General features: G+C 38.2%; 6 protein-coding genes and 1 pseudogene across 8 annotated transcripts in view; 4 read left to right on the top strand and 3 right to left on the bottom strand.

The window, feature by feature from the left end:
• Positions 1-10,132: 10,132 nt before the first annotated feature.
• Positions 10,133-11,071, bottom strand: LOC116887323 (olfactory receptor 14J1-like). The gene has a single exon (XM_032888917.1). It carries the CDS (start codon positions 11,069-11,071, stop codon positions 10,133-10,135), a length of 939 nt encoding a protein of 312 aa, XP_032744808.1.
• Positions 11,072-14,768: 3,697 nt separating this feature from the next.
• On the top strand, positions 14,769-15,428 carry LOC116887631 (annotated as a pseudogene).
• Positions 15,429-19,622: 4,194 nt separating this feature from the next.
• Positions 19,623-20,560, bottom strand: LOC116887266 (olfactory receptor 14J1-like). The gene is given in 2 exon segments (XM_032888833.1): positions 19,623-19,975; positions 19,978-20,560. Coding segments are annotated over 2 exon segments (936 nt in total).
• A 12,377-nt stretch (positions 20,561-32,937) lies between these two features.
• LOC116887251 (olfactory receptor 2G3-like) lies at positions 32,938-33,969 on the bottom strand. Its single transcript, XM_032888818.1, has one exon. It carries the CDS (start codon positions 33,889-33,891, stop codon positions 32,938-32,940), a length of 954 nt encoding a protein of 317 aa, XP_032744709.1. The 5' UTR covers positions 33,892-33,969.
• A 1,677-nt stretch (positions 33,970-35,646) lies between these two features.
• Positions 35,647-46,258, top strand: LOC116887306 (olfactory receptor 10C1-like). The gene is made up of 2 exons (XM_032888886.1): positions 35,647-35,706; positions 45,299-46,258. The coding sequence occupies exons 1-2, from the start codon at positions 35,647-35,649 to the stop codon at positions 46,256-46,258; spliced, it is 1,020 nt and encodes a 339-aa protein (XP_032744777.1).
• A 13,547-nt stretch (positions 46,259-59,805) lies between these two features.
• On the top strand, positions 59,806-60,777 carry LOC116887363 (olfactory receptor 10C1-like). 2 transcript variants are annotated; one of them, XM_032888958.1, is made up of 2 exons: positions 59,812-60,151; positions 60,572-60,777. In XM_032888958.1, the coding sequence occupies exons 1-2, from the start codon at positions 59,812-59,814 to the stop codon at positions 60,775-60,777; spliced, it is 546 nt and encodes a 181-aa protein (XP_032744849.1). The 2 variants fall into 2 exon arrangements, with proteins under 2 accessions (XP_032744850.1, XP_032744849.1); XM_032888959.1 differs by having other exon boundaries at positions 59,806-60,777.
• Positions 60,778-71,568: 10,791 nt separating this feature from the next.
• LOC116887164 (olfactory receptor 10C1-like) overlaps positions 71,569-72,089 on the top strand; it is a 972-nt gene continuing 451 nt past the window's right edge. The window contains exon 1 of one of the 2 annotated variants that reach the window (XM_032888713.1): positions 71,569-72,089. This exon is cut by the window's right edge and continues 451 nt beyond it. In XM_032888713.1, the coding sequence (XP_032744604.1) occupies positions 71,575-72,089 (515 nt within the window). In that variant the 5' untranslated portion in view covers positions 71,569-71,574. The other variant, XM_032888712.1, reaches the window with a different exon arrangement.

A 72,089-nucleotide genomic window follows, 5' to 3' on the forward strand; every position in this document is an offset into this window, starting at 1 on the left:
ATCCCTGCATGCCTGGGATGAAGACTACTTGATCATGGTGGATGATTGTTTTGATGTGCTCTTGGATTCGGTTTGCCAGAATTTTGTTGAGTATTTTTTTAAATCGATGTTCATAAGGAAATTGGTCTGAAGTTCTCTTTCTTTGTTGGGTCTTTGTGTGGTTTAGGTATAAAATAATTGTGGCTTCATAGAAGGAATTGGTAGTGCTCCATTTGTTTCAATTTTGTGGAATAGTTTGGATAATATTGGTACGAGGTCTTCTATGAAGGTCTGATAGAATTCTGCACTAAACCCGTCTGGACATGGGCTCTTTTTGGTTGGGAGACCCTTAATGTCACCTTCTATTTCCTTAGGAGTTATGGGGTTGTTTAACTGGTTTATCTTTTCCTGATTTAACTTCGGTACCTGGTATCTGTCTAGGAAATTGTCCATTTCCTGTAGATTTTCAAGTTTTGTTGAATATAGGCTTTTATAGTAAGATCTGATGATTTTTTGAATTTCCTCTGAATCTGTAGTTATGTCTCCCTTTTCATTTCTGATTTTGTTAATTTGGACACACTCTCTGTGTCCTCTCGTTAGTCTGGCTAGGGGTTTATCTATCTTGTTGATTTTCTCAAAGAACCAACTTTTGGTTCTGTTGATTCTTTCTATGGTCCTTTTTTTTGTTTCTACTTGGTTGATTTCAGCTCTGAGTTTGATTATTTCCTGCCTTCTACTCCTCCTGGGTGTATTTGCTTCTTTTGTTCTAGAGCTTTTGGTGTGCTGTCAAGCTGCTGACATATGCTCTTTCCTGTTTCTTTCTGCAGGCACTCAAGCGCTATGAGTTTTTCCTCTTAGCTTTACAGCTTTCATTGTGTCCCATAAGTTTGGGTATGTTGTACCTTCATTTTCATTAAATTCTAAAAAGTTTTTAATTTCTTTCTTTATTTCTTCCTTGACCAGGTTATCATTGAGTAGAGCATTGTTCAATTTCCACGTATATGTGGCATTCTTCCCTTATTGTTATTGAAGACCAGCTTTAGGCCGTGGTGGTCTGATAGCACACATGGGATTATTTCTATCTTTCTGTACCTGTTGAGGCCCGTTTTTTGACCAATTATATGGTCAATTTTGGAGAAAGTACCATGAGGAGCTGAGAAGAAGGTATATCCTTTTGCTTTAGGATAGAATGTTCTGTAAATATCTGTTAAGTCCATTTGGCTCATGACTTCTCTTAGTCTGTCTAGGTCTCTGTTTAATTTCTGTTTCCATGATCTGTCCATTGATGAGAGTGGGGTGTTGAAATCTCCTACTATTATTGTGTGAGGTGCAATGTGTGTTTTGAGCTTTAGTAAGGTTTCTTTTACGTATGTAGGTGCCCTTGTATTTGGGGCATAGATATTTAGGATTGAGAGTTCATCTTGGTGGATTTTTCCTTTGATGAATATAAAGTGTCCTTCCTTATCTTTTTTGATGACTTTTAGTTGAAAATTGATTTTATTTGATATTAGAATGGCTACTCCAGCTTGCTTCTTCTGACCATTTGCTTGGAAAGTTGTTTCCCAGCCTTTCACTCTGAGGTAGTGTCTGTCTTTGTCTCTGAGGTGTGTTTCCTGTAGGCAGCAGAATGCAGGGTCCTCGTTGTGTATCCAGTTTGTTAATCTATGTGTTTTTATTGGGGAGTTGAGGCCATTGATGTTGAGAGATATTAAGGAATAGTGATTATTGCTTCCTGTTATATTCATATTTGGATGTGAGATTATGTTTGTGTGCTTTTCTTCTCTTTGTTTTGTTGTCAAGACGATTAGTTTCTTGCCTCTTCTAGGGTATAGCTTGCCTCCTTATATTGGGCCTTACCATTTATTATCCTTTGTAGTGCTGGATTTGTAGAAAGATATTGTGTAAATTTGGTTTTGTCATGGAATATCTTGGTTTCTCCATCTATGTTATTGGAGAGTTTTGCAGGATACAGTAGCCTGGGCTGGCATTTGTGTTCTCTTAGGGTCTGTATGACATCAGTCCAGGATCTTCTGGCCTTCATAGTTTCTGGTGAAAAGTCTGGTGTGATTCTGATAGGTCTGCCTTTATATGTTACTTGACCTTTTTCCTTACTGCTTTTAATATTCTTTCTTTATTTTGTGCGTTTGGTGTTTTGACTATTATGTGACGGGAGGTGTTTCTTTTCTGGTCCAATCTATTTGGAGTTCTGTGGCTTCTTGTATGCCTATGGGTATCTCTTTTTTAGGTTAGGAAGTTTTCTTCTATGATTTTGTTGAAGATATTTACTGGTCCTTTGAGCTGGGAGTCTTCACTCTCTTCTATACCTATTATCCTTAGGTTTGATCTTCTCATTGAGTCCTGGATTTCCTGTATGTTTTGGACCAGTAGCTTTTTCTGCTTTACATTATCTTTGACAGTTGAGTCAATGATTTCTATGGAATCTTCTGCTCCTGAGATTCTCTCTTCCATCTCTTGTATTCTGTTGGTGAAGCTTGTATCTACAGCTCCTTGTCTCTTCTTTTGGTTTTCTATATCCAGGGTTATTTCCATGTGTTCTTTCTTAATTGCTTCTATTTCCATTTTTAATTCCTTCAACTGTTGATTGTGTTTTCCTGGAATTCTTTCAGGGATTTTTGCGATTCCTCTCTGTAGGCTTCTACTTGTTTATTAATGTTTTCCTCTGTTTCTCTAAGGGAGTTCTTCACGTCTTTCTTGAAGTCCTCCAGCATCATGATCAAATATGATTTTGAAACTAGATCTTGCTTTTCTGGTGTGTATGGATATTCCATGTTTGTTTTGGTGGGAGAATTGGGTTCCGATGATGTCATATAGTCTTGGTTTCTGTTGCTTGGGTTCCTGCGCTTGCCTCTCGCCATCAGATTATCTCTAGTGTTACTTTGTTCTGCTATTTCTGACAGTGGCTAGACTGTCCTATAAGCCTGTGTGTCAGGAGTGCTGTAGACCTGTTTTACTGTTTTCTTTCAGCCAGTTATGGGGACAGAGTGTTCTGCTTTCGTGCGTGTAGTTTTTCCCCTCTACAGGTCTTCAGCTGTTCCTGTGGGCCTGTGTCTTGAGTTCACCAGGCAGGTCACTTGCATCAGAAAAGTTGGTCTTACCTGTGGTCCCGAGGCTCAAGTTCGCTCGCGGGGTGCTGCCCACGGGCTCTCCGTGGTGGCAGCAACCAGGAAGATCTGTGCTGCCCCTTCCGGGAGCCTCCGTGCACCAGGGTTCCAGATGGCCTCCGGTGTTTTCCTCTGGCGTCCGAGATGTGTGTGCAGAGAGCAGTCTCTTCTGGTTTCCCAGGCGTGTCTGCCTCTCTGAAGCAACAATTTATTTTTAAATTTTTACTTTAAAATCATTTTTGCCTATTAATATACATATGGATATAAATGCACATGATATCAGTAGAGAAATTTGCATAGTCTTACAGTTATAATTTTCCTGAAGTACAGTTTTCAATTCATATTAAAATTTATCTGCATACAGTCCTTCATTTTTCTTATGTAAAGTATCTTCAATATTTAATTATTGTAAGTAATTTGATATACACATTTGTAAGCTATCACCTTTGTCATTATAATTCTAAAAAAGGGGTTTATTGAATCAAAGTGACAAAATATTCGTTTCTTAAATGATGTGAACTTATTGTTTCTTTTTTGTTCCTTTTTTTTTTTTGCTCAAGACCTTTTATTGGATATATTTTTATTTACATTTTAAATGTTCTCCCCTTTCCCAGTTTCCCATTCATAAGCCCCCTCTCTCCTCCCCCTCCCACTTCTTATATGAGGGTGTCCCCCCAACTACCCACCCCTTCCTGCCTCCCTACCCTGATACTCCCCTACACTGGAGGGTCCAGCCTTGGCAGGACCAAGGGCTTCTCCTCCCATTTATGCCCAGCAAGGCCATTCTCAGCTACATATGCAGCTGGAGTCATGAGTCTCTCCACATGTACTCTTTGAGTAGTGGTTTAGTCCCTGGGAATGGTTGGTTGTTACTGTTGTTTTTTGGGGTTGCAAGCCCCTTCAGTTCCTTCAACCCTTTCTCTAATTACTTCAATGGGGACCCCGTTCTCAGTTCAATGGTTGGCTGCAAGCATTCGCCTCCATATTTGTCATGTTCTGGCAGAAGCTCTCAGGAGATATATCAGCATCCTGTCAGCATGTACTTCTTGGCATCAGCAATAGTGTCTGGGTTTGGTGGCCGTGTGTCTATGTGCTGGATCCCCAGGTAGGGCAGCTCTGAATGGCCATTCCTTCAGTCTCTGCTCCATACTTTGTCTCCATATCTCTTCTATGTATATTTTTATTCCCCCCTTTAAGAAAGACTGAAGTATCTGCAGTTTGGTTGTTCTTTTTATTGAGCTTCATGTGGTCTGTGGATCGTATCTTGGGTAATTTGAGCTTTTGGGCTGGTAGTCACTTATCAGTGAATGAATACAATGTGTGTTCTTTTGTGACTGGGTAACCTCACTCAGGATGATATTTTCTAGTTCCATCTATTTGCCTATGAATTTCATGAAGTCATTTTTTTTTATAGCTGAGTAGTACTCCATTGTGTAGCTATACCAAATTTTCTGTACCCATTCCTCTGTTGAAGGACATCTGGGTCCTTTCCAGCTTCTGGCTATTGTAAAAAGCTTCTATGAACATAGTGGGACATGTGTCCTTATTATATGTTGGACCATCACTTGGGTATATGCCTAGGAGGGGTATAGCTGAGTCCTTAGGTAGTACAATATCCAATTTTCTGAGGAACCTCCAGACTAATCTCAAGAGTGGTTGTACTAGCTTGCAATCCCACCAACAATGGAGGAGTGTTCCTCTTTTTCCACATCCTAACCAGCATCTGTGGTCACATGAGTTTTTGATCTTAGCTATTCTGACTAGTTTGAGGTAGAATTTTATGGTTGTTTTGATTTGCATTTCCCTGATGATTAAGGATGTTGAGCATTTTTAGGTACTTCTCAGCAATTTGATATTCCTCAGTTGAGAATGCTTTGTTTAGCTCTGTACCCCATTTTTAATACGTTATTTGATTCTCTGGAGTAACTTCTTGAATTCTTTGTATATATTGGACATTACCCCTCTATCAGATATAGGATTGATAAAGATATTTTCCCAATCTGTTGGTAGCTGTTTGGCCTAAAGGCAGTGTCCTTTGTCTTAAAGAAGCTTTGTAATTTTTTGGGGTCCCATTTGTCGATTCTTCATCTTCAAGCATATGCCATTGGTGTTCTCTTATGGGAAATTTCCCCAGTGCTCATGTTTTCGAAGCTCTTCCCCACTTTTTCTTTTATTAGTTTGAGTGTATCTGGTTTTATGTGGAGGTCCTTGATCCACTTGGACTTGAGCTTTGTACAGGACAATAAGAAACTTCCCTAACCTAAATAAAGAGATATCCATAAACATATAAGAAGCCTACAGAACTCCAAATAGATTGGACTAGAAGAGAAATTCCTCCTGTCAAATAATAGCCAAAACACCAAATGCACAAAACAAAGAAAGAATATTAGAAGCAGTAAGTGAAAAAGGTCTTGACATATAAATGCAGACCTATAAGAATTACACCAGGGGGGTGGGGATAAAAAAGAATTACACCAGGCTTCTCACCAGAGACTATGAAAGCCAGAAGACCCTGTATAGGTGTCATACACACCCTAAGAGAACACAGATACCAGCACAGGCTACTATATCAAACAAATCTCTCAATTAACATAGATGGAGAAACTAAGATATTTCATTAAAAAAACCAATACAAATATCTTTCTGTAAATCCATCCCTACAAAAGATAACAGATGGAAAACTCCAACACAAGGAGGGAAACTACCTCGTACAAAAGCAAGAAAGTAATCTCCTTGTAACAAAAAAAGAAGAAAGACACACAAATATAATTCCATCTCTAAATACAAAAGTAACAGTAAGTGACAATCAGTATTCCTTAATATCTCTCAACATTAATGGACTCAATTCCCCAATAAAAGAACATAGACTAACAGAGTGGATATGTAAAGAGGACCCAGGATTTTGCTGCATACAGGAAACACACCTCAGAGAAAAAGACAGATACTACCTCAGAGTAAAAGGGTAGAAAACAACTTTCAAGGCAAACTGCCTGAAGAAACAAGCTGGAGTAGCCATTCGAATATTGAATGAAACTGACTTTCAACCAAAAGTCATCAAAAAAGATAAAGACACTTCATAGTCATCAAAGGAAAAATCCACCAAGATGAACTGTCAATCCTAAATGTCTATGCTCCAAATACAAGTGCACCTACATCCATCAAAGAAACCTTACTAAAGCTCAAAGCACACATTGTACCTCATACAATAATAGTAGGAGATTTCAACACCCTGCTCTCATCAACGGACAGATCATTGAAACAGAAAGTAAACAGAGACATAGAAAAACTAACAGAAGTTATGAACCAACTGGATTTAACAGGTATGTATAGAACATTCCATCATAAAACAAAATGGTATACTTTCTTCTCAGTAACTCATGGTACCTTCTTCAAAACTGACCATATAAACAGTCACAAAACAGGCCTCAACAGATACGGGAAGATAGAAATAATCCCACGTACCCTAGCAGATCACCACAGACTAAGGCTGGTCTTCAATGCCAACAGTAATGATAGAATGCCCAAATATAAAAGTTGAACAATGTGGGGTTGGGGATTTAGCTCAGTGGTAGAGCGCTTGCCTAGCAAGCGCAAGGCCCTGGGTTCAGACCTCAGCTCCTGGAAAAAAAAAAAGTTGAACAACGGTCTACTCAATGACAACTTGGTCAAGGAAGAAATGAAGAAAGAAATTAAAGACTTCTTAAAATTTAAAGAAAATGAAGATAAAACATTCCCAAACTTATGGGTCACAATGAAAGCAGTGCTAAGAGGAAAACTCACAGCTCTGAGTGCCTGCAAAAGAAGCAGGAGAAAGTATACATTAGCAGCTTGACAGCACACCTAAAAGCTGCAGAACAAAAAGAAACAAATACACCCAAGATAAATAGACGGCAGGAAACAAATAAAATCAGGGCTGAAATCAAACAAGTAGAAACAAAAAGGACTATACAAAGAACCAAAAAATCCAGGAGCTGGGCCGTTGACAAAATCAACAAGATAGATAAACACTTTGCCAGACGAACCATAGGGCACAGAGACAGTATCCAATTAACAAAATCAGAAATGAAAAGGGAGACATAACAACAGAATCTGAAGAAATTTAAAAAAGTCGTTGTTTTTGATAGCTGAGTAGTATTTCATTGTGTAGATGTACCACATTTTCTGTATCCATTCCTCTGTTGAAGGGCATCTGGGTTCTTTCTGGCTTCTAGCTATTATAAATGAGGCTGCTATGCACATAGTGGACCATGTGTCTTTGTTATTTGTTGGAGCATCTTTTGGGTATATGCCCAAGAAAGGTATAGCTGGGTCCTCAGGTAGTGCAATGTCCAATTTTATGAGGAATCTCCAGACTGAGTTCCAGAATGGTTGTACCAGTCTGCAATCCCACCAACAATGGAGGAGTGTTCCTCTTTTTCCACATCCATGTCAGCATCTGCTCTCACTGAAGTTTTTGATCTTAGCCACTCTGACTGGTGTGAGGTAACCCCATCACAGAAAAACACACATGGTATGCACTCATGGATAAGTGCATATTAGCCCAAATGCTCGAATTACCCTAGATGCACAGAACACATGAAACTCAAGATGGATGATCAAAATGTGAATGCTTCACTCCTTCTTTAAAAGGGGAACAAGAATACCCTTGGGTGGGAATAGGGAAGCAAAGTTTAGAATAAAGACTGAAACAACACCCATTCAGAGCCTGCTCCACATGTGCCCCATACATATACAGCCACCCAATTAGACAAGATGGATGAAGGAAAGAAGTGCAGGCCAACAGGAACCGGATGTAGATCTCTCCTGAGAAACACAGCCAGAATACAGCAAATACATAGGCAAATGCCAGCAGCAAACCACTGAACTGAGAACGGGACCCCTATTGAAGGAATCAGAGAAAGGACTGCAAGAGTTTGAAGGGGCTTGAGACCTCATATAAACAACAATGTCAACCAACCAGAGCTTCCAGGGACTAAGCCACTACCCAAAGACTATACATGGACTGACCCTGGGCTCCAACCTCATAGGTAGCAAGGAATAGTCTAGTAAGAGCACCAGGGGAAGGGGAAGCCCTTGGTCCTGGCAAGACTGAACCCCCAGTGAACATGGTTGTTGGGGGAAGGACTGTAATGGGGGGAATGGGGAGGGGAACACCCAAATAGAAGGGGAGGGGGAGGGGTTAGGAGAATATTGGCGTGGAAACCGGGAAAGGGAATAACAATTGAAATGTAAATAAGAAATACTCAAGTTAATAAAGATGGAAAAAAAAAAGAAATACAGTCAAAGACAAACCACATGGGACACAAGTAAATGCAGAGATACACATGTTCTGGCACCCAGGGATTCCTTTAAAAAAGACCAGAAGCCATAATATGTATGCAAAGGAGCTGTAAGGTTAAGAAAAATGCCCTGATAAAACATTATGAGACATAGATTCTCAACACAATAGATGCCATTGTGGTTTTTCTCTCCTAAATTAATTAATATATTCACTTTACATCCTGATCACAGTCCCCTCCCTCCTCTATTTCCAGTGGCATTGTCCAACTTCCCTTTCCCTATTCCATCCACCCCTTCTATTCAGAAAAATTGAACCCCCCCCCCAACATGGTATCCACCTTGGCAAACCAGGTAGCCTAAGGACTAACTGCATCCTTTCCCATGGAGGCCAGACAAGGCAGCCCAGCTAGGGGAATGGAATCCAAAGGCATCCAACAGAGTCTGAATCAGAGACAGCCCCTGCACCAGTTGCTATGGAACCCCTATGAAGACCAAGCTACATGTGTGTAGGGGGCCTAAGTCCAGTCCACGCACGCTCTTTGGTTGGTGGTACAGAATCTTTGAGCCTCCATGGGCTCAGATCAGTTGGCTTTGTATGTTATTTTTGTGGTGTCCTTGATAACTCTGTATCCCTCAATCCTTATATAAGACTCCCTGAGCCCTGTCTAACGTTCGGCTGTGGGTCTCTACATCTGTTTCCATCAGCTGCTGGATGAAGATTCTCAGATGACAGTTGTGCTTGGCTCCTACCTGCAAGTATACCTGAGTATCATTAATAATATCTGTGGGTTTGTTTGTTTGATACTTTTGGGGTTTTTTTGTTGTTATTGTTTATAGAGTGAGACTCCACTGGAGACAATGGATTTTACATTTATATTTTTATTTCTGGGTTAGGGATGGCAACTCTGAACACTTTACTTCTCAGTGCTGGGAACCCATCTCGTGGAATTGTGCAGGCCCTGTGCATCCTACCACAGTCTCTGGGAGTTCACATGTGCTTTAGTACACCTGTGTTTAGAAGGCCTCATTTTCTTGGTGGCCCCCATACCCCTATCCCTTACATTCTTTTATCCCTTCTGGCTATTAAATTCTTCTTTTCTCCTCTTTTGCAATATTCTTTGAGCTCTGAGGGAAGAGATTCGATAGAGCTATCCCATTGAGGACTGGCTGTTTCTGAGTCCTTCTCAGCACAGTGCTCAGTTGTGAACCTCTGTATTTGTCCCCATATACTGCAGGTAGAATCTTCTCTGATGATGGCTGAGCAAGACATTAATCCACGTATATTACAACATGTTGTGAGGATAATTTTACTGCTATGTTCATTTAGTACTATTGGGTTTTTTTCTATAACCCTGGCCTATCTAGGGTCAGGTTCTTGGCCATTTGAGTACTAGTATTAGTATTACTTTTCTGTTTTTATTTTTGGTATATTGCCTCTGCAAAATTGTAAAGAAAAATACAGAGATTCACACAGTGTCGGCTTATGTATGTTTAGGAAGTAAAAAGTAATGAGTATATATTACAAAGCTTTTAAATACTTTATTAGTTTGAAGGAACAACACTTTTAATACTAAAATGCAAAGGAAGAAGGAAATTGTACTTCCATAAAGACATGGTTATATAACACAGTTTATCTACAAAAATGAAAACAAATATAACTCTTCATTAACATTACAGTTTGAGGAAACCCTAATGACTAAAATCATTCATGTGTTTAATTAAATAGCCAGAAACAACAGGGCAAAATAATCCTACCCAGCAAATTTTGGACTAAACAGTAACTTCCTTACAACACTCTTTATGGTCTCATTTCTCAGACTGTAAATAGCAGGGTTAAGAGTAGGAGGTATTACTGCATAAAATACAGAGACTAAGAACTCTAAAGCATATGGAGAGTCTGAGGTAGGGTTTAGATATGCACTGAAGCCTGTAGAAAGAAACAATGAGACAACAAAAAGGTGGGGCAGGCAAGTAGAGAAGACCTTAGACCTGCTTTCAGCAGAGGGCATCCTGAGAACTGTGGAGAATATGTGGACATAGGAGATGACGATCCCAATAAAGCAGGCAAAGGTAATTACAGACAGGAAATCAATCACTCCAATTACTACAAGGTGATCATTAGAGCAGGAGAGCTTGAGCAACTGGGGGACATCACAGAAGAACTGGTGAATTACTTTGTCCCCACAGAATCTGATAGAGTGTGTACTTGCTGTGTATAAAGTTCCTGAGATGCTTCCACTTAGCCACACAGCAGCCACAGACCAAGTGCACTTTCTGGGATCCATGATGACCTCATAGTGCAGTGGGAGGCAGATGGCCATATAGCGGTCATAAGACATCACTGTGAGAATGGCTATCTCACTTGAGGTCAAAGCTGTGAAAAAAAAAACCTGCATCATGCACTGGCCATATGAAATGTAGCCACTTTGTGCCAGTGAACTATAAACATACTGAGGAACTGTGAGAGAGAGTGATGAGAGGTCCAGAATGGAAAGATGCTTCAGAAAGTAATACATTGGAGACTGGAGCTGTGGATCCAGTGTTGTGATGGTGATAATGATGAAGTTACCTGTTGAGCCTAATAGGTAAGTCACCAAGAAGAGCAAAGCCTGTAAGACCTGCACCTCATGGTTGTCAGAGAACCCCATGAGGAGAAATCCATTCATTGTGCTTATATTTTTCAAAATCATTTTGGTAACAGAACTTGTGTTGTGAGCTGGAGAACAAAATAACATATTAAATGCACAAGAAAGAGGTGAGGCATTATTTGTTCATTAATTTTTACTTCAATAATTACTCTATATACTCTTTATCATCTATTTATATATCTCCCTAGATATATCACCTATTTATCTATCATCTACCGATATTCTATTTTTTTGAGAAATTTAAGTGAGAGCATATTTTTTTCATCTCTATAGATCTCACATTATCCAATCATAAAGCAGTAGTTACAGGTGGATATACATGTGATCCATCACTAGTTCTCTCAAGAAATGTGGTTGTATTTGCCCCATGAAAAAGCATTGCTCCACTGCCATGGTTGAAACACACTGATTTTTCTTTAAGTCATCAATAAACAGGCAGTGATGTACTATGGACAAGAAGGTTTTGAACATATGATTGAATACCATTGTAGGAAATGAAATATACATTTATAAGAAATATGCCAGGAATTAAAATATGTTTGAGTGTCCACTGGAAAGATTTATTCTCTCTTAGCAAACAATACTGCTGTTACTGCAAGAGGTTATTGATCACTGTAGAATCAAGTGTAGAGATGATCATTTTTTTGCTCTCAAATTTCCATGCTGTATTATTGAAAGAGAAAAAAACTTGCTTGTGCAAGGAGATATTTACATCCCACCTTCAATTTAGAAACCCCTATTCATTTTAATGATTTTTTAGAGGTCAAATAGTTTCTCTTTGCATTTTATTTTTATTTCACTGCAGCCTATACTATTAACCTCAGGTGTAGCCATCAAACAGTTATTAGCACTTACCACAAGTAAAGACAATTGCAAAGACAGATGTTGATTTCTTGAGGTAGTTTAAGGTGTGGAGGAAAATGGCCAATATCCAATAAGAGACTAGAAATTTAAAGTCATTTATGTTTCAGATAGAAGTCATGTTTTAGTTCATTGTCCTTTGTTTTGATGTTTGAGAGATTAAAAATAAACCATCATTCTTCCCTTGAAAGATGCATGTTGGTGTTGAATGACTGATGAGAATTTAATGGAGTCTTAGCTTCCTGCATTTTTTATCCATTAGTGTTTCATTGCATAGAGTTTTATGCAAGAAAAGAAATATGCTGTCAGTCTTTTGAAGTCTTAAGTCCTGTGAAATATAATCAGATAATTTTTGTGCCTATCTAAAAATTGTATGCTTAAAAATGGAATCACAGAATAAAATTTGAGGACATCCTTTTTAATCTTGAGACATTTTCCATTATGTGGCATCTGTTGTGTGTCATCCTATCTCCCTGTACTTCACTCCACCACCCTCAGATCTCTTTTGCAAGAATGAACTTGATAGCAAATAACTCCAAACCTAGACCCAATTACTTCATAGGATGTTGTAATTTGATTGTAATTAATGTGTTCTTAGAGACAACTATGCCATGAGAAAATGAATCCCTGTGAGACCTGTGAATTCAAACCAATGTGGGCTCCTCAGAAAGATCCTGCATCTATAGGAAAATAAAATACTGTTAAATAATCTAGATAACTAGATTTCTTCTAGTACAATGTTTATATTTGAAAGCCTTTGTCTCCTGCTCTGTTTACCTCAGTCATAACTTGAATCATTCTAAAATATCCTCATATGATTTCTAAAATATCTCATATATACAACAGAAATTTAGAGAAAAATCAAAGATCTCCCTTATGTTTCTCACAGTTTTCATTGTTTTGAATTCTGTGTTTTGATAGTATTATCCTTTGAGGTTGGTAAAAATGTAAACATATTTATGTTTATTGTTCATATTAAAATTGTACTGAATCATTTAAATTAAAATTTTTTCTGACAAACAAAACCAGTTCATTTTAATATTTCTATTTTAATCTGACAAATCAATCCAGCACAAAAGTTAAGAAAGCTGAGTAATATTGACCATTCCTATATATGTGACAGGAGGCAAGTTTGCACCCTTCCTAAAGCAGGTCTCCCTTGATTCACACAGTCAGCTTGGAGTTAAACATTTTAATAGAAAAAAACTTGAGAGTTAGTAACTTGAATAACACTATTACCATTGAGTTATAAACATTTACATATATCAAAAAAGACACAGAGACAGCGTAACAATCACATTGATCTTGTCTACCTTGAGGTTTCTCAGTTGATTCTGAGAGCTGTTTAAGAAGTGGTTTAACAGTTTACAGAAGTGTCATATTTTCCAGAAAGTAACACATTAACGTTTCTCATTCAACAGTCTTCTGACATCTTCCCTTATTGTGTGTATATGAATTTTAAAATCTAGTTTATTTTCAGTAAGATGCCCTTCCTACCTTTTTATAATGATAGCCTTGCTTTTTCAAACTAAGTAAGATTGTGAGGTTTTGTTAGAATTTCCATAAAATACTGATCTTTCCTCATCCACATTTGGGAAACTTACTCCAGGATGTCTTGTGGATGTAAATCTCCAAGCTGATCAACAATTTCTCATATATCTTGTCCACAATTGCAGACTTTTAAATCATATTATGTCCCTAGAGAACAATTGTGGTGAGCTGTTTTCATGCAGAGAGGGGATGGACTTGGAAGTATTCTCTCTTTTGTAATGGAAATTTGGACTCAGACCAAGTTACTTCATTTATTCTGACCCCATGTCATCTGGGAAATGGAGTCCCTAAAATTTCCAGACAGCTGTTGAATGGTTCTGTGATCTTGGGGTTTTGTTTTCCCAACTTAGTAGTTTTCAGTCCTTAGGAGACCTGTAAATCTCCAGAAAGCTCATTAGAGCTCAGAAATCTGGGCACTTCCTGAGTGTCTCTGATTCAGTCATTGTAGGCAATATCTCACAGGGCAGCTGCTGGTCTGACTACCTCAGGTAGACAGCTACTGTGTAGGAAAATTGTACATTTCTGATAGGAATATATATATATATATATATATATGTACATATATGTATATATATACTGTAGTAGAAAAATAATGTAAGAATGTATACATTTGCATTCCATAGTTTATCTTATCAATTATTTTCAAAGAATTCATAATTCATCAGTTAGACTAATGGAGGAAAACTAAATACAGCAAGTATTCCTCTATTTGCAGTTTAGAGTTCACATAGGAAATCATCAGTACAGATGGATAATGAGTGAGGCCAAGTCACAGATGATGCCATAGAATAATTAGTTTGCTTCTTTAAAATTGCTTATTCCTTTCTACAGAAAATAAAGCATTACTTTGCTTTGTTTCAAATAGAATCTCTTGACTTTGTAAAAGTCACTGCAGAAATGCAAATTAATGAAATTACAATAGACACAAACAATATAGAATATCTTGGCATTACTAAGTAAGCAAGGGACCTGTATAACAAGTTCTTGAAGTCTTTGAAGAAAGAAATTGAAGAAGATATCAAAAGATAGAAAGACCTCCCATGCTTATCCAACAGTAGAATTAACCATACCAGCTGCAGATATACCCATAGGGGCTGCAGCAGTGATGGGCATGAGCCTAAAAGCCAGGGAGAGAAGGAGCCAGTGGTACCAGCGGTGCCAGCGATGTGGCACTTCATGGCGAGCCCAGTCCATGAAGTGGTGAGAAGTCTGGGTCCTACAGTGCAGAGCCCTTCCTGGGCTCTTTCTGGGTTCAGGAGCGGCGGCCGCCTGTGGAGAACATGTCTGAGAGGTGGAAGCTGTGCATCCGGGGGCCCCCCACTCCGCCATGGAGGGCATGGATATGGACCTGGATCCTGAGCTCGTGCAGCTGTCTGGGCACCACAGACAAGGACGTGCTCATCTCTGAGTTCCAGCGGCTACTTAGCTTCCAGCTGCTGCCTTCTTCCTGGACATGACCAACTGGAACTTGCAAGCAGCAAATGCGCCTAAAATGACTTTGAGAACCCAAATATCAGTGTGCCCTCCGTGTCTTTTGTTGAAGATGTCACCATAGGAGAAAGAGAGTCAATATCCCCCGATATCCAGTTCATAAAAACATGGCCAATCCAGAATTCTGGGGGCAGAAGCCTGTCTTCCAGGGATTTGTCGTAAATATGTTGAGGGAGACCAGTTTGGACATGTGAATATGGTGATGGTGAGATCACTAGAGCCCCAAGAGTGTGCAGATGTCAGCGTCCAGATGTGCAGGCGCAGCAGAGCAGGAATGTACCAGGGACAGTGGTGGATGTGCACTGCTACTGGGCTCTACTATGGAGATGTTATCTGGGTGATTCTCATTGTGGAGGTGGGTGGACTTTTAGGAGTAATACAGAGGCTTTCATCTTTTGAAACAGAATTCAACACACAGCCACATCATCATAAGGTAGATGGAAACTTCAACCCATTTGCCTCTCCCCAAAGGAACCGACAATTAGATGAATGCTGAACTGCAGGAGGGGCACAGAGGCCACCGAGAAGAGATCCAGGAAGCCACCTTGGGTTTTGGTGATGACATCAGTCTAATGAGTTGTTAGGTCACTTGGGAAGGGGAAGAAATTTAAATGGGAGAAAATAAGCCATCTTTTAAAACAAAAATTATTTTACCTACTGACAGCATGGCTATCTTAACAAAGCAATCTACAGATTCAATGCAATGCCCACTAAAATTTCAACACAATTCTTTACAGATTTTAAAAGAACAATACTCCACTTTGTGTAGTACAACAACAACAACAACAAAATCCAGGATAGCTAAAATAATTCTGTTCAAGAACTTTTAGACCTATCACCATCCCTGATCTCAAGCTCTACTTCAGAGCAATAGTAATAAAACTGCATATTATTGGCATAAAAACAGACAGTATGATCAGTGCAATCAAATCAAAGATCCAGATGTAAATCTATTCACCTGGATTTTGATAAAGAAGCCAGAAATGCGCAATGGAAAAGGGCATCTTCAACAAACAGAATTGGTGTAACTGGATGTGTGCTAGTAGAAGAATGCAAATAAATTCATGTCTATTACTCTGCACAAAACTCAAGTCCAGATGTATCAAAGCCTGCAACATACAATCAGATATATTGAATTTGATAGAAGAGAATGTAGGAAAAGAGCCATAAACTCATTGGTACAGGTGACAACTGTCTAAATGGAACACAAACAGCTCAGGGACTAAGATCAACAATTAAGAAATGGGACCTCAAGAATATCCACACTTCTGAGGGTCCAGTTCTCTCCCCCATGGAATATGGGTGGAGCGAGCTGTTTGGCTGGTTCAGTTTGGTCCTGGGCACAGACCAGAACTGTGGGTACCAGCAGCTGTCTGTTCCTATATCCCTAGCAATTCCACTAAAATCAGGGACTAGACAAGGCTGTCACTCTCTCACTACTTATTCAATATAGTATTCAAAGTCTTAGCCAGAGCAATCAGACAGTGAAAGGAGGTCAAAGCAATACAAATTAAAAGGGAAGAAATCAAAATATCACTATTTGCAGATGATGTGATAGTGTACTTAAACGACCCCAAAAGTTCCAACAGAGAACTGCTTAACCTGATAAACAACTTCAGCAAAGTGTCAGGGTATAAAATTAACTGAAACAAATCAGTAGCCTTCCTCTACTCAAAGGATAAACAGGCTGAGAAAGAAATTAAGGAAATGACACCCTTCACAATAGTCCCAAATAATATAAAATATCTTGGTGTGACTTTAACAAAGCAAGTGAAAGATCTGTATGACAAGAACTTCAAGTCTCTGAAGAAAGAAATTGAGGAAGATCTCAGAAGATGGAAAGATCTTCCATGCTCATGGATGGGCAGGATTAATATAGTAAAGATGGCCGTTTTGCCAAAAACAATGTACAGATTCAACGCAATCCCCAACAAAATAACTACTCAATTCTTTATAGGGATAAAAGGAGCAATTTGAAAATTCATTTGGAATAGAAAAAAAAAACAGGATAGCGAAAACTATACTCAACAGTAAGAGAACTTCTGGGGGAATTACCATCCCTGACTTCAAGCAGTTCTACAGAGCAATAGTCATAAAATCTGTAGGGTATTGATGCAGAGACAGGCAGATAGATCAGTGGAACAGAATTGAAGACCCAGAAATGAACCCACACACCTATGGTTACTTGATCTTTGACAAAGGAACTAAAACTTTCCAGTGGAAGAAAGATAGCATTTTCAACAAATGGTGCAGGTTAAATGGAGGTCAGCATGTAGAAGAATGCAAATTGATCCATTCTTATCACCATGTACAAGGCTTGAGTCCAATTGCATCAGGACCACCACATCAAACCAGATACACTCAAACTAATAGAAGAAAGAGTGGGGAAGAATCTCGAACACATAGGCACTAGGGAAAATTTGCTGAACAAAACACCTATGGCTTATGCTGTAAGGTCAAGAATCGACAAATAGGACCTCATAAAACTACAAAGCTTCTGTAATGCAAAGGACACTGTCATTGGGACAATAGGGCAACCAACAGATTGGGAAAAGATCTTTACCAATCCTACATCATAAAGAGGGCTAATATCTAAAATATACAAAGAACTCAAGAAGATAGACTCCAGAGATCTAAATAACCCTATTAAAAATGGGGTACAGAGCTAAATAAAGCATTCTCAGCTGAGGAATATTGGATGGCTGATAAGCACCTTAAAAAATGTTCAACATCCTTAGTCATCAGGGAAATGCAAATCAAAACAACCCTAAGACTCCACCTCACACCAGTCAGAATGGCTAAGATAAAAACTCAGGTGACAGCATATGCTGACAAGGATGTGGAGAAAGAGGAACACTCCTCCATTTTTAGGGGGATTACAAACTGGTACAACCATACTGGAAATCAGTCTGGAGGTTCCTCCGAAAATTGGACATTCCACTACCTGAGGAACCAGCTATTCCTCTCCTGGGTGTATACTCAAAAGATGCTCCAACACACAACAAAGACACATGCTCAACATGTTCATAGCAGCCTTATTCATAATAGCCAGAAGCTGGAAAGAACCCAGATGCCCTTCAACAGAGGAATGGATTCAAAAAATGTGCTACATCTACACAGTGGAATACTACTCAGCTATCAAAAACAATGACGTCATGAAATTCATAGGCAAATGGAATGAACTACAAAATATCATCCTGAGGAGGTTACTCAATCACAGAAAAACACAATTGGAATATGCACTCATTGATAAGTGGATATTAGCCAAAAAGCTCAGATTAGCCAAGATGCAATCCACAGACCACAGGAAGCTCAAGAAGTAGGATGACCAATATCGGATACTCCCACTCCTTCTTAAAAGGGGTAAAAATATCCATAGGAGGGGATATGGAAGCAAAGTTCAGAGCAGAAACTCAAAGAACAGCCATTCACAGCCTGCCCCATGTGTAGCCCATATATATCTATACAGTCACCAAAACTAGATAAGATTGATGAAACTAAAAAATGCATGCTGAAAGGGACTGGATATAGATCTGTCCTGAGAGACACATCCCGAGCATGTCCAATACAGAGGTCAATGCTAGCAGCAAAACACCAAACTGAGAACAGGAGGACACCCTTGCGGGGAATTAGAGGAAGCATTGAAAGAATTGGAGGAGCTTGCAACCCCTAAAAACAACAATGCCAGCCAATCAGAGCTTCCAGGGACTTTAGTGGTTTACCACTACCGAAAGATTATACATGGATTGTCCCAGGGCTCCAACTGCATATGTAGTAGAGAATAGCCTTGTTGGGGCACCAGTGGAAGGGGAAGCCCTTGGTCCTGCCAAAGTTGAACCCCCAGTGCACGGGAATATGGGGGGGAGTAAGGGGGATATATGGAGGGAATACTCATGTGGGGGAGGGGAGGGGAGAAGATGAGGGCTTATTGACAGGAAACAGGGAAGGAGAATAACATTTGAAATGTAAGTAAAGAAATATATCTAATAAAAATTTTTTATAAAAGGGTTGAATATTTTCTACACTTTGATTCAATAAACTTATTCTATAGAATTATAATGACAAAGCTTGATAACTTACAAATGCATGTCAAATTTCTTAACAGTAATTAAGTATTAAAGATATTTTATATAAGAAAACTAAAGGAGTATATATAGATACATTTTAATATAAATTGAAAACTGTAGTCAAGGAAAATTTAACTATGCAAATTTATCTACTGATATCAACACATTTATGTCAATATGTATAGTAATAGACAAAAATAATTTTAAAATAAAAATTTAAAATAAATTTTTGACTTAAAATTATACCTTGGTGGGGACCTAGGGCTATTAGTATTACTTTTCTGTTTTTATTTTTGTGATATTGCCTCTGCAAATGTGGTAAGAACAATACTGAGATTGTAATATTGTCTACATGTGTATGTTTTAGGAAGTAAAAAGTAATGAATCTATATTACAAGGCTTTTAAATTTTCTTATTAATTTGAAGGAACAACACGTTTAATACTAAAATGCAAAGAAAGCAGACACTGTACGTACATCCATAAAGACATGGTTATATAATGTAGTTTATCTACAGAAAATGAAAACAAAACATTCATTAATGTTAAAGTTTGAAGAAACCCCAATGACTAAAATCATTCACATGCTTAATTAAACAACTAGAAACAACAGAGCAAAATAATTCTACACAGCAAATTTTCTACTAAAGAGTAACTTCCTTACAACACTCTTTATGGTCTCATTTCTCAGACTGTAAATAAGAGGGTTGAGAGTTGGAGGTAGTACTGTGTAAAAGATGGAGAATAAGAACTCTAAAGCAGCTGGAGAGTCTGCCGTTGGGTTTAGATATGCACAGAAGCCTGTAGAAAGAAACAATGAGACAACAAAAAGGTGGGGCAGGCAAGTAGAGAAGACCTTAGACCTGCTTTCAGTAGAGGGCATCCTAAGAACTGTGGAGAATATGTGGACATAGGAGATGACGATCCCAATAAAGCAGGCAAAGGTTATTACAGACAGGAAATCAATCATTCCAATTATACAAGGTGATCATTAGAGCAGGAGAGCTTGAGCAACTGGGGGACATCACAGAAGAACTGGTGAATTATTTTGTCCCCACAGAATCTGATAGAGAGTATACTCGCTGTGTATAATGTTCCTGGGATGCTTCCACATAGCCACACAGCTGCCACAGCCCAAGTGCACTTTCTGGGACCCATGATGACCTCATAGTGCAGTGGGAGGCAGATGGCCACATAGCGGTCATAAGACATCACTGTGAGAATAGCCATTTCACTCCAGACCAAAGCTGTGAAGAAAAAAACCTGCATCATGCATTGGCCATAGGAAATGTAGCCACTTCGTGTCAGGGAACTATCAACATACTGAGGAACTGTGACAGAGAGGGATGAGAGGTCCAGAATAGAAAGGTGCTTCAGAAAGTAATACATTGGAGACTGGAGCTGTGGGTCCAGTGTTGTGATGGTGATAATGATGAAGTTACCTGCTGAGCCCAATAGGTATGTCACCAAGAAGAGCAAAGCCTGTAAGATCTGCAGCTCATGGTTGTCAGAGAACCCCATGAGGAGAAATCCGCTCATTGTGGTTATATTTTTCACAATCATTTTGGTAACAGAATTTGTGGTAGGAGCTGGAAAACAAAATAATATATGAAATGCAGTAGAAACACCCTGAGGCATTATTTGTTCGTCAATATTTATTTCAATAATTACTCTATATACTCTTTATCATCTATTTATATAGCTATCTGAATATGTCATCTGCCTATGTATTTATCTATCATCTATCGATACTCTACTTGTTGAGAAATTTAAGTGAGAGCACAACTTTCTCATCTCTACAGATCTCCCATTATTCACTCATAAAGCAGTAATTACAGGGGTATATACATGTGATCCATCGCTAGTTCTCCCAAGGAATGTAATTGTATTTGCCCCATGTAAAAGCACTATTCCACTGCCATGGTTGAAACACACTGGTTTTCTTTAAGTCATCAGCGAACAGGCACTGATGTACTATGGATGAGAACATAGTATTGAATACCACTGTAGCAAATGAAATATACATTTATAAGAAATATGCCAGGAATTAAAATATGTTTGAGTGTCCACTGGAAAGATTTATTCTCTCTTAGCAAACAATACTGCTGTTACTGCAAGAGGTTATTGATCACTGTAGAATCAAGTGTAAAGATGATCATTTTTTTGCTCTCAAATTTCCATGCTGGTATTATTGAAAGAGAGAAAAATTGCTTGTGCAAGAGTAATATTTACATCCCACCTTCAATGTAGATACTCTATTCATTTTAATGATTTTTTAGAGGTCAAATAGTTTCTCTTTGCATTTTATTTTTATTTCACTGCAGCCTATACTATTAACCTCGGGTGTAGCCATCAAACAGTTATTAGCACTTACCACAAACAATAGACAATTGCAAAGACAGATGGTGATTTCTTGAGGTAGTTTAAGGTGTGGAGGAAAATATCCAATATCCAATAAGAGACTGGAAATTTAAAGTCATTTATATTTCAGACAGAAGACATGTTTTTAGTTTTGGTCCTTATATTTCATATTTGAGGAATTAAAAATAAACCATCATTCTTCCCTTGCAAGATGCATATTTGTGTTTGACAGCTGATGAAAATTTAATGGAGTGTCAGCTTCCTGCATGTTTTTTTCCATTGGTGAGTTTTATGCAGTGAAAGAAAATAGGTTCTGTTGGTCTTTTGAAAATTTAAGTCCTATGAAATATCATCAGATACTTTTTGTGTCTACCTAAAAATTGTGTGCTTACAAATGCAATCACAGAATAAAATTTGAGGCCATCCTTTTCATTGTTGAAGCATTTTAAGTGGCCTCTCTCTTGTGACAGAACAAACTCACTCTACTTCCCTCACATCTCTTTTGCAAGAATGAACTTGATAGACAATAATTCCAAACCTATATTCAATTACTTGACAGGACATTGCAATTTGATTGTAATTCAAGTGGTCTTAGAGCCAACTATGCCATGAGAAAATGAGTCCCTGGACCTGTGGCAGCAGCATGCTGAATTCAAACAAGTTTGAGCTCTATAAAACTCCCCTCCCCTTATCTATAGGAATATAAAACATTATTAAATGAAATAGATAAATTTTGTTTCATCTGATACAACTTTTACATTTGAAAGCCTTTTGTCTCCTGCTCTGTGTACTTCAGTCATAACTTGAATCATTCTAGAATATCCTTATACTGCTTGATTTCTTCAGCACCTCATATACACAACAGAAATCAGAGCAAATCAAAGATCTCTCTTATGTTTCTCACAGTTTTCATCTTTTCAAATTCTGTGTTTTGGTAGTATTTTCCTTTGAGGTTGGTAAAATGATAAACATATTTATGATTCCTGTTCATACTAAATTTTATATTGATTCATTTAAATTAACAATAAACGAAACCAGTTCATTTAATATTAATATTTTAACCTGACAAATCATTCTAGGACTGAGAGTTAAGAAAGCTGAGTAATATTGATTACTCCTATATATGTGACAGGAAGCATGTTAGAGTCCTTCCTAAAATAGATCTCCCTTGATCCACACAGGTGGTTTCATCAGCTTGCAGGTAAACATTTTAATAGGTAAAACTTGAGAGTTAGTAACTGAAATAACAATATTGCCCTCGAGTTATAAAAATTTACACATATCAAAAAAGATACAGGGACAGAGTAACAATCACATTGATCTTGTCTACCTTGGGCTGTCTCTGTTGACATCTGAGAGCTGTTGAAGAAGTGGTTTAACAGTTTACAGAAGTGTCACACATGCAGGAATGTAACAGGTTAACTTTTCTCATTCACCAGTCTTCTCACATGGTCGCTTATTATGTGTATATGAATTTTAAAAAAATATTTATTTTCAGTAAGGTGTCTTTCCTACCTTGTTATGATAGCCTTGCTTTTTCAAACAAACTTAGATTGTAAGGTTGTTAGAATTTCCATAAAATACTGATCTTTCCTCATCCAAGTTTGGGAAACTTACTCCAGGATGACTTGTGCATGTAGGTCTCCAAGATGATCAGCAATTTCTGATAGTTCTTGTCCATAATTGCAGGTTTTTAAACCTTATTATGTCCCTAGAGAACCATTGTGGTGAGCTGTCTTCCTTCAGAGAGGAGATGGACTTGGAGGTGTAATTTCTTTTGAAATGGAAGTTTGGACTTAGGCCAAGTTACTTCATTTACTGTCACCCTGTCACCTGGGAATGGAGTCACTAAAATATCCATATAGCTGTTGAAGGATTTTGTGAGTTTGAGGTTTGGTTGTCCCAGCTCAGTGGTTTTTATTCCTTCTTGGACCTGTGAATCTCCCAGAGATCCAATTAGAGAACAGAACCCCAGGCACCGCACTGAGTGTTTCTGACTTAGCCATTGCAGGAAGGGCAGCTGCTAGTCTGAATACCATAGATAGGGAGCTGCTGTGTGGCAAAACTGTGCATCTCTGATTGGTCAAAATAGTATATAAATTACAATAGAAAGATAATGTAGGAATTTATACATTTGTCATTGTTTATTCTAACAGTTAATATCAAAGGACTTAAAATTTATCAGTTAGACCAATAGTGGAATCTATATACAGAAATACTTCTTCTATATGAAGTTTAGAGTTTGTGTTAAGGAATCATCAGATACAGATAGGTGTTGAGTGTGGCCAGGTCCACAGGTACCGCTGTAGGAAAATTGGTTCACTCCATAAAAATTACTTTCTTTTTCACAGAAAATGAAGCATTCCTTTGTTTTTCTCTTAAAAAAAACTCATGACTTCTTGAAGTTACCAGTAGAAATTCAATTATATTATTTTGCCAAAAGTTTTCTGCACATTAGATGGGTTGCGTTGGGTATCGCTTTCCCTAATTTGAAGCATCAGTTCATTGTCTTCATTGTTGTTCGGTGATATCCAAATCCTTCCCAGGAAAAAATAATGCAGTTGAGGAACAAAATGGATTATGATATTGCTTTTTCTGTTTCTATTTTTCCATTTCTTTCCTACTAAGCTTTATCTCTACAACTATTCATATTTATAGTTCATTTGCTTGTTTCATGTGTAATGTGCAAATGTTTTGTCTTCATGCGTGTAGCTGTGTTCAATGCATGTGTGCACGTGGGATCCCTGGAGCCCAGAAAGTGTATCAGAACTCCATGAACTTGGGAGTCATCATGTGGATGATGGAACTCTAAATTGGGTTTTCTGGTAAAACAGTGTTTTTAAACACCAAACATCTCTTCAGTCCAAGCTATTAATATTTCAAATACACACTTGTTTTTTGTGACAAAAATAGATCTAACTTTTTAATTTGTTGTCCAATTTTGTATTATAATGTGTCTTTGGTATTTCTCAACTAGTATTTGAATTTTCATTTTTTTTTTAATTTTCCTGTCATTTGTTTTCATATGAAGCCACAAGAACTGTTGACCTTCTCCCAGGAAAGACTTGGGGCAGGGCAGGGAGACAGTAATTACACAGAGGAAGATTTAACATGGCGGAAATACTCATGTGTTTAGCACAGAGTTTGAAAAGAGACTCCAACTATATCCCAGATAAGAGTGAGTTCATAGTTTAAAGTTTGATTTTCACTGAAGAAAATTAAGCAAGCATTCATCAATGTGCGTGTCTTAATATAGGGGTATGTGAAAATCCACCAGATTATTCGTGTGTGTGTGTGTGTGTGTGTGTGTGTGTGTGTGTGTGTGTGCGTGTGTGTGAGTGAATGGACCATTTTCCTAGAAATGATTTCTGAGAGTCTCCAACCTTTAGGTCAGTGCCCTGTCCTCCTCTGCATCAATTTCAGAGACATTTTCAATTCAGTGCTGTCTCTACTATGTCACTCTCTCACATCTCTTTTGCAAAGAACAAACAAAATCCTATGTCCTCGTAGGTTATTGGGTTTTGAATACAAGAAAATTTGCTTTTAAGCCAAGCAATTCCATTGCTCATGAGGCTGTAGCAAGAGAGCTGTCAGCTCACACTGTCATGGGTAGCAAACCAACTGTCTGATGGGGAAAAGCCTTTTAATAAATTAGCTGTTTTGAGCTCCTGCTTTCATAGGCACTTTTGAAAGTCACGTTGCCTTGTGTTCTTTGTGTTGGAATAATAATTTAATCTTTCTGGAACACTTTAGATTTATTGATTCCTTTAAAAGCTTATGCCGTGTGATACGAAGCAGGAATCAGAGCCCTCAATCAAGCTTGCCACATTGTTTGTCTATTTTAAATTTTGTTATTAGTCTCTTTTTCACTTGAGGTTGTTAAGATGATAAACAGAATGATTATTTGTAGTAAATTTCTACATTGATTGATTTAAAATTGTATCATACTTAGCCAAATTAAATAGCTCTCAATATACTAACAGCCTAAAACATGAATAATTCTGCGTGTGTATGTGTGTGTGTGTGTGTGTGTGTGTGTGTGTGTGTGTGTTTACCACACAGACTTTTCTGTGAGAGCTCCCAAGGTCAGGTCCATCATTTTGTAGTTAATCAATTCAATCTCTATTTTAATAGGAAAATACAACTCAGAACTATAAGTAAGAACTGAGATTTGAGTTACAAATTGTAGCCTTTGTTATACACACCAGTTACATCTAAAGTCCATAGATATTTTAAAAAGGCATTAAGAAAAGTGCAATAATTACACAGTTACATCAAGCACTTATTCATATAAGTGTTTCTCTTCCTTACTGACAAGGAAGTGTTTGAAGTGAGTCAGTCTTTGAGGCAGAAAGGGAAGAAAATCCTTGCTGAATTCTCAGGGACCTGCACTTCTTCTCTTTGGTCAGGAGAGGGCAGGAGAGGACAACAAATACTACACTACTACCCCCATTCACTGTCTCATCAGTCCTCAGAATTCTCTAGCACTACTGTTCGTTCGTTCGTTCATTCATTTACTACAAACTATTCCTTCTGAATCTTGTTAGCACCTCCCTTGGGAGGATTTTTTTCCTTAATGGTCTATGTGACTTCATTTAATGTCAAACCTTACGTAATGTTATAAAATCCTCCTTGCCTTAGTAAAACTAGGTTATACTAGGAACCCACCTGTCCAAACCGAGCCTCCACAGAAGGTTCCTTGTTAAGACCACTCAGAGTTACCATCATAGCTTGTACTAGGGGAACTACAAACAATCCTTCTTGTTCCTTAACTTTGCAGGGTCAAAAGAGACGAAGGAAGGTATTAATCTGCTGAGGGCGGGGAACCAGGTCTGCAGACTCCCAGGTGGCTACAGGTCCTTCTCCTTGGGGAGTGTGCTGAGAGAGAAAATACATGACTGCTATGGGCAGGTTAATTTTTGTCCACTTGACACAGACTAGAATCATCTGGGAAGAGATTATCTCAACTGAAGAATTGTTTTTATCAGATGTTAGAGTAGGAAAGCATTTGGGACATATATTGATTAATGATTGCTATGGGAGGGCTTAACTACTGTGGGCCATTTCATCCCTGGAAAGGTGGTCTTAGGTTGTATAAAAAGTCAAGCTTATGGAGCTGTGGAAAGCAAGCCAGTAAATAACATTTCTCTAGTATATCCTTTTCAGTTCCTGCCTCTAGATTCCTGCCTTGAGCCCCTTTTTTTGACTTCTGTCGTTGATGGACTGACTAAAACTTGTAAGCTAAATAAATGCTTCACCAAAATCCCTAAGTTGGTTTTGGTATTATTTTATCAAAATAAAAAAAATAAACTGAACTAATACATGGGGAAAACTGACAACCTTCTGATTGAGGTTGAGTCCTGTAGCATAGGAGGGAATTTCATACCAGGTACTATAGTCAAACGCCCATAGTTTGTGAGGTCATAGACAATCTGCTATTGTTTTTAATAAGTGGCCATGATGTTACATTGATTTTTAAATATATTTAGTTCATACTTCTAGAAATGGGCTACTCTCAATCTTGTTCAGAGAAGTGGATTTTTTTTCTGCTGTAGGCAGCAGGCAGTAGAGAAATGCATAGCTTTTGGAAATGTTGAAAAGAGACTAAACTATATATATATATATATATATATATATATATATATATATATATCCTCAGGCTTAGTGGGACATTATAGGAGAGGAAGCAGAAAAGATCTAAGAATCAGAAGACAGGGGGGGGCTGTGGCGTGCTCTTTTCTAGACATGACATAGCCACTGTACTGTGAAATCACAGTAGCTATGATGACTACACTAGAGCTACACAGATGAACCCAGCCAAAAACCTAGCATAGATGGAGAATGTGTACTTCTCTCCATCATGGCCTTTGATTGCTTTGTGACTATCTTCCAGTGCACAATTGGTTTCAGCAACTCCTTGGTGCAGAGTGCTGACTTCTTTGTTATCTTGTGGTTGTAGCCACAGGATAGACCAGGTAGAGCATTTCCTGTGTGAGGTACCTGCCATGCTTCAGTTATCATGCTTTGACACCTGGGTCAATGAGGTAGAGATGTATGTTGCTGTGGTTGACATAAAAGTTACCCATCCCTTTTGGGTTGATTCTTCCCTCTTATGTCAATGTTGTCAGAGCAGTCATAGGATACAATCTTCTGAAGGTTAAAAGCAGGCGTTTAACACATGTGGCTCTCATATAATTAACAGGCAAAGTGATAAATCAGAGAAATTTTTTTACAGATTGAACTCCTCTAAGGACAAGAAAGAGGCTACTTAAGAGCAGTGAAAAGGGTAGCAGTGGTGTGGTTTATGTGTGTATGGCAGTATTACTGGGACACTTTCCCAGAGACAGGTTGCAGAGAGGATAATCTAGACACAGGTGAAGACAGAGTGAGCAAGAAAATGAAGAGAAAGGATATTAGAACATATTGACAAAGTTAGTACGAAGCCAAGCAGAGCAATTCAGTCAGAAGCTGAGAGAATCTGGACTGAATCAGTCACCTTGGAAGATTAGTCTATGGAGGCTGGAAGCTTTCAGGCCTAAGCCTTGGGATAGTGAGAATAGAGAATGGAATGCTCTGGGCTCAGCCCAAGCAATGTTTCCACACAGCTTGGGTACACCGTTCATCTTTTCTTATCATCTGAGGAAATAAATATAATTTGTATCTTTTATTTCATCTTACACATCAAGCTAAGAGTCAGTCATAAAGGGAAGCCATAGCAGGAACTCAGATCTGGAACCTGTAGACAGGAACTAAAACAAACCCCAGAAGCATGTTGCTTGCTGGCTTCCTTCTAGAATAATATTCAGGTATATTTCTTTAAAAAAAACAAAGGCTCATTTGCCTAGGAATGGTATCAACTATGTGCTCTTGGTCCTCTTCCATAAAATAAAACCAAGAAAATTCCCCACAAATCTGCCCATGAGTCAGTATGATAGAAGCAACTTCTCTACTTAGGTTCCTTCTTCCCAGGTGTCTCTAGTTTGCTTAAAATTGACAAAAACTAATTAGCACAAATATTCTCCAGAATAAATATAATTTAGCACAGAAACTATGTCTCAACTAATGAAAACTATCAAAATTATTTAAATGTCTATTCCGATCACCATGGCATAGCTAGGAAGCAACAACAGGAGAATCTTTGCAGTATTCACTAACAAATGACATTTGACTTATTCTCTCTTTTTCCTCTAACTACCCCTTAGTGAATAAAATTACAATGAATGAGCATAGTGTGTGTTAATACATGTGCAAAATGGTCTAAAACAAATTTAATTAACAAAAACAATCCTAGTTATTCAAAATAACAAAAATAAAGAGGAAATCATAATATAACAAAACCTGAGGAGTTAATAAAAAACAGTTCTAAGAGGGATGTTGATAATACCAGATGCCACCAAGGGACTGCAAATTCTGCCTCAGCACTTAAGTGTGCATATCGCTCTCACGCAAGACCTGAGTTTTGTTCACTTTGTTCTCATTGCATAGATTGGACAATTACAGTTCTTCTAGGGTGATCAATAGCTCTTCTGGCTTCTGTATACATGTGCACAAGTCACACAAATGCATTAATAAAGTAAAATAAATATTTTAAATGGATGCATCAAAAACTGGAGAAACAATCACAAAGACACTGTGAATGTCAAGTATTCATGGGTGAGCCCTCTATTTTGGTCTACTGATCTCTCTTGCTTTCTGAATACTTCACAGTGTCTCAACTCCTAGAACTTCGTAGTAATTTTAAATCAAAAGTGAAAGTGCTTTAATTTTGTTTGAAATGTGCCTATCTATTAGGATCTAGGTACCATTAATAGTGTTGGCTGTGTAAAAATATTGGGCATTTTGGGATCAGATAGAAATACTCAATATTAGGTAAACTCTATTGTAAATGTAAGTGAAAACACCAGCATATTAGCAATGTCACTATAAACAAGACAGTGCTATGAAAAATTACTCTGATCAATTTCAGTAATTGAGCTCCATTTTTAATGTTACTAATCAATTATTCAATGTAATATTTGAATGTCAATAAGACAAAATTAAAAATAATTGGTGTGACTTTTAGATTTAAGTTCACATGGCTTTAAGAACCACATTTTCTCCTTGATTTGCTCAACTTATAATTCTATAAAGTTTTACCTCTCACTTGCTTAGCCTAAGCAGAGAAAAAGAAAAAAACATGGATTTCACATTATTCAAACACTTAAAAAATTTTATAAAACTAACTAGAGGAGGCCGAATCTGAGAACCTCAGAATACATAAACCCTTTATAGTTTCTCTTGAGTATATATTTTATAAAAACAAAAAATATCTATAGGAAATAATGGTATAGTAGGTTGCCTTTTGTCTTAGGGTTTTACTGCTGTGAATAGACACCATGACCAAGACAACTCTAATAAGGACAACATTTAATTGGGGCTGGCTTACAGGTTCAGAGGTTTAGTCCATTGCCATCAAGGAACATGGTAGCCTCCAGACAGACATGGTGCAGGAGGAGCTGAGAGTTCTACATCTTTACACAAAGGCTGCTAGTAGAATACTGACAGCCAGGTCAAAAGTCTTATAGCCTACAACCACAGTGGCACACCTACTTTAACAGGGCCACACATACTCTAACAAGGCCCACCTCCTAACAGTGCCACTCCCTAGGCTGAGCATATACAAGCCATCATATTCCATTCCCTGCTCCCCATAGGATGGTTAAAACATGAGTCTATGGAGGCCATACCTAGCCATAGAATAATAAAAAAAAAGTATATTTAGTCCAATTTCCAAAGTCCCCTTAGTCTATAGCAGGCTCAACGATGTTAAAAGTCCAAAGTTCAAAGTCTCCTCTGAGATTCATCCAATCACTTAACTGAAATTCCCAAGGCAAGACAGGAAATTAGCTGGGCAAACTCTAAACATGTCCATGTCTGATGTCATTTCTCCAGCTCTGCCCTCTATGGCACTCTAGGCTCAGGTTGATCCACTCCATTGCTGCTGCTCTTCTTGGGGATCATCCCATGGTACTGGCATTTCCAATACATTGGGGTCTTTCACTGCAACTAGGCTTCACCAATACCTTTTTATAGGCTCTATTTATGATGCCAAGTCTCAAATCCTTTGCATGACCCCTTCAGTCCTGGGCCATCAAGTACTACTAAGACTGCACTTTCTCCAATGGCCTTCCATGGGCTCTCACAATGCCAATCCTCAGCTGCTCTTCATGACCCCTTCCTGCCTTCAAAACCAGTACCACCTGAGTGACTCTTACACATTACCAAGGACAGCTGCAGCATGAGGGACAACCTTGGCTATCTCTGAATACAGCTTCTTTGTGCTCTCAGAAAACACTTCTCAGATTTCACCTCAATGATGCTCTTAATCACCACTAATTTCTTAGCTCCAGCTCACCAGCATCAATTATTCCAATAATCCCTTCTATTCTGGACTATAAAGCCAGAGCCAAATGATGAAAGCTGCTGAGTTCTGCTGCTTCCTGAGGCTAGTACTTGAACCCCTTGTTACACTACATTATCACCAGCTTTCTGTTTTCCAACTTCTTCACTGCCTAAGTTTAGTTGTCCTAGAACTTGCTCTATAGATTGTGAACTCAGAGATCTGCATACCTGTCTCTTGGAATTAAAGGTGTGTGCCACCATGCCTAGACTTAAACTTTTTTTCACCTAGATCTTGCTTTGTCCCAGGCTGTCCAGATCTGCTTGGTTTTATCTCCTGGGATTAAAGGTGTGTACCACCAGCATGGATATAGATTTAGCTAGGGAGGAGCTTGCCCCAAAGTCCCACTTCCATAAGCTGCTATCTTCTAGAACACAGGATTAGGCTTCATTTCACTTCCTGGTGAAGCTTTAATACTCGAACCATATATCTTACGTTTTCCTTTCTCATCTTGCTGTACTTGTTCAAAATGCTCTTCACAAGACTTAATCAGAGGACAAAATCTAAGATGAGTGTCTCTGAGATTTTCTCAGTCAATACAACTATTCTGAGTCTCTTCACCTTGGCCTCAGGCATACTCTTCAGACAAGGGCAAAATGTAGCCAGGTTCTTCACCAAAATACCACAAAACAGTCTCTCTAGGCCACATATTCTCTACTGAAACCACTTGGGCCAGGTCCGAACAATTCAAATCACTCACAGTAACAAAGACTTCCACATTCTTACTAGTATAACTGATTAAGCCCCACTTAAAACACCCCACTGTTCTCCAAATCCAAAGTTCCCAAATCCACAGTCTTCCAAACAAAGCATGGCCAGGCCTATCACAGCAACACCCCGCTCCCAGTATGAACTTCTGTCTTAGGGTTTTACTGCTGTAAACACCATGACCAAGGCAACTCCTATAAGGATAACATTTAATTGAGACTGTCTTACAGGTTCAGAGGTTTCGTCCACTATCATCAAGGCAGGAACATGGCAGTGTTCAGGTAGGCATGGTGCAGGAGGAGCTGAGAGTTCTACATCTTCATCTAAGGATGCTAGCAGAATACTGATGCCCAGGCAGCTAGGATGTGGGGTCTTATAGCCCACAACCAGTGACACACCTACTTCAACAGGGTCACACCTTCCCTAATAAGGCCACACTTCCTAATAATGCCACTCCCCGAGCATCACACCTTTGTTACACCTGTTTCTTTTCTCAGACATTGACAATCATTGGGCCTTAAATGGATATTCATTTTTTAAAAATTTGGTATGATGTGGAAGAAGAGTGTTGATCTTTATCATTAGTGAGATTAATCATAGTACAAACACAAAGGCACAGAGAAGACTCCATTAAAAATCCTAAGAACAAATAACTCAGAATCCTACATCTTCCATAGGAAAATGTATTTGCTACAGACAGAATATTCCAACAAACACACACACACACACGCCACACACACACACTCCAAATGGTTTAGGCTCAAATTTCATGTCTGGTTTTGCCTGGAATGAATTGGATTTCTAACATCACATGATAAACATCACCTAATAATCTGAATACAGAAATCAAAGCCCAGGAATCACCATTCAATGGAAATATTTAGATAAAAAAAAACTTGAAATTTTAGTGAGAATCTCACTTGGCAAAAGCACCAGATATAAACATCAACAAAACTCCACTTATGAGACCAACTGGAGCAGACCAGTCAGGGAGAAACCAAGGGTGTATTTTAGACTAGGGCATTACCAAGGGACATTGGTCCAAGGATACAGGGAGCCTTGTTTCACTGGGTTCACAGAAATATACCACTACAGAATGCCTAGCTGTGAACATACTTTATCTTTATACAAAAGAGATAAACCAGTAGACATACTTAATCTAATAAGAGCCACAATTCTTAATAAAAGAGTGACCACTTAAAATAGAAAAGAATTGCAGGACTCTTGACAACAGCAAAAGTTGTTTTCAGTTTATTAGATAATCCGATTGTCAGGTCCAAACATCTCTGACTGTGATAATTAGGGGAGTGGTGTCCTTGCTTGCATCACTCCACAGAGGCCTGTGAGTTTAGTTTTGGAGTATCTGTGTCAGGGCTACCCTAGATAATTTCTCTGATAATTTATCGTTGTGAGGACAGACAGAACTGCGTCTCTACCTGGAAAGTATTTTCTTTCCAGGGCTGTTATCTTTTCTCACCAATCTCTTCAAAGCTCCCTTTACATCTTTGTTTCTTAAAGTGTAAATGAGGGGGTTTAGAGTAGGAATAACCACGGTATACAGAAGGGTGATAAACTTCCCCTGACTCTGTGCATAGGAGCTGTTAGGATGGATATAGACAGCGGTGCTTGTGCCATAAAATAGTACCACTACCAGCAGGTGGGATCCACAGGTTCCAAGAGCTTTGCCCCAGGTTAGAGCCGACCTTAACCTCATCAGTGCTTGGGTAATGCACCCATATGATACCAAGATGAGTGTCAGGGGAAGGAGGAGCAGCACCAAAGAAGCCATGAATAACTGCACTTCATTGGCGTGAATGTCTACACATGCTAACTTGATCATGGCAGGAACCTCACAGATGAAGTGATAAATCCTGTGGTTCCCACAGCGAGGCAGGCGGAGGGTGATGGTGCCCTGAATCAGGGTGTTGCCCACTCCGCTCAGCCATGCTATTCCTGCAAGAGACTGGCAGAGCCGTGGGTGCATAACGGTAGCATAGTGAAGTGGTCGGCAAACAGCAGCATAGCGATCAAAAGCCATAACTGCGAGGAGGACACACTCGGTGGACCCCAGAGCCAGAGACACATAAAGCTGAATAGCGCAGCCTGTGGCAGTAATTGTCTTGGCTGGGCCGTGGAGGTTCCACAGCAGCTGAGGAACAATGCTGGTGGAAAAGCAGATGTCAACGAAAGAAAGGTTGGTAAGGAAATAGTACATGGGCGTTTGGAGCGCAGAATCCAAACAGGAAACGAGGATGATCGCTGTGTTGCCTACGAGTGTCAGGAGGTAGGAGATCAGCACCACCACAAAGAGGATCTTTTCAAGTCGTGGCTGATCAGAGAAGCCCACCAGGATGAAATCACCGCCCGAGCTCTTGTTAATTGTCATCACTCTACTCACAAAAAGGAGGGCGACAAGTGCAGAAATACATGTTTGAATAAAGAGGAACGTGATGGGATCAGAAATTCATGAACCCTAAAGGTGAAAGATGATAGATGTTCTCTGGGGGTTTGAGGGGAAGCGAGACAGAGACAGAAACAAGAGAGAGACTTTCAGGAGTAAATCCAAAGAATACAAAATACCATGGAGAACCGTTTAGGTACAGAGCCACACATAGAACTACAAGCAATGAAGGAATGAGAGTGTGAGAAATAGTCTTATTCAGGGAAGTGGGCACCAATTAGTTAAGCAATTTCAAATGGTCAGTCCTAAAAACACACAGGAGTAACATTATACGGACTGAGCAGGATACACACACACACACACACACACACACACACACACACACACACACACATTAAATATATGTATACATGCAACAATTAATGAAAAAGGGCCATGGATTAGAAAGAGAGCAAGACGAATATATTGGAGGCTAAAGAGGAAGGAAAGGGAATGAGGAAATGATGTAATTATATTACAATCTCAAAAAGAAAAAAAATTGTTTCAGAAAGGCTCAGAGCTATAAAACAGAACATGTAGAAAACATCCAACAATCAATGATTTTCAGTTCTTCCAAGTTGCCTCAATTGTGCTTTCTGGAAATTTATCCGTTTCTTCCTCAACAGCACTTTAAAGGGAGATTGCAAATACATATAAGGTCTTGGTAGGTATCCAATTGTGTCAGTAGGAAAAGCAACAAAGATGCATTTGGGAAAAAAATTAAAGGACATGATACTCTACTTCTCTACCTTAAGTGTGTATTTGGAGGGTATTCTAGTTCCCTACCTTAAATCTATATTTTTATAAACACCACGCTAAGAGCGAAGTGCACAACCATAATGACGTAACTGTTAGATATCATGCACGGGTTGTTTTCCTGCCAGAATTTTTCTTACAATATGGAAAAGGCAGTCTGGAGTGTTTTATCAGTCAATATAGACTACTCTTGTTTGTTTTGAATAATTTTAGAACCTCATAAAATTATTTTAGGCTTGTGCATTGTATTTTTAAGTCACAGTAACTATGACTCAATTTTTCACCTCACTAGCTCTCCCTTTATTCTTGTGTTTTATAAACTGTTTTCCATATTATTGTAACTTCATAATGTACAAGCAATAGAGAATATAAGTGCAATGGATTTCTTAGTTTATTTAGATTATTTATGTTTTTGTATATTCATTATACATAGTACTGTGCTACATAATAACATTTTCATAGAAGAGTATCTTATATCTCAAGCGAAACCCTTAATTTCATTTTTTATTTGATTTTTATCAAAGACGTTTCATGATTTTCCTAGATAGGAAGCCTTATAGGTTATCATTTTTCTTTTGGGTATAACTCTTCATTACTTGACCTATTAAGGCCATAAGAATAACATGAAAATAGGACATTCATCGACATAAAATTATTTTGAGAAAAAATCAACTTCGCTCACTATCAATTAATTCAAGGTTCTGCACAATTTTATCCTCCTTTCTGTTTTCAGAAGATATTCCACTTTTGTTACTTCTTGCCAAATCAAGTTTTAACTTCTTTTGTCACCCTGTGTCTCTTCCTAACACTATTTCAGTTATACCTACCAACTTCTATGCACATGTCAGTTCCTAGTTCCAGATGAAGGTCTTCCAAGCAGCACTGTCAGTCACTGAACATCCCTCCTGAAACCCTCAGTTGCTTTGTTTGTAACCATGTCAATTTATGCGTGAGCCCATTCCACAGAGCAGGCCACATGTTCTAAAAGAAGAGGGGAAATGCTTAGTGAGTACGATTTTTTTTAAAATCTCTGTCTTACTATTTAAAATGAATGATGATTTTTAAACAACAGAATAGACATAAATGTACTTTAATAAGTTGATATCTTTACTATATTATTAAATTATTTTTCCTACTTTCATCTCTCAACTAGCAAATGTTGTTTAAAGCATCTTTTAAATATGTGGTATGGTAAAATGTTTCTTAAATCACCAAATTCAAAGCTAACCCCCCACACACACAATATACCTATATATTGAAAAATAAACTTACAAATTGAAACTTTCAATTTAATTTATAATGCTTGAAGAATATGGGTAACATTGTCAAAATCACTATTCTAATTTCTCTCCAACAGAATCCACATATGAAATCCATTCCTGGAGTCTCCATACCATTCATACATATTTATTGAAATATTGTGTTTATTCCCTAACTTTGTGCTCTCCACATTGTTTAGTCAAGGTACTTAAATGCCCTTAGTCATGTGAAACCATACTTTAATATTATAATGCTTTAAAATAATATTTCCCAGATATGTTACTACTATATATTGTATTTTCAAATTTTTCCTCAGATATAGTCATCCTGTCCAAATGTATTTATTTAATTCAACATTGTTAGGATAGTAGAAGGCATAAACATCTTAATTTATTCATATTTTAAGTGTAAGTATTTAATATGAAAATCACGTTTTTAATTCTCTATAGTTTCCAAAAACAAAATGATTCAAAGTCAAGGGGACATAGTTACCATACCTGTACATGAATGCAAATAAGCGTAGACCGTCTCCTCTGCACAACACATATATCCAACACTACCTCTGTATCAGGAAGAACACATTTTTAGTTCCTCAGAAGACCATAAACTTGGAAAGAATTTAAGAAATCTAAGTCATAGGGAAATCCTTCCAAATATAAAAGTGGTCTCTTTTTGTTTATCTTTTCTTTTTTCTTATTTAAGAACACAGGGATGTGTGTTCTTAAAAATTTAAGGTAACTGTAAAATATTAAGTATTTCAAACCCAATTTTATAATGAAAGTTAATTTACTATATCATTCAGAAATACTTTAAATGCTTAGCATGATAAAAGACATGTGAATTATTAGCTGAATCATTTAAAGAATGCTGACTTGGCAGTTGGTAAGAATAATATTGTTTTCTTAGCTAGAAAGTTTGTAGTACAGAGAGATGAGCAAAAGAAAAATGTATGGTTATTATTTCCTCACCTCTGAAACGTTTGTCCCCTCATCCTTTTGGTTACTTTCCCAGGCTGAGAGAATAAGGAGTTCCAGAAATAATAGATTCTGAAAATGAATCCAAGGCCAGATATCAGATGTGAGTGCTTTGCCCAGGACTAGTGGATACTAAAGTGTGTCACTGCAGCAGGAAATGATATCAGCCTAAACTGGGACCTAGGGATCCCTATATTCCTAATAGGGCAATTATCACCAGGCATGAGAGTGACCAAGAGCAAAATCTTCTGGGAACCTGCATTGTGATCACTGCTTCTGCACAGTTAGGTCTTTACTCTGAGATGTTTCCAGGCTGTCAAGTCATATTCTTGTCTAGGATCCTAAAGAAAATGAAAATAAATTTCTCACTCTGAGCAAGTCAAGATTAAAGACCTGATTCTGATGAAGTAATTGCCTTTATTGACATAATCTGTAGTCTGCATATAATCAGAACATAATTTAAAGGTCCTCTAACCTGAATATAGGTGATTATATTGTCACAGGGATGGATTTTCACATGTAGAGACTGTTGGAGAGAAATAAGAGTAGCTATTCTGACAGTGTTATCCATGTTTTTCAATTTTTATAAAAGGTTCTGTGGTCAATAAGTTGAAGAGGCCTCACATATAAAGATCTTAAAAACTCACAAAGTTCATTGGTAGTTCTTTCAAATTTACAAAGGCAAAGCAGGCTAGAGTTGCTTGAGAATACTTTCTTCCAATTCATCCACCTAAAAGCTTTCTCTTGGGTATTATGTCTTGATAACTTATATAAGCAAGATATTAAGACAAATGCAGAGAGACATCATTAATGAAGCATTCATTTAAGAATAGAGAGGGCAAAGGCTTGTTGACATTAGTCATAAATCAATCACAGCAAATAAACATACAAACAGTATGGGTTTCATGAAGACTATGGACATGAACACAGATAATTCTCTTGGTGATAACTTTCAGAAGATCTGAAAAAGAAGGCTAGGTTCATTCTGTGCCATATCTAAAAAGAAACTGAAAATTTCATATATAACATTATAAAATTTTATATTATAAAATATATATAAACTGCTGTGTTGACCCTGTCTTTATGCCTCCAGAGCAGGGTTGGAACATCATTAGATCAGTGTTATATAGGGGCCAAGTTAGCATTAAGTCTTTAATGCAAAAATGCTTTTAAATAAGCTATTAGGCACTAGGAAATTTTGATTCATTAAACAATAGCTGTTAGATATGCTGCTGGTGCCCTGGGTTCTTGAGTGAAAAACTATACTGTCAAGTTTAATGTCAACTAGACACAAGCTGTAGTTATTGGGAAGAGATATCCTCTATTGAGAAAATGAGTCTACCAGATTAACTGTGGACAAACTTGTTCTTTATTTTCTTGATTAATTGATGTGGGAAGACCCATCACTTTATGAGTGTTGTCACCTCTTGACTGGTGGTCCTGGATACAGACTGAGCAAGCCACTAAGCAGCAGTCCCCAATGGCCCCCTGGATCAACTCTTATTTACAGATTCTTGCTTTGCATTCCTTCCCTGAATTGCCTGGATGATGTACTGACAAAAATTGTAGGATGAAATAAACCTCCTCTTCCCCATGTTGCTGATGGTCCTGGTGTTTGATTTTAACACTCGGAACCTAACTAAGACAAAGAATTTAAGCCGTGCAACCAACTGGATAGCTATCATGTCAAAAACAGATGCTGCAAACACTGATGCCTTGAAGCCACAGAAAAACTACATCTGCTCACTCTTGAAGTAGAATATCAGCTCCAGAAAGGACTCTGTCAGACGTGGCTGCCTCAAACAATTTAAGTCAGACCTTCAGATCAGAAGACTTGATAAACTTCAGATACTATTCGTTCTTAGATGTTCTCAATTAAGGCCATGGTGGAAAGCCCTTCCCTGTCAGCCTAAGAGGAGTCTCATGATTAATTCAAAATCAGTTCATCTCAGAATTTCCTCTCAGGACTGCATTTGTGTGATGGTGAAAATTTGTGAAAGTTGTATGTTCTCTTGAATTTAATTGTAGGAACTTTCAAATTTACTTCCTGGTCTTTTCAATGAGTGACTAGTCTCTCAAAAGTTTCTTGTTGGATGCCAAGTGATTTTTGCAGTCTCTGTACTCTCCTTCTTCTGATTTCTAGTTTGATTATACTATTATGTGATATAATAAAATGAATTAATTTTATTCTTTTATGGCACTATTTCCCTTATGTCATAATATGCCAATGTCCTAGAAACAAAAGCTGTCAAAACTGTTCAATGTAGAAACACAGGATCTGAATTTTCCTAAAAATAGTTGTGTAGACTAAATCAGTGCTCATGCTGTATAATCCTGGAACAGATGAGATTTTTGTGGGTCCTGACCCAGGTTTGCATACTAGTGGTATCAGGGTGCTCAGAGAAGCTAGGGATCAGGGTCTCAGGTGGTGGTGGGTTTGGTTGGTATAAAAATCTCAGGAAATTGTATCAGAACCGAAATGACAGAGCTGGTTTACATAGGTCACGGCAGGGTAAAGTGGAAGAAAAAGGAAAAGGGACAAAATGCACTTAATTTACCTATGCAGACCTGATTGAAGACAGGCAAATGTTAATGACAAACCAAACACAAAAGCTCTCTGGAGGAGGCAGGAACTTTCCAAGCCTATCAGTTAGACTGACAGAGGGCATCATATTTTTTTCTGAGTAGCCTGTTCACTGGTAGGGAAACAGAAGCCTAACTGATGCTACCATGACACGGCCTTAGTCTATATGGGGTTGAGTAGGCCCAAGCCTTATTTGAGTAGAGAGTGACCCCACCCTTGCCATGCTTTCAGGAAGGTGTCTGGGGTATGGGCATCACTCTAAGATTCCTTCATCTGGCTTGAGAACCCAATTTTTAATGGATTCTTCCAACCACTTAATAAAGGATAAATATTAACCCTCAAATGCTTCCAAAAGATTGTAGAACATGGACCACCACCCTCTCTTTCTGTTGTCCAAATCAGGTCAATATTATCTCCTTTGGTGAGGCCAAACAGACCTCTCATGAGAATAAAACTTAAACCAACATCACTGTAGCAAAGATGAAGCAATAACAACAAAAATCATCTATAACACAATAATAGAGACAGAATACAGAAGAATAGTAGAACAATTTACAAACTATGTGATTTTTATTAGAAATCAGTATGTGTATATATCAGTTACATAATTATTACAGATGATGAAAAATTCATTTCATAAAATCCAAAATATTTTCATGATTTTTTTAAAACAATAAATGATAACTTAGTAACAGAAAGAAACAACCAGCATCGACAGCAAACCCACAATATGATGAAACACACTATGTTGTGACTGAAACTTTACTCAGCTATCACTAACAAGGTAAGAATAGAATATTCATCACCTTAGAAACTCAGAGTTCCTAGGCATGAACAACTGCTGTGGTTTATAAGACTTATTCTCCAGGAGACCATATGTTGGATCTTTGTCATCAGTGTGGCAATTTTGATTCAATAGAAAGAGGTTTAGCTTATTGGAATACCTCCTTGTGGATGGAATGTTACAATGTCAGATGTTCTGTGACAGAACTATTTCTCAGGAGAAAGGGCTGTTGCAGAATTTAGCTCTTCTGCACAGAGCTATTGTCCTATCCATAAGGACTCTCAGGAGGGCAATGAGAAGCAATGAGAAGCCTCCTGCAACTCACCAGTGAGAAGACATGGTGAGTCTCCTGGGGAGAGTGAGAGGAAAAGGACTCAGAAGACAGAACAATTTTTTTATAATATGTTCATAGCTCATAGTTTTCCAGGAAAGGAGAATATGCATATAGTGGGAATAGTAAAGTCAGTGTGTGTGTGTGTGTGTGTGTGTGTGTGTGTGTGTGTGATACTGGATACTGTCTTGAAGGACATGTTGCTCTCTCATGAGACGTACAATCTTCTTGATGTCAGGCATGGTTTATGTCTGCAACCAAAACTTTTCAATACAATGTAGAGATGAATATGGAGATAGTGTGGGTTCCCTGTATGCTGTAAGGTGAGGATGAACAGAAACCCAGGAGTGGCTAATCAGAATTAGAAACCACTTTATTATCTCTTCATATACTGTGATTTGAGGTAAGTGTCACAATTAATTTATCAAGAGTAGGCCGGGTAAAAGTGAACTGAAGTATATACAAGGACATCAGATACTCAAAACATTTTTCTGTTCCTGTTATTCTAATTAGTTATTGTCTCTTTCTTTGAGGGCTATTAAAATGTATGCAGACTCCTCCATCCCTCTCAGAAAACTGTTATGTATTGTGTTAATGATTTATTTCATAGTAAATTAGAATTCACTTATTACTGTAATACTCAGGTTATACAGTGTATTGTAATCTAGTCAAGTGATCCCACTTGTGTTTCTGTTGTGTTGAGCTAAAGTGTCACTCAGCTGCATAAATGATACTAGGTGAGTGAATGTAGAGAAACTGGGAAGTTAGGGGTGAGCCTTCTGATAATCTTTTCAGAAGCAATGTACACAAGTTGTGTGTGCTGATAAAGAATTTTAGAAGTAGTCACCATATAATAGTGAATATGAACACTTCCTGAGAGTTTCTATAGTCAGACACTGCAGTATTTCAGAAACATTTTCTAACAGTGTGAGGTGTCCTTAAAAGATCAAAAAAGGTACTGAACCTACTAGTGAACATTTCTACACTTTTGACACCAGGGGAAAACAGTGGGTTTTTTTTTCCACTATACCATTCACAAAACAAAAAGCTATGTAGAGTGTGCTCCAGACTATGTAAGGTATCATGCTAAGCCAAGATAGTAAGATATTTTGCGTCATCTCTTGCATATGTACAGTTGCTCAAAAACCACACCTTGTGGTAAAAACTTTCAGAATCTTACTAGTGCTTAGTGCATACTTGACTTTTATAACACTGAAGCTCTATGTATAAAATACTGATTATTGATAGGAAACCAGTTCATACAGCTCAACTAGAAAGATGGTGAGGATTACATCATATGGTGCTAATAAGGAAATAGTGAGCCCAAATTTTAGGTCAAGAAAATGTAAGAGGTGATAGGCAGATGGGATTTCTATTTCAGAGTGTTGTGACACTTTTCTCAAGAATCTTGATACTCTTTCAGAGCAAATCATTCTTATTACACAAATTGAAATGAAAATATAACATTCTGGGTCCAAAGGTGAGTTTCAGAAAGTTTAACTGATAGAGGCAAGACCACACTCTCTAACTAGACAGCTATCTCTACAAATGCAGAGACTACTAATGAATTACAAGGTGCTTAAAAAATATTTCGGATTGAAAACTAGCCATTTGCTCTGTTGGCTTTTTAGGGGGGTTGTTTATTTTTTTGTTTTGTTTTAATTTATTATTGTACTGAGGAATGTTTCTAGTACATTAAAAATAAGTATAAAATGAATCACAAGAGAATTATCAGCATTTCAGCATTTTTTTTACAAGAGTGGAGTCCACTGAGAGGCCCAGTAAGTACAACAGATTTCCTGCTTCATACTTGTCAGAGACTTAAGTCAGTCCTGTGTTCTCTATCCTTATATTTTTAAAACTTCTGCCTGAATGGGTGCATATCTAATATAATAGGTCCAATAAGCTATTATATACATCTACATCCCCCTAGGATAAAAATTATGTATGGTTTTTGTTTTGTTTTGTTTTGTTTTGTTTGTTTGTTCTTTGTTTTCCATTATCCCCAATAGCAAAATAATCTTGTGATCAATTAATGAATAGAAACAAATAGTATGGATTATGGTGTGAAATTGCCCAAATTAGAGTGTACACAAAGGTAAATCTAAAGTGGTTGTGGGTAGATACACATACATGTTCTTGTCCTGTGTAGCTGATAAGCATTCAGCACCTGATCAACTTAAGTGATTTGGGAAATTAACTTAATTCTCACTACAGCAACCTCATGGGGAATACATTTTTTTCCAGTCCCTTTTATAAATGACCAAATGGAGAAACAGAGTGTGAACAAATGCTGTTACCCTGTATCGCTGTTTATACTAACATTGAAACTCATACACAATCTCCCAAGAGTGATCCCTTGCTCTACACTATTGTGCTTCTCTGAGTTTGTGTTTCTGCATAAATATACAGGCACATGTATGTATTTTCATGTCTTATATGTGTTTATAAACATAGCATGTTTATTTATAATGATTTTGAAATACTGAAGCCCACATTTGACTTGTGGATCAAACATGAGCTGATATACTCACATTCAATATAACATAACCTGGTGATATTTCATTATATCAAGTAAAGAGAGGGAGGGCCTAACAGGCTGGTGATATCTCCTATTCCACCTTGTCAGAATAATATGGTGCATTCAGATTTTTGACAGAAAAAGCAAACTTCAGCAAAGACACATACACCCCACAAACAGTAAGGGTCATTTGGAAGGGAAAATTATCAGACTGGGAGAAAAATAAGTTTGCTCCATCTCCAATTTTTGAGGGACATGAGACTGAACTTCAGAGGATATAATGGGAAGGGACAGGCAGAATACCTAAGGAGTCAGAGTTAGCTAAACACTGGAACTTCTCATTACATGAGAACTCATGGATTGGTAAAGATGGCAAACATAATGATAAGAACATTGAAATCCATACTTAGTCTCTGTATAAGGCAACAGTGTGAAAGAAATGAGAAGTAGTCACCACCAGAGTGTGAAAAACAGAGTGTAACTGTAGGCCGAAGAGGTGGATGATTTACAGAAAATAGACAAAGCTATGCTAGAACTTGAGGTTTTTTTTTTTTTTTTTTTTTTTTTGAAAGCAATCAAGGAAGCACCACGGTAGCTGCCCTGTGAGAAAATGAGCAAAGAGAAACAAAGTGCATAGATACTATGTGTACAGAAATACAGGTAGTTTGATGGGGCTGTCATGTAAGATCTGTTGAGATGGAAGGTTCGGAAGAAGTGTCTATCAAGCCAGGCACCATAGCCTGCTCCTAGATTTCCAACACTCAAAAGATTAAGGCAGGGAAATTATGAATTTTTAGTTAGCCTGGACTACATACCAAGACCCGATCTCTTCTACTCTAAAAAAGAATAAAAATAAAAAATAAAAGATTCTTTATTCAACTCAATGGCCTGACTCATAGAATATCAGGAATAATATTAAGAAAACAGAAATTTCTATTGGATATCTTTTATTTAAATTTCAAATATTATTTCCTTTCCCAGTTTCCTTTCCATAACCCCCCTATCTCATGCCCCTCCCCTTCTTCTATAAGGGTGTTCCCCCTCCCCAACCACCCGCCTTTCCACCTCCCCTCCCTAACCTTCCCCTATATTGGGGGGTACAGCCTTGGCAGGACCAAGAGTTTCTCCTCCCATGGTGCCCAAAGAGGCCATCCTCTGCTACTTATGCAGCTGGAGCCATCGGTCTGTCTATGTCTTTGGGTAGTGGTTTAGTCCCTGGGAGATCTAGTTGGTTGGTATTGTTCTTATGGGGTTGCAAGTGCCTTCAGCTCCTTCGAAAACAGAAATTTAATGTTCAAGCAATGAGATACTCTTACTAAGAAAACATGATGGGAACTACTATGTTACACAAATCAGTTACCCTGTTGAAGTTTGTGGTATGAAGGGCTACGGTTGTGTTTGGTTGAACGCATATCTCTCCCACATCTCAGTTTATGCATTTAAAGAAGCTTCTCTGACTTCTCTTCTCATTACTGTTCCGACACCACCACATGTCCTGCCTTTAATTCTGTGCATGACAGAAATCATTTCTTTATTGAGTTGTTATTCAGTTTTACTTACCTTTCACAAAACTATGAGTCTTACTTCAGGAAATGATAATCTTAATACCTGTATCTAAGCCCTAGCGAGAGCCATCACAGAGTAACCTGGGTCCAATACACACAGGGAATGGTGTAAGAGACTGTATTTGAGGTAACAGGAAAGCATAGAGACAAGTGGATAGATCAGCTTTTCTGGGTAACATTGATAACTAGTTAATGAGAAGAATGGGTAGAAAACTGAGCTACAATTAATGTTTATGCTTTCTTATTTGAATGATAGCTTACACGTGTAGCTCAATTCAGACCCACGGTAAGTCTTCTGCATGAGCGTCATTGTGCTGGGACTACAAGTGTACGCCATCTTCTGTAAATCCTTGTACACTTTGACAGTGCTCAGTACACTTGGGAAAATCTCCTGATGCAAACAAAGAAAGTATTAGATATGCAAACTTGTGAGGATGAGTCATTGTTTCTAAGCTTTGATTTTCTGACTGTAGAGAAAGATTCTGTCTCTGATGTAATTTATGTTCTTAAAATAATAAAAGGATTAATTTCCCCCACAGGCAAGAATGGTTCTAATGATTTGCTGTCCTTTCTTTCAGGAGATGAGTGTCAACTGTTCTCTGTGGCAGGAGAATAGTTTGTCGGTCAAACGCTTTGCATTTGCCAAGTTCTCCGAGGTCCCTGGAGAATGCTTCCTCTTGTTCACTCTCATTCTTCTCATGTTCTTAGTATCACTAACAGGAAATGCTCTCATAGCCCTTGCTATTTGCACAAGTCCATCTCTACACACCCCCATGTACTTCTTTCTGGCCAACTTGTCTCTCCTGGAGATTGGCTATACTTGCTCTGTCATACCCAAGATGCTGCAGAGCCTTGTGAGTGAAGCCCGACAGATCTCTCGGGAGGGATGTGCCACACAGATGTTTTTCTTCACATTTTTTGGTATAACTGAGTGCTGCCTATTGGCAGCCATGGCCTTTGACCGCTGCATGGCCATATGCTCCCCACTCCACTATGCAACCCGAATGAGTCGTGAGGTATGTGCCCATTTGGCAATTGTTTCATGGGTAATGGGATGCACAGTAGGTCTGGGACAGACCAATTTTATTTTCTCCTTGAATTTCTGTGGACCCTGTGAAATAGACCACTTCTTCTGTGACCTTCCACCTCTCCTGGCACTTGCCTGTGGAGATACATCCCAAAACGAGGCTGCCATCTTTGTGGCAGCAATCCTCTGTATATCTAGTCCATTTTTGCTGATCATTTATTCTTATGTCAGAATTCTCGTTGCAGTGCTGGTGATGCCTTCACCTGAGGGGCGCCACAAAGCTCTTTCCACCTGTTCATCTCACCTACTTGTAGTCACACTTTTTTATGGCTCAGGATCTGTTACCTATTTGAGGCCCAAGTCTAGCCACTCACCAGGAATGGACAAACTCTTGGCCCTCTTCTACACAGCAGTGACATCCATGCTGAACCCTATCATCTATAGTTTAAGGAACAAGGAAGTCAAGGCAGCACTGAGAAGAATTCTGGGCCTGAAAAAATTCTGTCAATAAATAAGTAACAGAACCATGCAAAGCTGCTAGTTAATAAAAATGTGCAAAGAGCCAGATTAAACAAAGAAAAGCTGGTACATTCTTCTGTCTGCCTTATTTTAAGTCTCTTTGTAATTTTGAAGGTACCTCTGTACTCAGCTCTATTTTCTAACTGCTAATTCTGAAATGAAATCAAATACTAAAAAAATTCAAGTAAAAAGTGCAAGACTGTAGAGAGATTTTCCTTTATGTTTGTCCAGGATGTCAATCTAAATTGCCAAGTTATATCTCAGAAGCCTTACAAATTCCAGACACTGGTGTCCCTATGATTTCTGTTTTTTATTCAGACATATCCCACATGACTCTTTATTCTGTAGTAACTGTATAAAGGATCTTATTTCAGTAATGTTTGTATTTTTATTAAATAAAGCTACATACCACAACTTTCTGAGTTCTTTTGTGACCTATACATCCCAAAAATGTATAAATATTACCATACACTGAACTGTCTAGATTTAACATGATTTGCTTTAAATATTAAATAAAACATAAAAAATATTTTCAAGAATTTCTATGGAAGTTTTTCCTCTTTTATTTTATTCACTACCATCATCATCATTATTGTATTCACTTTACATCCTGCTCATTGCCCCCCCCCACCTAGTCATCCCCTCCCACAGTTCTTCCCTCAATCCCACCTCCCCTTCTCTAAGTTGCTTGGATCCCACCTGGGAGTACTCCAACCCTGGCACTTCAAGTCTCTGTGAGACCAGGCAAATCCTCTCTCACTGAGGCCAGACAAGGCAGTTGAGCTAGAAAATCACATCCCACATGCATTCAACAACTTTTGGGACAGCCCCTGCTCCTGTTGTTCAGGATCCACATGAATACCAAGCTCATATCAGTTACATATGTACAGGGAGACCTATGTACAGCCTGTATATGTTCTTTGGTTGGTAGTTAAGTCTCTGAGAGCACCAACGGTCCAGGTTAGATGATTTTGCTGATCTTCTTGTTGTATTCCTATCCCCTTACTAGCTGCAATCCTTGCTCCTGTTTTTTTCATAAGAGTCTCCAAGTTCCATCCATTGTTTGTCTGTGGGTGTCTATGTCTGTATGAGTCAGCTGCCGATGGAGCCTCTCAAAGGATAGCAATACTTCCCAACCCTGTAAGCTCCATTCTGCCCCTATCTCCAGCATACCAGGCAGATGATCTTAATCTTCTTCCACACTCACCTGCCTATCTCAGATCCAACTTCATCTGAATTTTCCTGGAAATATGCCAACCTAGCCTGACTGTGAAACAAATAGTCCAATGAAACAAGTAGGTAAGGTTCAGATGTTCACATTCTCTCCTCTTCTCCATAGCCAATCATCTGTCTCATTCCCAGCTCTGTAGCAGATTGCCTGTTTTGACCTCTCTTCACGCTCTGTCCCTGTTCCTAGGAGACTGAGCTTATCATGGTAGAACAGCATGCTTTCTTCTTTTGGGCCCTCTCTTCCCCTCCCTCTAAGCCCCTCCCCATTCCTGAGTGTCAGCTCCAAAAACATAGAAACATATTTTACTTCGAACATGTAGTAGTCACACGTATCAGGATCACAGAAGAATTTCTTACCAGGAAAAACACATGCACCACACTCTCCTAAGAAACAGAGAAGGAAACAGAAACCAAGGTACAAAATACCCACCCAGCACAAACAAGACCAGATATCAGCACCCAGAATTATAATCTTCCATGGAATTACAAATTATTGTAAAAAGCAATAAATAAAAGTCAAGATAACATGTTTCTGCAGTTCAGCAACTACCACAGAAGGTCTTGTGTATTACACTGTAGCTGAAACACAAGAAAAAGACTTTAAGACGGACTTTATGATTAGTATAGAGGTCCTAGAGGGAAAATGAATAAATTTCTTAAAGAAATCTGTGAAAATGCACAGTGGAAGAAAACAAGTCAAGTAGTTCAAGACCTGAAGGTGGAAATAGAGCCAATAAAGAAAATCTAAATGAGGAAAATCAGGAAATGAAAAAGTTAGGAACTCAAAGAGGAACTTAAGAGACAACAGAATACAAGAGATGGAAGAGAGAATCTCAGGCATTGAAGGCATCATAGAAGAAATCAGTCAAAGAAATATTAAATCTAAAAAGAATCTGAGCACAAAACATCCAGGGGATCTAGATCACGATGAAAAGAACAAAACTAAGAATAATAAGAATAGAGGAAGATGGGGAGAGACTAGAATAGGAGGATTGAGTGGAGAGAGAGAGTGATGAGAGATGAAGGAGAGAATATGGAGAAAGACAGCTAAAATTGAGGGCCATTTGAGACCCCATACATAAGCCTCTAAAACCTAATACAATGGAAACTTCATATATATATATATATACATATATATATATAATGGTTTTATAAATGATATCACCAAGTAGTGGGAAAGAAAGATGGCCCAGATGGCCATCTCTTGTCACCAAAGCTTCCAGTAACAGGATTGGGTTATATCTAATTGAGTTGTTGGTTAAAAAGTGTACCACGGGAATCTCCAAATAACCTAGACTGTTGCCCAGACTATATATTCATCTTCTCAAACTGACAGCAAGGCCTCATTTCTGATGAAAATACATACAATAGCTCACTGAACAAGGAGAAATTGAGCAGATGCTTATGTAGAAACTTTACACCTATGTGCTAGTCTTTGTTACAGGAAGGTACTCTGTACACTACCAAAAGAGAAACAAACACTAAACGAGTCACAAGCTCTTTGATCTATAATGGAGTTTTCCCTGCAAGATATGCTAGAGCAGTTGTGCTGGTTAATCTGATGTCAGCTTGACATATTTTAGAGTCATAAGTGAAGTTTTGAAAAAAATGCCTCCATAAGATCTGGCTGTAAGGCATTTCCTTCCTTCCTTCCTTCTTTCCTTCCTTCCTTCTTTCCTTCCTTCCTTCCTTCCTTCCTTCCTTCCCTTCTGCCTTTCTTTCTTCCTTTTCTTGCTTTCTTTCTATGAAATCATTACTTATACCTATAGTGTAATACATACAAAATGCATTTATACACATTTCTATATAAGTATTATATTACTATCTAGCTCATGTGTATCCCTTCAAATTATGTAAACATCAAATATAGGTTTTTAACATGACCAACTAATGTTTTTAAGTCATTGACTACTATGTACTTACTTACTTACTTAATTAATTAATTAATTGCAGCTTCCCCTCCTTAGAAAGTGAAGGCAGAAAGAGTGTAAAAGCCAGAGGAAATAACAGACACTAAGAAAACAAAGCCATCTAAATCAATTTGAGCAAAACTCATTTGGCCAGAATGAGACACACACAGAGCCTGCATGGCTCTGCACCAGGTCCTCTGCATAGATATATTATGGCTTCCATTTTAGTGTTGTTATGGGATTCCTGGGTGTGTAATTAAATCGGTCTCTCATTTTTATGCCTTCTTTTGGGCATTTTCCATTCTGTTGATGTGTCATGACCAACTTCAATATGATAATTTTTGTTTTATCTTATTAATTTATTTTGTTTTACTTTAATATTACCTCTTAGGAACATGTTATTTTCTAATGAGAGACAGAAAGCAAGTGGATCCAGATGGGAGGAGAGATGGGAAGGTTTTGGGAAGAGTAGAGGGAGGTGAAACCATAAACAAGATATATTATGTGAGAAAGGAATATATTTTCAATAAAAGGAAAAATAAAATATAAAAACTACAAAATACATAGCTACAAAAACTTGGAAACAATGAAAATAAATGTCCTCTTATGAAGCAGGTCTGAATCAGAAGGCAGGTTTTTACTCCATAACAGTTGTGCCACTATTGCACCAGTAAGCACATCATTCCTGTTGCTGCATGCATGGTCAGGCACTAGGTAACACCACTGATGTATTTTATCTCTAAGCAACCATAATAGAATCATCTGTTTCTGTGTAAGCTAGTTTCATAGTCAGCTCAATATCCATTAACATGTAGGAAGATATCCTGTGCCTTGTACTGCATTTTTTTAATAACTCATATCTCCTGAGGTTGACCATGTCTGTCATGAGGGTAATTCCAATTCAACTTTCATTTAACCCACCCAGAACCCCCTCAACTTTCCCATCCTTACCTCTATCTGCACTTAATCATTTATCCCCAGCCTTCCCTATCTTCTTTCATTTTATGTGACCCACTCATTATTTTAAATTGTTATGAAATAGCAGACTTCCATATGTCTTATATGATCTTCCTTTTGTGAGCAAACCCATTTTCTTTCAAACTTGCAAACTCTTTCCTGCTTAATCTTTTCTACCACACTATCATCATGTTACCTGTAATATACTATTCTCCTGCATTAACATGTTGTCACAAAAGAGACCCCTTTCTGTTTCTCTGGCTTCCATGTGTGCTCTGAGTTAAATGCACAAGGTAAAATATTTTAAGCTAGAATCCACACATGAAGGAGAAATTACAGACTTTCCTCTTCTGTGCCTGAGTTAACCACCTTGTTATAATTTTTGCTGTTCCTTATATTTACCCATTATTTTCATAGTTTCATTTTTCTTCATAGCTGACTATTATGTTTTGTATTTTTCATATCGATTCATCTGCTGATGGGTGTCTAGGTTGATTCCAGTTTCTATCTCTGATAAATATAGCATTAAAGATTATGGATGTATGAGTGTCTCTTTAGTAGGCTATAAAGTCCATTAAACGTTTGTTCAAGAGTAATGTATCTAAGCTGTATGGTAGTTCTATGTTAGATCTTTAAGAAAACTTCAGACTTCAAAGTGGCCTCATTAGTTTACATTCTCACCATCAGTGTATAAAAAACCCCTTTGTTATATCCACGCCAGGATCTGATATTATTTTTATTACTGATAGTAGTCATTATCTCCATGGTAAGGTGGGATCATAAACTAATGTAATTAAATTAATTAATAATTTTAATTAATTAAAATGCAGATAAGTGTTTAGCGCTTTTTAAGTATTTCCTAAAAATTCACATTTCTCTTTTGAGAATTTTGTTTGGTTTTATAAACCCCTCCTTTAAAATTGCATTATCTTTTTTATTAATTAATGTATTCATTTTCTTTATATCCCAATTTCAGCATCCCTTCCCTCCTCTCCTTCTATTACCATCATCTCTCTCTCCCCTCTCTCCTTTCTCTTCAGAGAAGGGAAGGCCTCCTATGGACATCAACAAGTCTTGGCATATCAAGTTGCAGGAGGGCTAGATGCTTCTTTTCAGCCTAGAAAAGACAGTCTCTTTTGGTGAAAGGGATCCAAAGGCAGGCAGCAGAGTTAGAGATAGTCTCTACTCCAATTGTTAGGAGACCCACATGAAGACCAAGCTGTAGGAGGCCTAGGCCCATCCTATACATGCTCTCTGGTTAGTGATTCAGTCTATGTGAGCCCCTATTGGACCAGGTGAGTTGATTCTCTATTTTGTGGTGTTCTTGACCTCTTTAGTTCCTTCAATCTTTCTTTTCCTCCTTCCATAAGATACACTGAACTCTGCCTAATGTTTGCTCTGGATCTCTGCATCTGTCAGACAACAGTTATACTAGGCTCCTATCTACACATACAGCAAAATAACATTAATAATGGCAGGAGTGATACACTGGGCCTGCTGGTACAAAGTCAAACAGTCCTCTGAGGGGGAGGGAAATGAGGTTGAATATAGGAAAAACAGAAAAGAGACTCAGAGACAAAAGTTAGAAATCAGGAGGGCTGTCACGTGAATACTGCAGCAGCCCCAAGTTTAATTCTCATAGGATTCTAATACTTTACAGTGCCACAGGAAACAAAGTCACAAGCTAGTAGAAACAATTCCTGATATACACACAGAATGTGTGTTCCCATCCAAAGGTCTCCCTGTTCCTTCTACCAAGAGTAATAGAACATTCAGCCTCTTGCCTTGAGAATCAAGTGTATCTCCTCCTATCTTTCCATGCATAAGCAGGGCAAGAAATCTACCAGCAGAACCTAGCTTGCTTTGACTCTTCCTGACAAGAAAGCTTTCACAGAAGTAGGCAAAAATGATTCCCAACAGGGTAGGCTCTCTCACATGGCATGGTCTCAAGTTGGGCCTGCCATTAGTTGATCTTTTCCTCAATTTCTGCCCCATCTTTTTTTCCTGCACATACCATAGGCAAGAAAAATTGTGGGTCAAAGCTTTTGCGAGTGAGTAGGTAGCCCCATTCCTCCATTGTAAGTCTTTTCTAGTTACAAGAGGTGGCCATTTCAAGTTACATATCCTCTATTGCTAGTAGTCTTAGCTAGGGTTACCCTCATAAATTTTTGGGTGGGTGTTTCCATTGAACTAGGTTTTTATTTTGTCCCAGAGATGCTCCCTCGAGTTCTCTCTCCTTCCATCCTCCCCAGACTTGAACCTTTCTGTTCTCTACACTTACTTACTCCTACTGTCTTTATTCCCTCTATCTATCCCAAATATCTATTCTGTTTTCTTCTCTGGATGTCCCTGATGCAGCTGTGGGACACAAAATGGAGTGCAGGGAGCACAGCATAAATCACCAACGCTATGGCAAGCAGGAGATGAGGGTTGAGGAGGTCTTACCTGGATGTCTCTGGTGCCTATAGGCCTCCAGGACTGCAGCCAGAGCTGGGGGCTAGAAGAAGGAGCTCAGGAGATAGAACACAGCTCACTGATGCTAGGTGTGCCTCATGTAGAACCTGGCTGACAGGGTAATGGGGGGAGAGGCCTAGTTGTCCCTGGTGCTAGCAGGTCTCTGGGAATTCAGGCAAAGGTGGATGTCCCTGGTGTTAGCAGGTCCTCAGGAATGCAAGTAGAGTTGTAGGACAGAAAATGGGGTGCAAGGGACAGGACACATTTCAGCAATGCCAGGTATGCCCCCAAGAAGAGATGGTAAGGGGCAGCAGCAGATTATCATCTTAATGTTTAGTCTTTTATTTTTAATTCTTTGTATAACCTAGACTAGTAGTTCTTAATCTGTGATCTGCAGATTTGATTCCTTTGAAGGTCACATATCCTACATCTCAGATATTTGCATTAATATTCATAACAGGAGCAAATTACAGATATGAAGTAGCAACAAAATAATTTTATGGTTGGGAGGGTCGCCACAACATGACACACTGTATTAAAGAGTGGCCATATTAGGAAAGTTGAGAAACACTGTTCTAGACACTAATCCTCTGTCTTATGAATAGATGAAAAATAATATTCTCACATTATGTGGGCTACATGTTAATTTGCTTCATAGTTTCCTTTGCTTTATAGTAGTTTTCTACCAAACCCCCGATATAGTTTTAAAACACTTTCAGCAAAGTTTCAGAACACAAAAATCAGTAGCCTATTTATGTACTGATGAAAAATAGATTGAAAGAGAAGTCAGGAAAACAATCCCATTCTCCATCACCCCTCAAAAAAATACCTGGAAATGAACCTAATCAACGAAATGAAAGTCCTTTACAATAAAAGAATGAAGGCTCTAAAGCAAGAAATAAGAAGACAGTAAAAGGTGGAAGGCTTTCCATGATTATGCATTCAAAGAACCAATGTTGTGAAAATAGCCACCTTACAAAAGCAATCTATAAATTCAGTGCAACTCCAATCAGAATCCCAATGCCATTCTTCATAGACAGAAAAAAAATCCCAAAGTTTTTATAGAGATTCAAAAGACTGAGAATAACCAAAACAATTCCTTTTAAAAAATGATGTATCATCATAATTGATTTCATAGTATACTACAGAGCTATAGTACTAAAAACAGCATGATACTGTTACAAAACCAGACAGATTAAATAGAATAGAACGGAAGTCTCAGCTATAAGCCCATGCTCTGATAGCCACTTGATTAACTTACAAAGATGCAAAGTATATGTGCACTGAAAGAAGGTCAGAATCTTTAACAAATGGTATTGGAGAAACTAGACTTTGTAATGCAGGAAAAGGGGGAATGCAATTCTTATCCTTCGTGCTACACAAAACACAATTTCATATGCATCAAAGACCTCAACATAAGACCTGATACCTTCAAACTATGAGAAGAGAAAGTACGACATATAGGCATAGATGAAGACTTTCTGAATAAGACTCTGTAGGGGCAATGCTGATGCTAAGGTCCTGTTCCCAATTGGCTCTTGACTCGTCCAAAAGCAAGCCATGGGACAACTGCTGGGCAGAAAGTACAAACAGGACTTTTGGGTCCCTGGAGTGAAAGGGAGATGTAAGGAAGGAAAGATAGAGTTTTGCCAGGAGGGCTTGAAGAGCCATGTGAGATCTCAAAATAGAGTGGCCACATAGGCTGCTCCTACAGGCTGGTGCTCAGGGGTGTTTAGCAGGGGCTAGATGGGACTAGTCACTAAGTTTAGGACAGGTGGGAAGTGTTGTACTAAGAGTAATAATAAAAGCACATTTTCCCAAGTGGGATATCGTAGTGCCCAGCAATTGTACCAAGAAGGCAAGTTGAAAATGAATAACTGTGTCTTTTACCCATGGATCCAAGGGAAGCTGAATGGGACGTGTAGTGCAGCTTGATCCTGTAGCTTAGGTGGGGTAGTGAAGAGCTACATGCAGCAAGACTCAGGTAGCAAATACACATTGGCAAGGTAATTTAAAAAAAACCTTCAAATTAAATTATAGGTTCCATGCAGTTAACATCAAAATCTCAGCAGACTTCTTTTTTTCTTTTTCATTTTTGAGGTAGGGTTTCTCTGTGTAGACCTGGCTGTCCTGGAACTCCATCTGAAGATTAGGCCTGCCTCAAACACACAAAGATCTGCCTTCTTCTGCCTCTCCAGTGCTGTGATTAAAGGTGTGCATTGTCAACCATCATAATATGATTACTACAGCATCTTACATAGGTGAGGCTGGCCTTGAACTCCTGATCCAATTTTTATCTTTGGCTTTCCAAGTGTTAGGATTACATCTGTACACAGCCACTTCTGAATTGGCTTATGACTTTGCTTTTAAGTTAATGAAATTGTGTGTGTGTGTGTGTGTGAGTGTGAGAGAGAGAGAGAGAGAGAGAGACAGAGAGACAGAGAGACAGAGAGACAGAGAGACAGAGAGACAGAGAGACAGAGAGAGAGAGAGAGAATATTATTTGCACCTAAGAATGGGTGCCTGGAGTCAGGAAGCAACAGATTTCCTAGAGCTGGATATGGATGCTAGAGTAGAACCCTCTGCAGCTTTCTCTGTTGAGCCTTTTCACGAGCCCTAGTATATTATTTTGTATGAATAGATTTGTAGGATTGCTCACCATAAATAAAGTTTTACTAAAAACGGACTCTAGTAGCGTAAGAAATGAGAAAATCAACAAATATGATGTAATTTAACGAATTGTACTTGTCATCCTATTGGCCAGAATTAGTTATGAATGCACCTAGATACAAGAGAAACTGAGATATATTCTCACACTAAATGGAGTTATTATGCTTCATGTATTAGTTCTTATTCTGTCATTGTGAGGAGCAAGGACTTATGAAAGAGAAAACAATACCCTCATTGTTCAACCCCCTGTAAAACTAATGGAAATCCCCTTGGCTCCTTACCTCATTCTCAGAATAATAACTACTTATACCAAAGTTAAAAATAATTTAAAGCAATTATGTTCTAATTCAGAAATCTATATGCAAAAATATGTGAACTCTAATGTCTAAGGCTGAGATAACATGTACTGTATGTGGTACTGGTGCTAGTCACTGCAGAGTATGACGACAAAGAGAATGTCCCACTTAAGAGAATAAATTATTCTCCCTACAATTCCTATTTTGCATCATAAAACCTTAGATATTCAGATATTGGTTTTTCTTTTTAATAAGTGTTCAGTACCTTACTCATATCTTCCACATTAATGCTCTATTTTTATCTTTCTTATTGGACCTATTTTTGATAAAAATAGAGACATAGCCAAAATCACATATGACTAGGAAAGGGTCAAATTTATTAAACTAAGTAATTTATAATAAATAGAACAAATAGGGTTAGGGTTAGGGTTTCATCAAAAGATGACATGAAAGTTAATTATGTAGTTTTCATGCTTATTTTAGTTAACTCTTGCAAAATGGAAAACTTTAATAATTCCTATTAATATTTTCCAATGATCAAATAATAAATTACAATACGACATTTCATTTCATATCACAGAATGAGGAGAGCATATGAGAGCAGTTATCATTAAATTGCATCATTCATTACATTTATTTCTGATTTGTCCACCAATTACATTTACTTCTTTTCCTTCCAAATCAGCATTTGTCTGCAAACTCCAACATAGCTGTCCAGTCTCCCAAGAGGAGAATCAGACGCCTCCTGACACTCTTCAAAAGAAAAAAAATTCCAAAGTCTCCTCAGGAGAGTGGGAGAATCAGATCTCAGAGCACAGAGAATGGCAGTGAAATATATTTATAATCAATGTTTTCAAGAATGTGAAAATCTCAAATATATCACTGTGTTACTACTGTAACCTCTATCTATCTATCTATCTATCTATCTATCTATCTATCTATCTATCTATCATCTGTCATCATCTATTTACCTACCTATCATCTATTTATTTACTGTTTATATATCTATCATCTTTCATCTCATGTGTTTGTGTGTGTGTGTGTGTGTGTGTGCGTGCGTGCATGTGCATGCGTGTGTGTTTATGAGATGCTGACTTATTGCCTCAAAGGACATAAAGTTCTCTCCTGGGATACACAGGCCTCAGATGTGATTATTTACTGCAACAAAGGTTTTTTAATGCACAGGCTTAAAGATGATAATGAGAATCTGGTAAGGAGAGGGCACAGAGAAAGCCAGAAGGTGGCTAAAATTCTCCCATCTTGTGCTGGGATTGAAGGTATGTGCCACAACTAAGTTGTCAATAGTGTACTTAGAGAAAGTGAAAGAAAGTGTAAAAATGAACAACTGATACTCAAAGCATTTTGAGTTCTTGCTGTGATTTTATTTAACATCTCTGTCTTGGAGGAATGCAACAGTCAACTCAGAATCCTGGCTTCTTTGTCAGAAAATAGCTTAAGTCCATGGGAAGTCATCACATCACAATGCTGTGATGTGGAGACATCCTCATTACATAGTGCACTATAATGGAGTTAGGAAATCCAACAATTTCTATTGTGTTAAGCTAACATGTTACTCAGCTGGTGATGAATGGTCCTTTGGTGGGTGAGGAAACTCACAAGAAGTCAGGGATTAGCCTCCTCATAATCTTTTTTCTAACAATCTTCATAAATTGTATGCACTATTATAGAATTTTAGCAATAGTGACTACATGGTGCTGATGATGACTATTTCCTGAGAATTTCTGCACACAGACACTGCTGTATTACAGAAAATGTGTTGACAGTGTATCATGCTTTCTACCAGTTCACAAAAAATAAAAACAAACCATTTAAGGAGGGAGAGAGACAGACAGACAGAGAGAGAGAGAGACAGACAGACAGAGAGAGAGAGGAGATGAGACAAGGAATGAAGCCCACCAATGAATATTTCTAATCTTTTAAAGCCTTCACGTGTTTACTATGCATAACATCTTCATAACATTGAAGATCTATGTATTAAACAGAACTCATAATGGATATGGAAAATATTACATTATAACACTGTGTTCATGGCCTCATTCTGTTACTAGATTGGTCACTACAGACTTCTCAGGGCAGGCACTTTTGCACTTTAATGAACATTTTACTATGTAATCACATTGGGCTTCAAACATTTGCAGCTTTAAGGTGAAACAGCTCAAATTGACGAATCTGAAATTTTACATGAAGATTACTTTAAGATTAGAGACAGAGGCTTATCCACTGCAGCCTATTCCATCTTTTGAAGAGCCTTGAGATGTAGGCTTCTATGTGTCTACAGACAGGACTTGAAACATCCTTCTCCTTTCCTGGGTCATTGTGAAAATAGCACTTTCTGGTATGAATTACAGATAGAATTCTACTACATTGATCTTGGCACATCCCAAGGATGAACGCAACAGCTGAAGGAGACCTAAAAGCAATAGAAAATGCAGTCAGATTTTGCCTTATATTTTTCAATATAATTTCAAATAACAAGGAGGGAAATTTTTACGGATTTCAAAATTTTCACTTCATTTTGTGTGATTTAGTATTTTTAATATCTCAACCATAGAACGATTGTATTAGATAATAGTTTTTAAAGTATTTAGAGACCTTCTGATGCTCCAATTTTTATTTGACTCTGAACTTTGGAAGGTATAAAATATACTTATGACAAGCTTTATTGTTTTATTTGTCCTACAAGTACTAAAAGTATAAAATGAACAAATATGCATAGACTGTTCTGTTACCATTATTTACTGCCATCGATTCGTCCACAAGGACTGACTCCATTTCCCCTGTCTCATGGGCCTTCATCAATAATGCAAATGTTTGCATTGGGCTGCTGTAGATAATTGAGATGAGGCTATTTACAAAGAACTTTTTTTTTAAAGTTACCCGTTAAGCTCTACTCAGACATTCCTCTTTATGGCTACATTTCTCCCTTGGCCTCTATATCTAAGTCACTGAGGAAAGTGTGCAGCTATTTCCAGATGTGAAAATATACAACAGGTATACACAGTCCTGCAAAATTAACTGACAAGAGTCTATAAACTCCAAAAAGAAATATTACTGAGGAGTCAGGACCCAATAAGAAAATATTGAGTTGAAAATGGCATATACAAAATTAGACCATGGAGAGAGGGGGGGGTTAAAGAGAGCAAGTGCTAACAGGAATGAGGAAACAAAAATGAATTCAAAAGGACCTTTTCATATTTTCATTGATAATTGACTGAAGGGAACCTAAATGGACAACTGACCATCACTTTACCTTCTGTTTTTGTTACCACAGTATCACTCTATAACCTAGGCTATCATTTAACACACAGTGACCTTCTGCCTCTGCCTCTGCCTCACAATTCTTGGGAGTAAAGGATATACCACCTTATCCGGCTAACATTTTGTCATTTAATGGTTGACAAGTAAGAATATACTGTAAAAAGAATAATCTACTAGTATGAATAGGGAAAGGAGTGGTTTTAAAAAACCTTTGAGTTGAGTGGTGATTTCTGAATTTTTTAAAAAAAAATTTAAAAAATCCTCAGCTAACAAATTTTGAATTTTCCCAAGGCTCTAGAATTAATAAAATGATATGCTATAAAATAGTTCAGTAGTTAGTGGACTTGTTCAGGTGTGAGGAGTGGAGTTTGGATACACAGTACCCAGCACTGAGTCATGCAACATTTATATAATTCCAACAGTAAGGGTATAAAAAACACAAGAAGGTGGATTCCTGACTCAGTCTAGCAAAAACAAGTAGCTTTAGGTCAAGTAATAGACCCTGTTTCAACAAATAAGGCAGACACTATAGGTAGAAACATATCGAAATTGGTATAGGAACATTACAAGCACATCACATCCATGTATTTATTACACACACACACACACACACACACACACACACACACACACATACGAGAGAGAGAGAGAGAGACTTGGGGAGAAAGAGACAGATAGAGAGATAAAGTCTGAATAATTTCCCTAATCAGAAAGAATTCTTTTAATAATTTTGTCCTTTCTTTCCGGAGATGACTGTCAACTGTTCTCTGTGGCAGGAGAATAGTTTGTCTGTCAAACACTTTGCATTTGCCAAGTTCTCTGAGGTCCCTGGAGAATGCTTCCTCCTGTTCAACCTCATCCTTCTCATGTTCTTAGTATCACTAACAGGAAATACTCTCATAGTCCTTGCTATTTGTACCAGTCCATCTCTACACACCCCCATGTACTTCTTTCTGGCCAACTTGTCTCTCCTGGAGATTGGCTATACTTGCTCTGTCATACCCAAGATGCTGCAGAGCCTTGTGAGTGAGGCCCGAGAGATCTCTCGGGAGGGATGTGCCACACAGATGTTTTTCTTCGCATTTTTTGGTATAACTGAGTGCTGCCTATTGGCAGCCATGGCCTTTGACCGCTGCATGGCCATATGCTCCCCACTCCACTATGCAACCCGCATGAGTCGTGGGGTATGTGCCCATTTGGCAATTGTTTCATGGGGAATGGGATGCATAGTAAGTCTGGGACAAACCAATTTTATTTTCTCCTTGAACTTCTGTGGACCCTGTGAGATAGACCACTTCTTCTGTGACCTTCCACCTCTCCTGGCACTTGCCTGTGGAGATACATCCCAAAACGAGGCTGCCATCTTTGTGGTAGCAGTCCTCTGCATATCTAGCCCATTTTTGCTGATCATTTATTCTTATGTCAAAATTCTCGTTGCAGTGCTTATGATGCCTTCACCTGAGGGGCGCCATAAAGCTCTTTCCACCTGTTCGTCTCACCTACTTGTAGTCACACTCTTTTATGGCTCAGGATCTGTTACCTATTTGAGGCCCAAGTCTAGCCACTCACCAGGAATGGACAAATTCTTGGCCCTCTTCTACACAGTAGTGACATCCATGCTGAACCCTATCATCTATAGTTTAAGGAACAAGGAAATCAAGGCAGCACTGAGAAGAACTCTGGGCCTGAAAAAAATTCTGTCAATTAATAGGTAAGAAAACCATGCAAAGCTGCTAATTAATTTATGGAACTGGAAAATATCATCCTGAGTGAGGTAACCCAATCGCAGAAAAACACACATAGTATGCACTCATTGATAAGTGGCTATTAGCCCAAATGCTTGAATTACCCTAGATACACAGAACACATGAAACTCAAGAAGGATGACCAAAATGCGAATGCTTCACTCCTTCTTTAAAAGGGGAAGAAGAATACCCTTGGCCGGGAATAGGGAGTCAGAGTTTAGAAGAAGGAGTTTAGGCAGAAGGAAAACCCATTCAGAACCTGCTCCATAATTGGCCCATACATATACAGCCACCCAATTAGATAAGATGGATTAAGCAAAGAAGTGCAGGCTGACAGGAACCGGATGAAGATCTCTCCTGAGAGACGCACCCAGAATACAGCAAATACATAGGCGAATGCCAGCAGCAATCCACTGACTCCCGTTGAAGGACTCAGAGAAAGGACTGGAAGAGCTTGAAGGGGCTTGAGATCCCATATGAACAACAATGCCAACCAACCAGAGCTTCCAGGGACTAAGCCACTACCCAAAGACTATACATGGACTGACCCTGGGCTCCAACCTCATAGGTAGCAATGAATAGCCTAGTAAGAGCACCAGTGAAAGGGGGAGCCCTTCGTCCTGCCAAGACTGAACCCCCAGTGAACGTGATTGTTGGGGGGAGGGTGGTAATGGGTGGAGGATGGGGAGGGGAAGCTCATATAGAAGAGGAGGGAGAATAACAATCGAAATGTAAATAAGAAATACTCAAGTTAATAAAGGAAAAGAAAAAAGAAAAAAAAGAAACCCAAGAAAAAGGAAAAAATTACTTACAAAATTTACAGAAAAAAAAAAGATAGAAATAGAAATAACTCCAACCTTAATTGGGGTAGCCAAAACCCAGAAACATGAACATGGCATGCTTTCACTTATTAATTGACAGTAGGTATTAGGTGAATGATAAGTCAGCTACAGTCTACAGACCCAGAACAGACAGGGAAAGAGGAAGGTTGTAGAGGGAAACATGGATCTTTCTGGAAAGGAGAAAGAAAAATAATCTGAGGGTTGGCTATGGTGAATGGGCACAGGAAAAGGAGGGATCAGTTGGGGAGGCAGAGAAAGTGCAGTGCATGGAGGAACAGCTGGAAGTAGGGGACGCAGGGTAATTGAGGTGTATACCTAGAGAGGTGTATACTGGTATCTTCCTGGAATCTATGAAGGTGACCTTAGTGAGCACTCCTAATATTGGAAAATACAGATCCTGAACTGACCACTCTTTGTAGACAGGCAAAGCTTCAGTGTTGAATTACATTTCATTGCATTGTTCCCAAAGAGGTCCCATGGAGATTCCTCAACAACCCAGACTGAAACTAGGACAAAAGGGTGCTCTGTGAAAATGGCAGGAAGGTCACATTGCTGAGAAAAACTTTTACACAGCTCACTGATTGTAGAGTTCTGTAGAGTTCTCAATCAGGCTTCTACAGCTTACTCCTAAGTTGTAGTCTTGGGCATGAGAAAGTTCTCTAAAGCCAACAGAAATAGAAAAAAAGTACACCAAAGAGCTAAACAACCCTCCACCCAAAATCTGTCCTGAATGCAGGATGTGCAGTGGTAGGTTTGTAATAAACTCTATGACTGGCCAAACAATATTGAGTTACTTTTACCCCACTCAATGAGAGGGGACATGCACCTTAAAGGACCTTGTCAGCAAGACTTTGCAACACTTAAATAACAGGCACTTCTTTTGCTGCTGTTACAACTTTTTGCTTGGTGATATGTTTTGGTATTACTAATAGTAGAAACAGTGTAGTTCTCTCTCCTTCACCGATTTTTGAAATGCTTTCCTACTATTGACTTGCATTTTTCAGCCTCAATATGAGGTTCATTGCCTTGCCTTTTTATACCTTGTTTGTCTATCTTTTCTTGGAGCTCTGCTTATTTCCGAAGACAAAACAGAGGATGGGGAATAGTTCTGAAGAAGAGGAAGATAGTAGGGATTAGGGGTAGCTTGTGGTAGTGGTGGTAGGAGAAACTGTGGTCAGAATACACTGGATGACAGAAGATTCTATATTAATTAGAAAATATTAATGGAATATGTCCTAAAGAAATGCAAAGAATAGACGCCACAATGAACAGAGAGGAGCAGAACACTGAAGACTAGGGAAATTTGATGTTGGCAGGTACAGTTCTTCTATGTGTGGAGAGCCAGAACATCACACAGAAGTTTCTGACCAGCTCATTCTTGGGTCCTATCTACATCTGTGAGATCAGAAATCTTGCTCTTCCCAATATGAAATGAGTGTCATGCAAGAAGCAAACACGGGTCATTTTTCTCAGGGTATGTTTCACTAGGATACATTGTGGAATTACAGGGGTTCCTTGTCACTTAATTCTCTTCTTCTTGCTTACCTTTAGGGAAAACTAATTGGAAACACATATGTAATTCTATGCATGATTGAAACCATCATTGTATTATGTATTAAATATATAATAACTGACATATAAAATGTTAAATGATTAAATGTACTACTCTCCAAACCAAATAAAAGTACCACAACCCCCCACAAAAAAAACTGTGCAAAGACCTATATTAAACAAAAAAAACTGGTACTTTCTTCTGTCTGCCTTATGTTGAGTCTCTTTGTAATTTTGAAGGTACCTCTGTACTCAGCTCTATTTTCTTTTTTTTCTTTAATTTTTTATTCGATATATTTTTCCTTACATTTCAAAGGTTATTCCCCTTCCCAGATTCCTGTCCATAAGCCCCCATTACCTCCCTTTCCCTATTCGGGTATTATCCCTATACATCCCCCTTATTGCCCCAACATATTCCCCTACACTGGGGGTCTGACCTTGGCAAGACCAAGGGCTTTCCCTTCCACTGGTGCCCCATCAAGGCTGTTCTCTGCTTCATATGCAGTTGGAGCCCTGGGTCAGTCTGTGTATAGTCTATCGGAAGTGGTTTAGTCCCTGGAAGCTCTGGTTGGTTGGCATTGTTAAATTTATGAGGTTGCAAGCCCCTTCAACTCTTTCAATACTTCCTCTAATTCCCCCAAAGTGGTTCCTATTCTCAGTTCAGTGATTTGCTGCTAGCATTCACCTCTCTATTGGACATGCTCTGGATGTGTCTCTCAGGAAAGAACTATATCCAGTCCCTTTTAACATGAATTTTTTTAGCTTCAATAATCTTATCTAATTTTGGTGGCCGTATATATATGGGCCACATATGGGTCAGGCTCTGAATACTCATTCCTTTAGTTGCTGCTCTGAACTTTGCTCCCATATCCACTCCTATGGATATTTTTCCCCCTTTTAAGAAGCAGTGGGAGCATCTGCATTTTGGTCATCCTTCTTCTTGAGCTTCCTGTGGTCTGTGGATTGCATCTTGGGTAATTTGAGTTTTTTGGCTAATATCCACTTATCAATGAGTTTATACTAAGTGTGTTTTTCTGTTATTGAGTAACCTCACACAGGATGACATTTTCTACTTCATTCCATTTGCCTATGAATTTCATGAAGTCATTGTTTTTTATAGCTGAGTGATGTACTACATTTTTTTAATCCATTGCCCTGTTGAAGGGTTCTGGGTTCTCTGCACTTCTGGCTAGTATAAATAAGGCTGCTATGAACATAGTGGAGCATGTGTCTTTGTTGTATGTAAGAGCATCATTTGGGTATATGCCCAAGAGAGGTATAGCTGGTTCCTCAGGTAGTTGAATGTCCAATTTTCTGAGGAACCTCCAGACTGATTTCCAGAGTGGTTGTACCAGTTTGCAATCCTCCCAGTAATGTAGGAGTGTTCCTCTTTCTACACATCCTCACCTGCATCTGCTGTCACCTGAGTTTTTTATCTTAGCGATTCTGACTGGTGTGAGGTAGAATATTAGGGTTGTCTTGATTTGCATTTTCCTGATGACTAAGGATGTTGAACATTTCTTTAGGTGGTTTTTGGCCATTCGATAATCCTCAGCTGAGAACGTTTTGTTTAGCTCTGTATCCCATTTTTAAATAGGGTTATTTGGCTCTCTGAAGTCTAACTTTTTGAGTTCTTTGTATATTTTGGATATTAACCCTCTATCAGATGTAGGATTGGTAACGATCTCTTCCCAATCTGTTGGTTGCTGTTTTGTCATAATAACAGTATCTTTTGTTTACAAAAGCCTTGCAGTTTTATGATCTTTTCATTTGTCGATTCTTGATCTTAGAGCAACACCCTTGGTGTTTTGTTCAGGAAATTTTGTCCAGTGCCCATGTGTTCGAGACTCTTCACCACTTATTCTTCTGTTAGTTTGAGTGTATCTGGTTTGATGTGGAGGTCCTTGATCCACTTGGACTTAAGCTTTGTACAGGGTGATAAGAATGTATTGATTTGCATTCTTCTACATGCTGACCCCCAGTTGCACCAGCAGTATTTGTTGAAAATGCTATCTTTCTTCCATTGGATGTATTTAGCTCCTTTGTCAAAGATCAATTGACTATAGGTGTGTTGGTTCATTTCTGGGTCTTCAATTGTATTCCATTGATCTACCTGCCTTTCTCTGTACCAATACCATACAGTTTTTATAACTATTGCTCTGTAATACTGCTTGAAGTCAGGGATGGTGATTCCCTCAGAAATTCTTTTATTGTTGAGTACAGTTTTCCCTACCCTGGGTTTTTTGTTATTCCAAATAAATTTGCAAATTGCTATTTCTATCTGTATAAAGAATTGAGTAGGGATTCTGATGGGGATTGCATTGAATCTGTAGATCGCTTTTGACAAAATAGCCATCTTTACTATAATAATCCTGCTAATCCATGAGCATGGGAGATCTTTCCATCTTCTGAGATCTTCCTCAATTTCTTTCTTCAGAGACTTGAAGTTCTTGCCATACAGCTCTTTCACGTGCTTGGATAAAGTCGCATCTAGATATTTTATGCTATTTGGGACTATTGTGAGCGGTGTCATTTCCTTAATTTCTTTCTCAACCTGTTTATCCTTTGAGTAGAGGAAGGCTACTGATTTGTTTGAGTTAATTTTATACCCGGACACTTTGCTGGAGTTGTTTATCAGGTTAAGTAGTTCTCTGGTGGAACTTTTGGGGTCGCTTAAGTACACTATGATATCATCTGCAATCCTTCCAATTTGTATCACTTTGACTTCCTTTCACTGTCTGATTGCTCTGGCTAGGACTTTGAGTACTATATTGAATAAGTAGGGAGAGAGTGGGCAGCCTTGTCCTATCCCTGATTTTAGTGGGATTGCTTCAAGTTTCTGTCAATTTAGTTTGGTGTTAGCTACCGGTTTGTTGTATATGGCTTTTACTATTCTTAGGTATGGACCTTGAATTCCTGATCTTTCCAGGAATTTTATAATGAAGGTGTCTTGAATTTTGTCAAGTGCTTTCTCAGCATCTAATGAAATGATCATATGGTTCTTATCTTTGAGTTTGTTTATATCGTGGATTACGTTGAAGGATTTTTGTATATTAAAGCATTCCTGAATCCTTGATATGAAGCCTACTTGACCAGGATTCATGATCGTTTTGATGTATTCTAGGATTCGGTTTGCAAGAATTTCATTGAGTATATTTGCATCAATATACATAAGGAAAATTGGTCTGAAGTTCTCTTTCTTTGTTTGTTCTTTGTGTGGTTTTGGTATAAGAATAATTGTGGCTTCATAGAAGGAATTTGGTAGTGTTCCATCTGTTTCTATTTTGTGGAATAGTTTGGACAGTGTCGATATGAGGTCTTCTATGAAGGTCTAATAGAATTCTGCACTGAACCCATCTGGACCTGGGCTCTTTTTGTTTGGAAGACTTTTAATAACTGTTTCTATTTCATAAGGAATTATGGGGTTGTATAGATGGTTTATTTGTTCCTGATTTAACTTTGGTACCTGGTTTCTGTCTAGAAGATTGTCCATTTCCTCCAGATTTTCCAGTTGATTCTGAAATGAAATCAAATACGAAAAAATGCAAGTAAAAAGTGCAAGACTGTAGAGAGATTTTCCTTTATGTTTGTCTAGGATGTCAATCTAAATTGCCAAGTTATATCTTAGAAGTCTTGCAAATTCTAGACACCGGTGTCCCTATGATTTCTGCTCTTTATTCAGACATATCTCACATGACTCTTTATTCTGTAGTAACTATATAAAGGATCTTATTTCAGTAATACTTGTATTTTTATTAAATAATACCACGTACCACAACTTTCTCAGTTCTTTTGGGCATATACATAACAAAAATGTATAAATGTTATCATACACTAAACTGTTTAGATTTAACATGATTTGCTTTAAATATTAAATAAAACAAAAATATTTTCAAGAATATCTGTGGATGTTTTTCTGTCTTTTATTCTTTTCATCATCATTATCAGGCCGCCATGAACTCACAAAGATCCACCTACTTCTGTCTGCCCAGTGCTGGGATTAAAGGTGTGCATTGCCACATTCATCATAATATGATTACTACAGCATCTTACATAGGTGAGGCTGGCTTTGAACTCCTGATCCAATATTTATCTTTGGTTCTCCAAGTGCTAGGATTACAGCTATACACAGGCACTTCTGAATTGGCTTATGACTTTGCTTTTAAGTTAATGAAATTGTGTGTGTGTGTGTGTGTGTGTGAGAGAGAGAGAGAGAGAGAGAGAGAGAGAGAGAGAGAGAGAGAGAGAGATGATATTATTTGCACCTAAGAATGGGTGTCTGGAGTCGAGAAGCAACAGATTTCATAGAGTTGGATATGGATGCTAGAGTAGAACCCTCTGCAGCTTTCTCTGTTGAGCCTTTTCTCAAGCCCTAGTATATGATTTTTGATAAAAATAATTAGAAACATAGCGAAAAATCACATATGACTAGGAGAGTGTCAAATTTATTAACCTAAATAATTTATAATAAACAGAGCAAATATTAGTTCAATCAAAGATGACATGAAAGTTAGTTATGTGGTTTTCATGAGTACTTTAGATAACTCTTGCAAAATGGAAAACTTTAATAATTCATATTAATATTTTCCAATGATCAAATAATAAATTACAATACTACATTTCATTTCATATCACAGGAGGAGGAGAGCTTATGAGACCAGTTATCATTAAATTGCATCATTCATTACATTTATTTCTGATTTGTCCGCCAATTACATTTACTTCTTTTCCTTCCAAATCAACATTTGTCTGCAAACTCCAACATAGCTGTCCAGTCTCCCAAGAGGAGAATCAGAGCCTCCTGACACTCTTCAGGGAGAAAAAAATTCAAAAGTCTCCTCAGGAGAGTGGGAGAGTCAGATCTCAGATAACAGAGGATGGCAGTGAAATATATTTATAATCACTGTTTTCAAGAATGTGAAAATCTCAAATATATCATTGTGTTACTACTATAACCTGAATCTAATCTATCATCTATCTACCTCTATCTATCTATCTATCTATCTATCTATCTATCTATCATCTATCTGTCATCATCTGTCTACCTACCTATCACTGGTCTATTTATTTACATATATTTATATGTATATATGTATGATCTTTCATCTCGTGTGTGTGTGCGTGTGTGTGTGTGTGTGCGTGCGTGCATTCATGTGCATGCGTGTATGTTTAGGAGATGCTGACTTATTGCCTCAAAGGACATAATGTTCTCTCCTGGGACACACAGGCCTCTTGACCTCAGATGTGATTCTTTACTGCAACAAAGGTTTTTTCTTTTTCTTTTTTTTTTTTTCCGGAGCTGGGGACCGAACCCAGGGCCTTGCGCTTCCCAGGCAAGCGCTCTACCACTGAGCCAAATCCCCAACCGACAAAGGTTTTTTAATGCACAGGCTTAAAGATGATAATGAGAATCTGGTAAGGAGAGGGCACAGAGAAAGCCAGAAGGAGGCTAATCAGAAGCAAAAGGAGAAATTCTCCCATCTTGTGCTGGGATTGAAGGTATGTGCCACAACTAAGTTGTCAATAGTGCACTAGAGAAAGTGAAAGAAAGTGTAAAAATGAACAACTGATACTCAAAGCATTTTGAGTTCTTGCTGTGATTTTATTTAACATCTCTGTCTTGGAGGAATGCAACAGTCAACTCAGAATCCTGGCTTCTTTGTCAGAAAATAGCTTAAGTCCATGGGAAGTCAACACATCCCAATGCTGTGATGTGGAGACATCCTCATTACACAATGCATATATATATATATATATATATATATATATGCATATATATAGTTAGGAAATCCAACAATTTCTATTGTGCTGAGCTAACAGGTTACTCAGCTGGTGATGAATGGTCCTTTGGTGGGTGAGAAAACTCACAAGAAGTCAGGGGTGAGCCTCCTAATAATCTTTTTTCTAACAATCTTAATAAACTGCATGTACTATTAAAGAATTTTAGCAATAGTGATGACGTGGTGGTGATGATGAGTATTTCCTGAGTTTTCTGCACACAGACACTGCTGTATTACAGAAAATGTGTTGACAGTGTATCATGCTTTCTATCAGTTCACAAAAAATAAAAACAAACCATTTAAGGAGGGAGAGAGAGACAGACAGAGAGAGAGAGAGAGAGAGAGAGAGAGAGAGAGAGAGAGAGAGAGGACAGAGATGAGATGAAATGAGATGAGACAAGGAATGAAGCCCACCAATGAACATTTCTAATCTTTTAAAGCCTTCCAGTGTTTACTACACATAACATCTTTATAACATTGAAGATCTATGTATTAAACAGGACTCATAATGGATATGGAAAATATTACATTATAACACTGTGTTCATGTTCTCATTCTGTTACTAAATTGGTCACACAGACTTCTCAGGGCAGACACTATTGCACTTTAATGAACATTTTACTATGTAATCACATTGGGCTTCAAACATTTGCAGCTTTAAGGTGAAACAGCTCACATTGACGAATCTGAAATTTTACTTAAAGATTACTTTAAGATTAGAGACAGAGGCTTATCCACTGCAGCCTATTCTGACGCTTCCATCTTTCTGAAGAGCCTTGAGATGTAGACCTCTATGTGTCTACAGACAGGACTTGAAAATCATTCTCCTTTCCTGGGTCATTGTGAAAATAGAACTTTCTGGTATGAATCTCAAATAGAATTCCACTACATTGATCTTGGTACATCCTGAGGATGAACTCGACATCTGATGGAGACCTAAAAGCAATAGAAAATTTAGGTAGATTTTGCCTCTTTCAATATACTTTCAAATAAAAAGGAGGGAAATTTGTACTGATTTCAAATTTTTCACTTCATTTTGTGTGATTTAGTATTTTTTTTAATATCTCAACAGAATAGCATTTGTATTAGATAATAGTTTTTGAAAGTATTTAGAGACCTTCTGATGCTCCAATTTTTATTTGACTCTGAACATTGGAAGGTATGAAATACACTTATGACAAGGTTTATTTTTTTAATCTGACCTACAAGTACTAAAAATATAAAATGAACAAATATGCACATGCTGTTCTGTTACCAGTATTTACCGTCATCAATTCCTCCACAAGGACTGACTTCATTTCCCCTGTCCCATGGGCCCTCATCAATAATGCAAACGTTTACATTGGGCTGCTGTAGATAATTGGAATGAGGCTATATACAAAGGACATTTTTTTTAAGTTACCAGTTAATCCCTACTCAGACATTCCTCTTTATGGCTATATTTCTCCCTTGGCTTCTATATCTAAATCACTAAGGAAGCTATGCAGCTCCTTCCAGATGTGAGAATATACAACAGGTTTACATAGACCTGCAAAATTAACTGACAAGAGTATATAAACTCCAAAAAAATATTACTGAGAAGAAGTCAGGAACCAATAAGAAAATATTGAGTTAAAAAAAGGTAAGTTCAAAGTTTGACCATGTTGAGAGAGAGAGAGAGAGAGAGAGAGAGAGAGAGAGAGAGAGAGAGAGAGAGAGAGAGAGATTAAAGAGAGCAAGTGGTAACAGGAATGAGGAAACAAAAATGAATTCAAAAGGACCTTTTCATATTTTCATTGATAATTGACTAAAGGGAATCTAAATGGACAACTGACCATCACTTTCCCTTTTGTCTTTGTTAGCACAGTATCACTCTGTAACCTAGGCTGTCATTTAACTCACAGTGACCTTCTGCCTCCGCCACACAATTCTTGGGAGTAAAGGATACACCAGCTTTCCCTGCTAACATGTTGTCATTTAATGGTTGACAAGTAAGAATATACTGTAAAAAGAATAATCTACTAGTATGAATAGGGAAAGGATTGATTTAAAAAAAAACTTTGAGTTGAGTGGTGATTTCTGAATTTTTTTAAAAAATAATTTAAAAAATCCTCAGCTAACAAATTTTGAATTTACCCAAGGCTCCAGAATTAATAAAATGATATGCTGTAGAAATAGTTCAGTAGTTAGTGGAATTGTTCAGGTGTGAGGGGTGGAGTTTGGATACACAGTACCCAGGACTGAGTCATGCATCATTTATATAATTCCAACAGTACGGGTATGAAAAATACAAGAAGGTGAATTCCTCACTCAGACTTGCAAAAACAAGTAGCTTCAGGTCAAGTAACAGACCCTATTTCAACAAATAAGGCAGACACTATAGGGTAGAAGCATACTTGAAATTGGTATACAAACATTACAAGCACATGCATGTCCATGTATTTATTACACGCACATGCACACACACACACACACACACACACACACACACACACACACACACAAGAGGGAGAGAGAGAGACGTGGGGAGAAAGAGACAGATAGAGAGATAAAGTCTGAATAATTTCCCTAATCAGAAAGAATTCTTGTAATGATTTTGTCCTTTCTTTCAGGAGATGACTGTCAACTGTTCTCTGTGGCAGGAGAATAGTTTGTCTGTCAAACGCTTTGCATTTGCCAAGTTCTCTGAGGTCCCTGGAGAATGCTTCCTCCTGTTCAACCTCATCCTTCTCATGTTCTTAGTATCACTAACAGGAAATGCTCTCATAGCCTTTGCTATTTGCACAAGTCCATCTCTACACACCCCCATGTACTTCTTTCTGGCCAACTTGTCTCTCCTGGAGATTGGCTATACTTGCTCTGTCATACCCAAGATGCTGCAGAGCCTTGTGAGTGAGGCCCGAGAGATCTCTCGGGAGGGATGTGCCACACAGATGTTTTTCTTCACATTTTTTGGTATAACTGAGTGCTGCCTATTGGCAGCCATGGCCTTTGACCGCTGCATGGCCATATGCTCCCCACTCCACTATGCAACCCGAATGAGTCGTGAGGTATGTGCCCATTTGGCAATTGTTTCATGGGGAATGGGATGCACAGTAGGTCTTGGACAGACCAATTTTATTTTCTCCTT

This window comes from Rattus rattus, chromosome 18 (genome assembly GCF_011064425.1).
Source record: "Rattus rattus isolate New Zealand chromosome 18, Rrattus_CSIRO_v1, whole genome shotgun sequence".
Classification (NCBI taxonomy): domain Eukaryota; kingdom Metazoa; phylum Chordata; class Mammalia; order Rodentia; family Muridae; genus Rattus; species Rattus rattus.

What these genes read in the sequence shown, in the direction of transcription:
- LOC116887306 (XM_032888886.1), top strand. Translation starts at nt 35,647, where the DNA reads ATGCGTGAGCCCATTCCACAGAGCAGGCCACATGTTCTAAAAGAAGAG. An exon ending in AAGAAGAGGGGAAATGCTTA is followed by an intron (nt 35,707 to 45,298) that starts GTGAGTACGATT and finishes CCTTTCTTTCAG; the next exon opens with GAGATGAGTGTCAACTGTTC.
- LOC116887251 (XM_032888818.1), bottom strand. Translation starts at nt 33,891, where the DNA reads ATGACAATTAACAAGAGCTCGGGCGGTGATTTCATCCTGGTGGGCTTC.
- LOC116887323 (XM_032888917.1), bottom strand. Translation starts at nt 11,071, where the DNA reads ATGATTTTGAAAAATATAAGCACAATGAATGGATTTCTCCTCATGGGG.
- LOC116887363 (XM_032888959.1), top strand. Translation starts at nt 59,812, where the DNA reads ATGACTGTCAACTGTTCTCTGTGGCAGGAGAATAGTTTGTCTGTCAAA.